We start from the raw sequence: 69,500 nt of genomic DNA, 5'->3' as shown, positions 1-69,500 counted from the left end.
TTTCTGTCATAAAGATTTTTCTCAGCCTAGGTAAACTCCGTTTCAGCAAATAAAAAAAGTGAAACTCAGTTTAGAAAGTCAGTAAACTCAGTTCAGGTGGGTTTAGCTCCGCTACATCCCTGGTTGATATTCCTCCCTTTAACCCCCCCACTCCTCCACTCCCCCCCCCCCCCCCCCCCACACACACACACACACACACTCCCCACACACTCCCCACACACACACACCCATCGGTGGGTCCCGACCCCGAGGTTGGACACCTTTGGCTTAGTGCATTAGTGCTGACAACTCTGGAACGGATCCAGAGGAGCGGAAACCTTTACAGCCATGGAGCCACGGCGTTGTAACAAATGGTCTCGTAATGGCAGTAGTCAGAGCCGTGGCATTCTGCGCTGAAAGCAGTGACATTTCAGAGACCTTCTGGAAGCTGAAGCAACAGATTGAACCTGGTCCTGAAACACACACTTGGTTCTTTAACTACCAGACAGCCTTATATGAAAGAGAGTGGGCAGGCGCTCCGTTATAAAAGAGGGAACAGACAGATATGTTGTGAGTGACACAGTGTTATTTGACATCATGACCAGAGACTGTGAAATAATGAGAGTGAAATCTCTGGAGGGGAGAGATTTTGCAGTGTGTCCCTCTGGGATTGACAAGTATATCTAGCCTTTTCTACTGTTGTGTGCTTTGCTTTTAGACTAAATTGATTAAATTGGCTACAACACAGTGACATGGTTATATTATAGTGTATTGCATGGTATACAATTTTATTTGTTATGCGAAAGAGGTGAACGTCTTCCAATTTTATCTGCAATATTGGAAAGCTGCAGTTGCGTACACATCAGGCTAGATTGCTGGACTAGGGTGTGTGTGTGTGTGTGTGTGTGTGTGTGTGTGTGCGTCTAATCCACAAGATTTTAGTCAACTGGCTCGCCAGCGAACTTTGCAGTCTGCTCACACACACACAGTCCTCTCCTTTGGACAAACACAGCAGTCTCTTCTCTGATGGATGTGGAGTCTAAGTGCCACCACTGTTTTTAGCCTTCTAAATATTTCTCCTCTCGCACCAAAGCCTCCATGTGCTTGACACTGGCATCTCTGTTTGGCCTCTTTGTGTGCAATATTTGCACCTGTTCCAGCCCTCTCTGAGCCTCAGCACGTTCCCTTTCTTCTCCTTTGCCACAGTGTTTTGTTTCTTCTCTCTGCGTGTAGGTGTCTCAGGGAAAATCCACTGGAAACTATTGTAGAAGCTATGCAAATTTCCCTCACATTGGTGTGGGTGAGGAAAACATATTGCTTGTTATGGAGAAAATGTGCGTGTATGACAGTGTGTGTGTGCATGTGTGCATTTGAGCGTGTTTCCTCTTCTCTCTGTATGTAAATGTATTCCGCATGCCTCCTCCAAGATCAGCTGAGTTTGGGTTTATTATGGCTCATACGACGCCGCGTTAGAGGGAGCCCACACTGCCTGTGGTACCAGATGTTCAGCTCTCCGCGGCCCATTTGCCGAGATTTGTTAGAGTGAGGACTGGGATACACTGCAGAGGGCAAGCTGGCCGTCATGCAGGCAGACAGGAAACGAGGGAGGGGGGGCGGTTAAAGGAATACACCAAGTTTATGTCTGCTTACCTGTTAAATCATGAGAACACAGACACCAAAATCATCCACTGGTCCTCGGTAGATCATTTGCTCCAGTGTTTCATGCTAACACTTTAGCATACACTCTGTTGACTGATAGTAGGCACAACGCTAACACTTTAACATACTCTATGTTGAGTGAAAGTAGGCTCCATGCTAACACTTTAGCATACACTATGTTGAGGGATAGTAGGCACAACGCTAACACTTTAACATACTCTATGTTGAGTGAAAGTAGGCTCCATGCTAACACTTTAGCATACACTATGTTGAGGGATAGTAGGCACAACGCTAACACTTTAGCATACACTATGGTGAGGGATAGTAGGCACAACGCTAACACTTTAGCATACACTATGGTGAGGGATAGTAGGCACAACGCTAACACTTTAGCATACACTATGGTGAGGGATAGTAGGCACAACGCTAACGCTTTAGCATACACTATGGTGAGGGATAGTAGGCACAACGCTAACGCTTTAGCATACACTATGTTGAGTGATAGTAGGCACAACACTAACACTTTAGCATTAGCATTATCTCATAGGTAAGACAATGACAACTTGTTGCAGCTCTTGAGCTAAAGTAGCCTAATCTTAAATGATATGTGTCAGTTTTGTGTAGGAGATTGGTCAAATCTACAGTAAAATGTTCCATAGGAAGTGAAGGTAGTGGGCGAAAAAAATGCTTGGTTGCTCACCTGAAATAGTTTCAAAAATGAATTTGGCTATATCAGCTGTATTGAGTTAATGCTATTTTCATTTTAAAAATGTATGAATCTAAGGCCAAAAAAAATATATATATGTATTAAAAAAAAACAAAAAAAAAACACTATCAACTTTTTATAGCCAAAAAGTCAGACTTGTTCCTTTCAATAATGCTGGTCACGTATACTATCACGGAACAAAGTGTATGCTAAAGTGTTAGCATGGAGCACTGGGGGTGAATGTAATACCAGGGATGATGAATGATTTTCGTGCCCAAGTTGACCGACGGAACAATCTCCCCAAAAAACTCGGTCTACTCCTTTAAGAGAGACCTGATTCAAAACAGAAGCTCGGAGACTGAGCGTTAGACTGCAGCAGCCACAAACCGACCATGAAGGGAAGACATCAGTGCTGAGCTGTTTCCCTGCCTCTTTAGGGAGGAGAGAGTAATGCCGGGAGACAGGCCGAGAGTCAGAGATGCACCGAAGGGTGTCAATATGGGATGAAATTGAATTAAAGTGTAATTAGGAAAATCATTACCTGACACTTCTGCAGTGGGGGATTTGGTTAATTTACTGAACAATCCTTCGGCGAACGGACTGTGTCTTAGAAGATTTTGGTGTCAAGGGTGACTGAGTGCCTATGAGTGGTGGAGGATGAATTCATAATGCACTCCTTAATAATAGAACACGGATTCAATCAAATCTGCTTTGGAAGTGTTTATGCGGTGTATAATGTCGGTGCTGACGGAGGCATATCTTATCCTTGGAAGCGTAAGCAATAACTGTGAGGGGCAATGCCCAGCTCTGCTCATATTTGCCCAAGAAAAGTAGCCCAAGCCGACCAATTGATATTTGATCAAATTAAAACTCCTTGAGATCTCCTGATATAATCTTATAGTGTGCTTTTCTTTGTTTGTACTGTACGTTTTAAGAAAGCAGTCGCATTCAGCGGATATTCATCTGACATTGTTGTGCCCTACCAGCCAATCATTTCCAGGCTAAAACATCGTAGTTACATGACCGCAATTAGCCGCGTCCCCCCTGGGAGAGAGATTTATGAGCATGTTTTTTTTTTTCCGCGTATGTTTGCATGTGCATGTGTGTGATCTTGAAAAGTGCCACACCGGGGCAAAGCAGTATGGCGCGATGCCGTTTATTTTCGCCGAGGAGCTTCATTTGTTGCTCCGTCTCAAGTAATTAATTTATTCATGCCAGTTAAAAATAAAACCAGGAGAGAGAGGACCCTTGTGAGAATATTAAGGCAGGGGGAGGACGCTGGAAGGATGTCAAAACATCTGCCTGTCATACCGCATAATTGCATCTGCTAACAATGTTTGCACCAAAAAATACCAAACACAGAAACATGTTACTGTATCGCCTCTTAGCAGAGGTGTTACATTTTGTACTGTTTTATATTGTCTTGTTTTCTCCTTGGGGATAATAAAGGTAAAGTTTGAACCTGAGTCTTGATGCTTGCCTGAATTGCTCCGCTGAATCAGTGCTGTGATCAGAGCCATGACAGCCAAAGTGAAAACTCGTCATACTGAAAGAAAGAGCTGGGCTTTATTCGTCTTCAGGAGTGACGCTTCACCTATGTCTCACCCTGCCTATCTCCTGTCTCCTTGGTAAGTGAAGCTTAATGAAATGAAGGGAAGTACGGTGAAAACAAAAATGTCCAGGATGGTCATTGGTCATCATTAGGGATGGGTTGATATATGGAAAGTTAATATATCGCGATACAAAAATGCGACAATACGCATCGTGGGGCAGAACATTTTTTATATTAGCTCCATTTTATTCTGCTGTAGTAATCACAAATGAGTCGGCTCTCCATCCAAATTACATTATTTGTACTTTATAATGAGGTTTTTAAATTGTTTACATTCTAGCAAGCCAATGCCATGGCTAGAAAGATTTGAGGCTCAGAAATAAACATCTTTTATTTATTACATCATATTGCTTCGTATGCATTAACACCATAAAGACATACTGTATGTCAGCCTAAAAAGGTGCGTTAACTCTATTCCACAAATGAGTTTTGATGGGTTGATCCTCCACTATCTTTCTACCACCTTCTCACCACTTCATATGATTTTTTTTTTTCTGTCTTTTTTACTTCTCCCTGGCCTCACTTGTGACAGCTTAAGTCCCCGGTCTGCCTACGCCAGCCATTTCTCAGCAACACCCTCATATCACATCATTCCATTTATTCGATAAGTGTTTGTGATCACATGTAATTTGGTTTTCTTTCCAATGTCCCAGTGTTGATGGCAGCTGATGAGGTCTTAGAGAGCCAAGCCTTTTATTCTCCTGAGAGCATGTCCCAAAACAGCATCTGGCCCTGCCTCACAGCCAGACACACACACGCACACACACACACACTCAGAGAAACAGTCCCATACACACACACACACACACACACACACACACACACTGGATGCACTAGATTTAACCAGTTCAGCTCATCTCGCCGCTGCATTAGCTCTAACCATTTGTCCATCTGTAGTCATGCCATTACCTCTCAGTACAGTCTGTTGTCTGCTGTTCAAAATATCACTGTTGTGTAATTTCAGTATTTCAGGGACATATGGTCTCCGCTAAAATGATGATGTTGTCATTCCATATAAGAACCAGAAGGAAAATCAACTCATAAAAATATAGGCCTGCAAGGAATTTGCCTTACTGATCTGGAGCGCATAACATGAACACAGAAAAATATACACATCTATACAGGCATAATATACAAGATTAAAATAATATTATTGCAGCAATCACAAATTGAGGATGTAGTACTGTAAGATTAAACTCAATAAGTCCAGTTCTCATTCTGTTATATTTCCAACCACAGCCATCCTATTATCTCAAACATTGCCTGCAGCAAATGACTTAGCAATACCCACAATTCTGTTAAGGTAATAGTCTCAGGAATTTGAAATTATTTTTTCATTTATCTGGGACGACTACAGTACGTCATCCAGGTTTGGACAAACGGGGGCAGAGACGCCCTGATCAGAGGAGAAGTTACTCAGGCCATTTTATACGTCAAGGCCATCAAGGAGAGTTAATTGTCCGCTAAGCCGTTTTGGGCCATTTGCATACTCTGATACAGTTACACTCGCCATGGGTGAGCCACGGCAATCCAATCAGGCTTCTATACAATATGTGCGCCACATGGAGAGGATTGGAGCAGAGCTCTCGGGGTACAGTATTTGAGCTGGACACTGCACAAGGCTTGAGGCGGTTGGCTAAGGTCATTTATCAGCAGCCAGCCACCACCGGCACAGGCTGGGCACTTTCTATCCCTGACCTATGTGCTCTATAAAGCCCAACAATGTCCTACTAACTCTGGACTTTATTCTGGAAAAAAAAAAAAGTCTCTCTATCACTGGTGAATTGTTTGCTTTTTTTTATTCCCTGTGGAAATGAATTGTCCTTGGCCCCTGCAAATGCAGACCAGCATCAAGGGGAATGGCTCTGAAGAGGTAAAAAAGAAGAGGGGGGGGGGGGGAACAACACTAACAAGGTTTATACAAGGGGGACTTCCAGCCAAGCAATCTGCTTGGTCAGATAAGCATTCCTACTGTGCTTTATGAGACCCTTAAACCACATTCAGCCAGGCTGGACAAAAAGCTGAAACTGGTTGCTAAGCTAAAAAAGTGGTTACCAGGGAGCTAGATAACCATCTTCATCCATCTTTTTTGTTTAATGTTTCATTGCATATGGGCACTGAAGAAAACCTTTCAGACAGTAGACATACATGATTGGTAACAATGGTTCGCCAAAAGTGATGATAATCAATAAGGCACTCTTTATGGTGATTATGGGTATCTGACGATGGTGAGATACAGTAAGATGTTCAGGCAACATGTTTCAGCACATTGCCTTCATCAGGGTTTGTGAAACAATTTATTAAAATGCATATATACATAAATACCACAGTGTGACTGAGTGACAGAGCAGCAGAGGATGTGGTGGTCATGTGACAGGCCAAATGCTACGTTCCATTTAAAGACCGAAGAGGCAAAGTCCTTCGGAATTACAACCTCTGTGCACTGCAGTGGTCCAGCTCAGAAAAATCAGGTCAGCCATCGGAATTAAAATGCAAAATGTAATATATAATTTACTTCTGCTACAACAACACAGAGCAAGCCAGTAAGCTGATCTCTGTACAGCCCTCTCCAATGTATAGCTAATTACCAGACATAATTTGTTTGTTTTTGCTTCCTTCACCAGTCCATGCCATGCCATGCATATGGGTTGACAATGAAGAAAGAAGATGGACAGTCACAGTCATAAAAAGAGAAAAGGTGGAGCCGAGAGGGAGAAGATAAAGTGGATAAAAAAGAGAAAGGTCCTTGAAGGCTGCATCAGAGTGTGTCACATGTGTCTGCGCAGGTTAGCTTCTCGCTAGTTTTACAACTGAGCAAAACTGCCCAATGAATTTTCAATTGCCAACCCACATAGTCATGGATAAAGTGTGAGATGCACAAATAAATGCCTGGAAATTACAGTGAAAGTAAAGCGCTATTTTTTTTCTATAAAGTGGAGATGCTGCCAGCAGTTATGTAGTCTATATTTTGAGAGTGCATTTGGCTAGTTTTTGTAGCCAAAGCTCCTCTTGGCCACACAGCAGATAGTTGATAACAATGTTAGATAATGTCAGTCAAATCACACAGGCGTTTTGATACATTTAAGGTCAAATGACGCTGAAAATAACCTAAATGTATTATTAGGATGATAAAACTGTTAAAAGTAATGCTGTGTTTACAGTGTATGTTGTCATGTTGGCGTGACATTAGATAACTGCAATCTCAGAAAACTCAGGGTTGAGAAATCTTGAGTTTCCTACTTGGAATTCTGACATGAAGGGCCACTCCATTGCATTTTTCCTAGTGGGAAGGAGGAATTTCCGACTTTCCAACATCTCTGGAATGTGGCACTGGCCATTTTATGTGTTTCCAGGGCACTCCTCACCATTCAATTGGAGGAGATGTTTAATTTGTGGTTTATATGTCCTCTGCTTCTCTATGGCTCAATGAAGCTGTACGTGTAGATAATCTGTTGGCTGTTGATTCAGTTGTCTCTTATTCTATTGGTTGATTTTACTGTCTTTTTTTTTATTTACATATGCTTTACTGTGAATTGGTTGACGAATCCTGATGAGGTTTTACTAATAAATTATTGTGTCAGCAATAGGAATCTCTTCTTTCTCAGTGTCTTCTGCCCATTCCATCCCCCTTTCTAGTGGGTGAAGTTGTGCCATATTCCCACTTTACTTGGATGATGCTGTCGAGTCGCCTCACTGTCGTACTCAGAATCACTCAGGAAAGCCAGAATCTTGTATTATTGCTATAAGCACAATACATAGATGGCATCTTGAGGTTCTAGACAAGCTGCAGTTTGCCATCTGCTTGTTAGCCCAGTGTTTTCCCAGTCAATAAAAATGAAATAATGTTTACTCTTTACTATGCAACATGCTATATATTTCAATCTCTGAAGTTAATGGTTTTTCAACTGGAGTGGCCACATTTGATAATAACAATTTTGCTACTGCAAATGAACCCAACTCCCTGGTGAAGTGAAACGTCTACTAGCTTTCCTCGCTTAACTGAAGTGAGTGTTTTCACCGCGGTTTGTTATCATATTACACACAAGCACACACACACACACACGCACGCGAACACACACCCAAACACACCGACTGTAACTGCATTCTTGACTGAGTATGTGAGTGTCAGAATCGTTCAATATAAGAGCCGACAATAGGGAGAGGCTTAGTATCTGGGGAGAGTGTAAGGAGAGGTATGAGCTTCTCCCTCTGTAGCCGGACTGACACATTTCATTATTCTCTCGCTCGCACACACAACAACAACACACACACACACACACACACACACACACTACTTCCTCCTAATGGAGCTAATGTTTGATGCAAATTAAAGTGATGCTTCTCCCATACATACCCAACCTTAAAGATGCCTAATCAAGAATCACAGTATTGAACACACACATATTCTCAATAGAATACTGTATAAAATGCTTAAACTAGGGGCCTGAATAAACCCCTCTCCCCATCATCATCACCATCACCATCATCATTAAGACCATCATTATAGTCATCACTATTCAAATAATCCATTTTTTGTTAGGATTAATTTATCTTACACATGGACACTGCAAAAATCATCTAGTATTGGTCTTAAAATTGTATTTTTCTTAAATCAGTGCTAAAAGTGATAAAATGTGATACAATCTACCAATGGGGTGAGATGATTTCACTTGTTTCCAATGCAAATCAACAAGCATTTTAAGTGTAATTTTCCTGATATTAGAGGAGAGCTCTGCTTTATTCTGCCTTGTTTGTATTCTTAAACTGCTCTTGATACCTCGAGTACTACAACGATAAAAAATGACCATGGAATGTGCTGTGAACGGGGGTGACTCGCCAATTTTCCATTCATATTGAAATAAAAAAACAACAACACATGAACGACACATCCATGAATACACGAAGGAGCAAACACACGCGCTGAAACCACGGCCAGCATCCTCGCATGTAGCCTGAGCTCTGAAGCTGCTCGGGCCGCTGCAAAGCGCTATCTCCCATTGACTGTGTCCTCTGGGAAGCGCAGTACAATGCTGTGTCTCACGCGGTCAGAGCACAACACAAGACCTCACAATGAACCAGCCAGTTAATTGGAAACAGGGTTTTTATTGTAGTCGAACAAAAAAAACTCTCCAATGCTCATGGTGTGCCGCTTGTATAGCCAGAGAAAAAAAGGCATGGCGATGATACAGCCAGAGGACTAGAGAGAGGCTAAGCATTCCCTCAAGTTGATTAATGGCGAGTTTGGTGACCCAAATGTGCAATAAGTAATGCAAATTCTGATTAAAGCTTTGTCAGGCTATTGGCTCTTGTAATCACCGCATTATGTATGCCTCTGACCCCACTGAGATATGTATTGTAGACAACATTAAGTGAGACGGATTCTCCTCTTTCATGAATGACTGGTAACAATTTATAACGGCGAGACATCGCAATGGCATTCCGCACCACTTTGCTAATTATCCGAACAAAACAGATGCGGCGGCTTATCCATCACGGCGCGTGGGTCGGCGCGGCGAGATAACTTTGAAGATTTATTTCGCGGATAAACACATCTGTACTGTGGGAAGGGGCGAGGATGCGCATTTCATCTAGCATCTGGAAGTGTCAGGCGAAACGCGCGGTGCTCCCCGTCCCATAGCCGGCAAGGAGGAGAAAAAACAAAAAAAACACACACGCGCGAGTAAAGCCAACACGTGGCAGCGCTCTGACAAAGCACTGACAAAGGCTGTCAGGTTTTCAGGCTAATTAAAACCTCAGCTTCACTCCGTTCCCTGATCACTCCTCACAAAGACCCTTGAGTGGCATCAATGAGCACGCTCAGGCTTAAGTGAATGTTTACCTCCCCTAATGACTATCTGTCTCGCTGCTGAGTAAATGCTGCTGCCTCGGTCCTCTCTGCCACTCGCTCGGGTTACACACACACACACACCGAGGCGAGACCTCAGCCTGAGGTCTGTGTACCAGCTGCTGTTTGCCAACAAAAGACCATTTGCAGGGTTGTTATTATTGTGCTGTGCGTAATGATTTCTGGGCGGCGGGGCGGCTCAGCGGTTAGTGCTGAGTGGATCTAGCGGATGCTGGTTTGACTCTTGAGTCCCAGTCCTGTCTGTGTGGAGTTTGCATGCCCTCCATGTGTTTACCTGGGTTTCCTCCTACAGTCCAAACACATGCAAGTCAGGTGGATTTGTTTGGACTTTCTCTAAATTGCCCAAGTGTGAATATGAGCATCTGTCTATCTGTTTTAGCCCTGCGATGGACTGGCAACCTGTCCAAGATGTGTCCTTGCCTTCCTCCCAATGCATGCTGGGATAAACTCCAGCCCCGCCCATGACCCTGAACAGGAATAAAGAAAATGAAGGAATTGAAAGCGATTTCAGATTTAAATCAAATTCAGTCGTCATCACTGCATAGTGGTTTACATCAGTGATTCTCAACCTTTTTCATATCAAGGACCCTTTATGAGATTTTGTCTCTCAGACCCAAATCTGAGAATATTTTAATTGTTAGATCTGATTCTGTCCAGAATTCCATGACTATCTGTATTGTAGGTAGAGAGATAACAGTGAAACTATGATCAAAACAGTCTTTCTTCTACATTCTCTGATTGTGTTCACTTCTTGTAAATTAAATAATGGTAAAGTTTAACAATTCATCAATTTGCTGGGGACCCCCTGGAACCCCCTCAAGGACCCCTGGTGGTCCCCGGACCCCACGTTGAGAACCACTGGTTTACATAACATAGCCCAAGTAGCATTTTGTCCTGCTTTACCAACCCTTGCAGGTCTTCATGCAAGGAATCTGACTGGAATGCAGTTGCCAAGGTACTGTTATTGCGATCTTTGATCTCTGTAGCCCCAGAGGACGCTAAAGACAACTCCTTGTTATAGGTCACCGCTCAGCCACTGTGACCTACACATCGCCGGTACCTCGCTAGCGCTATAATGAGCCCTTTGCTGTGACATTCTCTTTGATTTTCCCCGGGAGCTCCCGGTTTACATCTGGTCTCCTCTCATGGACATCCTGCATGCAATCAATTGGCAATCAATTGTACCATTTTCTTGCCCCTCTCTCCTCAAAAAAAGCAGCTAAACAACCACAAGCACACTCGCTTGCCTGTGCGCACACATAGACGTATCTAACCACACACACACACACAAAGACAGTGATGAATGATTTATTTGAAACTGTGAATATGAGCTGTGGGGACTCTCCGCCGCTCGGCTCGTATGAGCGTGAGGGTTGGGGCTCCGAAAAAACCTGAAAACACTACGCTCTAAAAAACCGCCTTAAATGCGAAGTGAATCCATGGAAGTAATGAGCCATGACACTCTCTCCACTAAAAATCATCTTTTATTCAAAACTTTCAAAAAAGTTGAACCTGAGCTTGCAGACACACACACCGAAGGGGCAGCTATAATGCAGCATGAAAACAGGCAAAAAAAAACAAAAAAACACCAGCGCCCCTTATCCGAACCACCTCGCCGAATGGAGAGACCAAAGAACGTCTCTTCCTATTAGGTAGTTGTCCTTCATGAGTCATCATGGCCGCGAGGCAGGGTTGGAAGAAAAAGGCGCCCAATCCTAAGACATGATGATGAAACTGTGACAAATCGACTCATTCTTTCACTCTGGATTCGGCGCATCACCGTGCCACAGGATTTTGAGATCCTCTTTTGAGTTGGAGAGCCAGAGAATCTAGCGACTCAATGGTGTTCATTTCTCTAATCCAATCCCTGTATAAAGCCCTCCCTTTGAACGTCTACAGAAAAGCTGAAAAGGCAGCACATCCTTCTTCTTCCCCTCCGCTCGTCTGCTCTCTTGCCTCTCTGATCCGACGCTCGGTGTCCAACGCACCAGCGCCGGGATAGAGGAGGGATAGAGCAGATCTAATTAAGTTTGCCGATGCTGGGAGTGATGATTATTCTACGGGAAGAAAGGAGGAGGAGGAAGAGGGTAAAGACGATAACGAGGATAACTGCAGGGGGCCCGAATAAAGCCCCTTTTCCCCATCATCATCACCATCACCATCATCACCATCATCATCATCATCATTAAGACCATCATTATAGTCATCACTATTCAAATAATCCAAGTTTGGTAGGATTAATTTATCAAAAAAAGTCCATTTTAACAATCTACATCTAGTATTGGGTCTTAAAATTTTATTTTTCTTAAATCAGTGATAAAAGTGATAAAATGTGATACAATCTAATGGGGTGAGATGATTTAACTGGGTGTTTCCAAAGCAAATCAACTTTTTTCCAAGCATTTTCTTCACTCAAGTGTAATTTTCCTGATATTAGAGGAAAGCTCTGCTTTATTCTGCCTTGTTTGTATTGGAAATTTCTGAAACAAGTGACATTTGAGTTGAAATAATGTCACTCTAAAATAAGATTGTTAGACTGAACGTGAGAGCCATGACTTATTAAGACTTATTTGCAGTGGTGATTTTCCCCTCTTTCTCTGCCCATCCAGCTATTAATGTGAATTGCAGTTGACTTCTGTTCGGGCTTCTAAAAACGAGCTGCAAACTGAGTCAAGCACATCCCCAATCCTTTGACCATCGCCTCATCCCAGCCTGCCCCGCGAACACCTCCTCCTCCCACATCCTCCCGTTACGTCCCAGCCAATCGGGAGTGGGCTCGCTGCTGGAATAAATTAAATCGCGGCGGTGCGGCGGGGCAGGCAGGCAGGGAGGGAGGGAGCGCCGCTGAATGCCATTCACACATGCCGTGCGCCGGGAAGCCAGTCACCGTCGCCACCGCCGCTCTCCGTGCGCTCTCCGTGCGCCCCGAGCGCGTCTCTCCAGTCGAGAGCAGAGATGAGTTAGAGGACAGCCGCACGCGCCGCAAATTCACCCTATCCACGACTTAGAAGTGCGTTCAAATAATTACCTTGGAAGATCGGTGACCCGTCGCGTCCGCTGCGTTTCATTCCGCTGGATTGGAGCTATATCTACATGCGCATCATCGGACTTCTCTCCTCTGGAAATATGCGGCGGTGAAGCAGAGAGAGGAGAGCGCTATCCGGCGTGGTGGTGGTGGTGCTTTGGTTGTTTTTTTTTTTGTTGGATGTCAGCTTCGGTTCCGCTCAAGTTGCGCTGCGCGTAATTGTGCGTCTGTTTGCATTTGTGGCGATATCACCCTCCCGAAGAAAAAAAAAAAAAGTCATTTTCTCATGCCGCCCCTTCCGCCGAGCCGATCTCAACTTCACGGTCCTATCTGGGGATTTTGCGGGGAGTAATTCCGACCAGTCACGGACCACACAACTTACAGAAACAGGTAAAAAGCTCCATAATAATTAGACGCATTTTTAAGGTTAGAGATGTGACATTCCAATTCAATTCATCACACATCATCCTTAATTGTTATTTGTATAATTTGGCACAGTGAATCGATTATAGATATTCTATACTCTAATCAATATGAAATTAATAGTGATCCTCTGCCATTTTTTCTAACTCAACACTAATAGACTGATGCAGCTCTCTCAGCTCACCTCTCTGTCTCACACCCACACCACCACCTTGTCCTGTCTGGCCACCCTTGCTTGACTCCTCTCCTCCCTCCTCTCCTCTCCTCCCTCCTCCTCCTCCTCCTCCTCCTCCTCCTCCTCCTCACCAGGACCCGTCCAAAGTGCAGGGAGAATGAGGAGTCACCGGGGCCGGGGGAAGCAGCATGAGCGGCCCGTGCATCTCCGTTAGACTGGTGGCCCTCATGTTTCTATGGAAGTGGTTGACACTAAGCCTGCTCCAGAGCTGGGTGTCAGTGGGGGCCGGGGCGGCCGACCCCGCGGGGGCTGGCTTCAGCGGCGCCACCGGGCCCCTGGCCTGGCTCCTCTCGGACAAGGGTCCTTTTCACCACTCGCAGGAGTTTGCTGATTTCACGGAGCGCTACCAGCAAGGATTCACCACCAAGTACAAGATATACAGGTGAGAGAGCGGGGACGGCATGGGGGGTGGTCAGGGAGGACCGGCCGGTGCGATGGCCGGAAGGCAAGCTGTGGGTCTGAGCAGTTATTTGCAGTCAAACGTAAGAGCTAAGACACTAGACTGGGATTCTTGTGGCTTTGCTCGGAAGAAAACAGCCATTCTCGCAGCGAAGCTTTGGAGAGGTAGGCGAGAGATCACATAAGACTTTTCTTTAGACTACAAAAGATGCAGATTTAGTAGGTGGTAAAGTGTGGGATGAGCGTTGAGAGGAGAGTACTTAGTAGAGAGTTTTGCAAACAAATGAAGGCGCGGTGTGCCGGCTGTATAGATGCAAGCATCTTTTTTTGTGGGCAAAAAACAAAAAAACACATATGGTTGGAGGTTGACGGAACGCCTCGGAATTCGGCGTATCAGCTGAAACTTTAAGTGGAGATACCGCAGGAGGGTTTGGGCGAAGCAGCGGGATGTAACAGATATCTGACTGAGCCGGTTGATGTGTGACAGCGGGGAGACGGGAAGGGTTCAGAAGTGTGCGGTGTGAAGTACTTGTGGGTGTACGCTTGCAAGCAGCAGGGTATTGGCTCGGAAGCGATGACATTTTCCCTCTTGTTTCGAGAGACGAGAGAGAACCAAAATCTATATTTCAAGGTGCGGAATGACACAGGATGTGATGTAATTGTCCCTTTTGTTTCCCAACAGCAGGATGAATGGCATAGAAATGCTTTGACTGTACGCAATCTAATACATTCTACCAAAGTGAACTTGTCACACTATACTGAATGATTCATGTCCGAGAGTAAAATGTAGTGTAACAGCTTTGACTGTATCCAGAATGTCTCCGGCTTTGTTCATTCATATGTTTGTCTGTGTGTGTGTGTGTGTTAGTGTGTCAGGGTGGAGAAGCCTCTGAAACCGCATTTAGACCATCATGGGACACTAAAACTCTCCACTGAAACCCAGACTAATGAAATTCTTTTAGGTGGGTTAGCAGCTCCCCACCACACCTATTCGATGGTATTGGAGGCTCTAGTGTGTGTATGTGTGTGTGTGTGTTTTGTGTGTTAAGAAGCTTCCAGAGGCATATGATGGGTCGGTCTGCTGGTACACACACTACATATGCCTCTGCAAATGTCCCAGTGTGAGTGGGCGTGCGAATGCGTTTGTGCATACAAGCGCGTCTGTATTTGCTCTGGTGTGTGTGTGTGTGTGTGTGTGTGCGCGTGCCTGTGTGTGCCAGGTAAGTGTTTGGATGCTCGGTGATGAGAGCAATGCTGTCGGAGCGGCTGGAGCTGCGGAGTGGAGTGGCTGATGCCAGCTGAACACAGGTTTGACTGACACTGGCATTTAGCAGCTGACGGAGGTGACAGTGCCAGGCACAGATGGGGAGAATGTAGCGCTGCTCCGTCTCTCTCTCTCTCTTTCTCTCCCTCTCTCTCTCTCTCTCTCTTTCTTTCTCCGTTTCTCTGCCTTTCAGGTTGTCGCTCTCTTTATCGCTCTGTCTCCCCGTGTGTTTCTCTCCCTGTTTCTTGCTCTGTGCCCCACCCTAACACACGCATTCACGTATGAACGCACACACAAGCACCACCCCCCCCTTATCCCCCTGAGCTACGGTGGCCTGTAATTGACATAAACAATACAGTCAGAATTTCACAATAGAGAGGAGTAAGCTAGCTTATTAGCGCAGAGATCCAACAGAAACGTCTAGTGAAGAGGTAAATACTGGAATAATGATACTGTTTTCTCTGAAATGTGATGCTGGTCGCTCACTCATGGCACCGTCCTCCATGGTTGAGCAGTTGAAAATGGCAGTAGGTGGGGTGGCGGAGGCATTGGGAGAGTCTTGAAATTCCAGTGGGTGGGGAGTTTTTGTTCAAAAACAGAGTACAGGCCAGAAAGTGAGTTTTGAAAGTCATAAAGTCCAGGCATAGTTATCATTTTGTGGTCATTTAGTCGTCATTTTGTGCAATGGGGTCGCTAAAAATCTTGCGTATTGCCCCTTTAACCCTCACCATTACATACCTAACCTTGACTCTTACATTAGTCTAAACTTAATCCTAATTCTAAAATTAAAACCAAAACCCTAATCCTTAACTAGTGAGGATCGGCCAAAATATTGTCACTTTTTTCTAGCCTTGTGAGGATATCTGGTCCCCGTAAGTATAGAATTACATCAACACACACACACACGCACACATGCTCACACACACACACACACACACACACACACACACGGCAGATGAGGAATAGCCATAAGAAATTACTCTTAATTAACCCACCAGGTTAAAAGGTTAAATAAAAAAACATTAAAACCCAACCTCTGCCTCTGTCTCTATCTCCATCTCTATCTTCACATTCTTTCAGTCTCTCTCTCTCTCTCGCTCTCTCTCTCTCTCTCTCTCTCTCTCACCCTGCCTCCTTACCCTCCCTCCCTCCCTCCCCGTGTCGAATGATTTCAAACCAATTGCTCTCCTCCACTCATAAATATTCTCCAGAGCTTGGTTGGCCTTTCCCGTCAGGGGCAGGGGAGAGAGGGAGTCGGGGGGTGGGGGAGGGGGACGGGACAGGGGAGGGAGGGAGGGAGGGAGGGACGGAGTAGTTTGGAGTAAAGAGGAGGCGACATGAGAGACACTGTCACAACCAGTGCCTTATCCCCCCCTGCTGGCCGCTCACTGCACCGGGACACCTTGGAAACCTTGTATCCCAAATTTTTAATAAATAATAATCATCAAACATTTTGTATAGAGCACTTTTCAATATAGAAGTTACAACAAACAGGCACTAACAATATATTTTAAAAACAATAGTCGGGGGAAAATACAATAAGATGATAAGAATAATAGTAATAATAGTAAATAAAGCCCATTCACCTTTCATCTTTTAGCCTGTGAAACTGGCTGAGAATCTACGGCTGCACTCCGGCTCTTAAGGAGTTAACAGATTGGAAAATTACAGCTCTCTGTAGCAGCGGTGGATATTGTAAACACGAGTTGATGTTTAAAACTGCAAATGCTGCGAGAGTGAGAGGAGAGAGGCAGCTGGTTCTCTCTCTCTCTCTCTCTGGTTAGACGCTTTGCTTTTCTAATGCAGCAGTCTGAACAGTGAATTAGTGGCTGCAGTGGATTTCGAGGAGAGGCGACCGGCTTCCATTGTGGTTATAGTAAAAATGTACTACAGGTTGTGCTTTTGAAACATCCATCCATTCATTCATGTATTTGGTTTTGTAGGGGAAAAATGAGTCTCACCCTTGTGGGTCAAAATGAATGAGCAAAGGTTCAAGAGTCTTCCGTGGATTCTTTATTCAGACATGTCTGGAGAGAAAACCTTAAGCACAAACACTTCAGTAGGCTGCAGCATATTCTCTGACAAAGGGTAGAAATGTCAGTTTCTTTATACACGTCAGTATGTATAGTTGCTTTGTTCATCCTTTTCTAAGATATCAATATATGGCTAATGTTATATGCACGCTTCACACTAGTCAAAGCCAGTTCTACAATACACACTAACATAAAGTCTATTCTTACATGATTGTCTCTAACAATGAACACTAGTCTGAGGGCTAAACTTCTAATATCATGTGGAAGTCATACATGCACTCATGACAGCTGCATGACTTCTTCATGTGATCAGGACATGATCACATGAAGATCCTTTACTGAATACTCCACTATGATATTCAGGGCAAAGGACACAGTTTTCTATTTTATTTCCTACAGTTTCCACCTCCATCTTCTGGTTGATGTGAAAGAGAGACTACACCAATTATCACAGCATCACAGTGACAACATAAGTAGGCTTGGCCATTTTCCGTTTTTTTTTTGGAGGGTCTTTTATTTTATTTCTTCTAAATTCCATCAAATTATATAATAATAATAATTATTATTACATAGACTGGAAATTTGATCTTACTATTCAAGCACTGGAGGAAACGATGGACATTTGGTAGAATTTGCTCATTCCTGCTATTTCCAGGAAAATGGACTGATTGTGGGAAAGGGAAAACGATAAGTTAAAAGTAAAATGACACATTTTTCACTACCACTACTTGTTTTTTTTACTAACCTACCACTAGATTATAGGTTTTTAGTTTAAAAATGTGCACAATGGGTTCTAAGCAACACATGGTGCCGCGGCCAGGTATATCGTTATCGCAATATTTCGTGAATATCACGATATTTGATAATATTGAATGTCTATTTCTGTGCATATGCTACTACACATGCACCAGTGATAGAAATTGATGGAAACTGAACCGAACCAGGTTTGAATTAGAAATGAAGACAGTGACGGTGCACATTTAGACGGAAAAATCCCAAAGTGTTTCTCATGATCCTGATTCCTGGTCTGCAGCTAAAGCCTCTCCGCACACACAGTAGCATATTAGTCAAAACGTCAGCTCCTCCTTCACACATGGGCCATAACTTTTATACCCCCCACCTCATCTCCTGTCTTTTTTTTCCTCTCTTTTCCTCCCGTCAGCCCACCGGAAATTACACCGACTGCATTTGATGTAAGGATTTCTCTCTCGTAATTACGGGGTGATTAGTGTTTCAATTACACGCAGGCATGTTTGCGGAGAGGATGCGGCGCGGAGACGAGCCGCTACAATACCTGCGCCGCACAGTGTAATCACGTCATTTAGACTTGGAAGAAGTAGAGCGTGGCATCCTTTATCTGTCTCGTGTTTGCGGTTGTGCCATTGTGTTCCCGAATGCCATTGATGGAACAGCACATTTAAAAGAGATTACAAAATGGGTCGGTACACAAGTAGGTATACAACTGCGCGGAATACAAAGTAATGGCATGCAATGGAAGAGAACAGAACCCATCATTAAGGAATAGAGTTGAACAGAATACAATACAATGGGATAGAGAAATAAATTAAAGTTATGTATGTGTAGCATTTTGAAACATCAATATATCATTGTCAAATACCTCGGTATAATTACTGTAAACAAATGAAACCATGGTGGAGATGAGTGATACTCTATTTCACACCAGTAGTATTGTTAGCGCTAGTGTTTCTTCACATTAAAACTACATTTCCCATAAACCCTGTTACTCCCTGCCCCCCCTCCCCCTTGCTGAAGAAGATAAACATGTTGGAAGTGATTTTTCCATCTTCCTTTCACTCCACCATCTGCCATTAGCAGAAACTCTGAAAGCTTTAGCTCCGTTTGCTCTGGAAGAACAGCGCCCTCTTCCTGTTTTGTGCCATAAAGCAATCCAGCAGATTTCCCTTCAAATCCGACCCGGCGTCTCACAATGTAAAATGCAGTGTAGAGGCTGGTAGAGGCGGACAGTGTTCAAGTTCAAGTTCAACTTTATTTATATAGCGCTTTAAAAACAAAACAAGTTTGTACCAAAGTGCTTTACAGAGATTGGTTAAAAACAAAGCAATAATAAAAATGCAAGGAATATAAACAAAACAAGAATAAAAGTGCAAGGAGTGAAACGAGACGAGAATAAGAATGCAAGAAGAATAAAGAAAACACATAAGAGCAGAATAATAAAATAAGTAAACATACACACAGCCACACACACACATATGCAGTCTTCTCACCAATGATTTTGTTTGTTTACAGTGTCTCAAAATAAATGCAGTAATGATTTAGTGATAACACATGGCAACCTTTAAGCAGAACAGAACCACATTGGGCAGGATGCAGTTTTCAGTGGACTCCTTCAGGTGAGGGAGTCGCGGTGGAGGGAGAGACAAGCGGATCTCCCATCCTCTCCTTCCAGTCAAAGGTTGAACGAGTCTCCGGGACAGAGGCAGCGCTCCGTCCCCCTTCCTCTTGAGCACCAGCAGCTATGGCAGTGACGAGGACCTCATCCAGCGCGGGGCTTATGGCTTCTGACAAGTGTGTGATGGGGGGAGTTATCAGGGGCAGAGGTCCATGGAGGCAGCTTCTATGCCAGAGAGACTGCTCATGTGCGTTTGTGTGTGTATATCACGCTTGGCCTGAGCTATTCAGAGATGCAGAGGGAATGCGCACCGGGCTGAGGGGTTTGAATACCGATTTGATTTTCAGCAAGCAATTTTTCTTGAACTTGAAACTGCACTAGGCAAGATTTGTGTGTAAAAAATGCAGTTTTATCGGCTTATATCACAAAGTGGGGCTGCGACAGAGGAGCGCGTCCCATCCGCACTAATTGAGAGTAGATTCGTCCTCTTTGCCCATATTTAATACCGGTGTCCGGGACGGTCACCGGTGGGAAATGTTCTCAGTGCGCAGGGAGTGATTACAAAACGCAACCACATTTCACAAGACAAATTAACAAAATTGAAACCAAATGACCCAATCTGCAAGCAAATCACAGTTCACAAAACACATTAGCAAACCTGAAAACAGATTAACAAGTCACCAAATGAATTGAACTGAAGAACAAGTCACAAAACACATTAACAAGTCACAAAACACAAAACGAAACAAATTAACGAAACACAAAACTTTAACATTTCATAAACCAGACAGAGTAGATGTAAGCGTTCTTGTTCTCATTGGACGTGTTTTGATGTCACTCTGGGTAAGTAGGGTCATTGGTTGTTCAGACACGTATGTACTGACCGTAGTATGGCCAATGTTTTGAGTGTATTCTCTGAACTTGATTCATTGATTCTTTGGTTGAAAATATTTGACCCACAAAGATAGCTCGGAGGCTTGCTTTGAATTCTTTTCTTTTTTGTCTCTGTTCCTCCGATACCATCGCACACAGTCTTTGTGTGGCAGTGGTGGTAAAGAATCACTACTCTGCATCCAGACCAAAGTCCCTTTGATGAAGTAGATGATGATGATGATTTTTGATGATGTAGAAGATTGCAAAAGTTTGCATGTTGAGATGCTGCTCCATCTGAAAAATAATTTTTTTTTTTTTAAAAAACTTCAATCCTGCATGGATTTTTTTGAAGTGCTTGAGTTCATTATACAAAAATCTGTGGACTGCACCTGTCATGACACAGTTACTGACATACTGTATATTAGCATGCTGTCTTTGCCCATTACTAGATATTATACAATGTTTTACAAAGGGGTTTACAAAGCCTTGTCAGCAAAGTCTGGGACAAGTATTGTTTTTTTGTGAAGTATACAGACTGATGCTTTGCAATAATGCCATAAGGACAATAAAATGTTGCATACATTAACCTTATATCACTATGATTAAATTGGGTGAATCAAGGGTGCACTAATATGTCATCATTCATTTTTACCCCTTTAAGTTATATAAAACAATCTTCTTAATATGCCTTGTATCCATACTTAAATCAATATCTTGTGTTCTCTGTTATGGCAAATTAGCATAAAATGAAAGTCACAAGTCACAGAACATGTTTAATATTGCTGCAGTTGCTGACAACAAAGATAACTTCAAGTGCCTTGAAGTTATCTTTTATTCTTTTTTTCATTTTATTTAATGCCATTCACCTATAAAGTGCAGTTTTCCTATTATGTCAAAAAATAACGTGTCCTTCGGCCGCCTTACAAATGGCTTAGCAACACCGTGAGCTGTGAGACTGCAGAGAGGAGCGCTGTGCGGTGACTGCAGTCATGTCACTCAGCCATATGTACATTGGGATTTTGCCTGCAATTACTGTGTAAATGTTAAAGACTTGAAATGCTTCATACGGATTTAAGAGGAGATGAAACTCCACTGGTCCCTGTGGAGAAATTGCATCGCAGCAGCAGCAAAAGCAATAGCACAGAAAAATAGAACATAACAAAACAGTAAGCCTAAAAGCAGTAAAAAAACAAAGAGCAATAAAGTGGCTATGAACAATTATTTACACATGCTTCTGACATTTTCCACAATTATTACTGTGTTGATTGCTTACTTTAATATTGATCATTAAACATGAATTATGTGCTCTATATTAATATCTATATGTGTAAACATGACAGAAATAACTATATACTTACTGTGTATACAGTATGTAAAAATGTACAGTAGCAGTGAGAAGGATCTGCCTTTTCTGAAGAAGGGCCAGCATGACTCAATAGATTAATTATATGCTAATGAGCCACATATGACTCTCCATCCATCCTGGCATGGCATGCGTGCCTGTATCCTCCATGGATTCAGTCATAGAAGCAAACACATAACGTCATCCCATTTCCCATCTAGTTCATATTTTTGTTTCAACACTTGCCACATAGTCCAACACCTAAACATACTGTATGTCCTGGACCACATAACTGCTACAATGCCATTTCTCATGTCGCTCACTAGCTTCTACTTAGGCTCAGCCCTGCTTTTTTCAAGCATGTTTTCAGACATTTTGATGTTGCAGAAAGTTAAAAATGTGAAATCAATTTAAAGTTGAAATGAATATTTGATGAGGGGCATCCTATAAATGTCAATGCCCTTATAAAATATGCTTGAATTAATGTCCGTCTTGTCACTCGTTTCCTCGCTCATTTTATTTAAAAGCTAACCATAGGAGTCCTTGGACCTGCCCTCTCCGGTTTATGAAAGGTTGAAGTGTTTTGTGATTTGTTAATTTGTTTTTTGAAACGCGGTTGTGTTTGATTTGTTAATTTGTTGTTGTTTTTTTATTTGGTCATTTGTTTTCTAGTTTGTTGTTTAGTGATTTGTTAATCTGTTTTCTATTTTGTTAATTTGTTTTGGGCAAAGTTGATTTGTTTTTTGATTTGGTCATTTGTTTTACATTTTGCTCATTTGTTCTGTGAAATGTGATGAACTTTAGGGTGAAATACAAACTGTCTCCTGAGCAGCCTCTTCACCCCCTCCACCCCCTCCAGACACTAAGAAGAAGACATTCAGGTCTAGAACTGGGTATCAAGAACCTGTTCCAATGTAGTCCCAGTCCCAAATGACCTAATTCACCGGAATCGATAAACCGCCGCACTCTTAGAATACCTCTTATTGATCATTAATAATAAGCTCCATGGCTGGCAGCCTTCTTCAAAACATTAGTTTGAGAGCGTAACATTAGAGTTCCAGAAGCCAGTTCTGAAGCCAAACGATTGTACTGTGGGTTCAGAAGTCCAATATTCACCTCATTATGTCCTAGATTTGCTGCACAGTAGCAGATCTACCTTCATGTGCTGTTGGAAATATTGTAATTACAGATAGAGTGCACTTGAACAACCTATTAAAGTGGAGGTGGTACAGTGGTAAATTTTATTTTACTTCTGCGATGTTGACCTCCAGTTACTTGATTTTTTTTTCACTTGATCTCATGTTATGTTCTCTCAAGTACGGCATTATGTCAAATGTGCTTTGGCTGCTTTGGAAAGTAATTTGAGACAAAAGTAACTGTACATAGCAATGTCTTTCTTGAGTCATATAACAAAAAGCTGTACATAGTCTTTTACCCCAGACAATTTATACAGTAGGAATCGATTGATTAAAATAATCCAAAATGTACAAGTTCAAGTTCCGCTTTATTGTCATCTCAGTTACATAAATCTACATATATACATCCAAATATACATAGACTGTACACACATGGCAGCGGAATTGGAAAAATCCTAATGGTTTACATGATTTCTGGGTAATGAAGTCAAACATTCAAAAATTCAAACAGTGTAGCTTTAACTATGGCAATAGTATGTCCAATATAAATACTTTTCAGAAGAATATGGGTTTAACTTTATATTTTGAGGGTGATGCAAAGCTAATCTGTGTTAGTAAGTCATTTCATCAAGAAAAAGTGCTTTGCAAGATGTTCAGTTTTTTGGCATCACTGAGGGGAAAAAACTGCACAGTATAGTGTTTGTTCATAAACACTTCAAAGCCTGTAAAGTCATATTAGGCCCAGCCCTTGCGTTTGTGTGCGTGTTTGCGTATATGTGGATTGTGTGTGTGATTGAGTGTGTTCATGTGCGATTGCAATGACACAAAATAAGCCCATGCAGGCGTCTCATTTAGAGAAGGCGTTTGTGTGAAGAAGAGTAGGCTTCGGTGTGGCTGGTGGCTCTTGCTGTCTTGCGGGCCTGAGTGTGTGTGCACAGCGTGTATTAACAGTGTGTGCACGCCTCATTATGTACCCAATGTGATTCCAGGCACTTCTCGTTTTGTGTATCAGGAGTAGTCTCTTGTCAACTGTGTTGTGACAAATTGCAATACAAAAGGGATCAGCAGTCCTCATATTGTGTCAGCACACCCTCTTGCAAATCATGCTACCCCCCCTCTCTCTTTCTCTCTCTCTCTCTCTCTCTTTCTCTCGCTCTCTCTCTCTCTTTCTCTCTCTCTCTCTTTATCAGAGGTGGCGTGATGTTTGTGGGTGCTGTAAATCAATAATGTAATTGCCTTTTTTTTTTTTTTTTTTTTTTAAAAACAAAACTCCCCCTCCGATAATATTTTAGCAATTTTTCCACATAGTGCAATATTTTGACAGTTTGACAAAGTTGGTCAGTGTTTGGATTCCCCCAGATATTTAAAGGAGGATGCTCCACATGGAAGTTGTCTATACATTTTCCCCTAAAAGCTACAGGAGAGTGAAAAATATGACCAACTAACAGAGCGAATGGCATCCTCTATATATCTAACCCTCAATCTAATTCTTGATAAAAAACACATGGAGGCTATGAGCGGTTCATTCTGAACTGCTGCAGATCTGGGAAAAGGAAAAAAAAAGGAAAATTCAATCAGGCAATATTACATGTACATAGACACTTCTATCCTCAAAAACCATAATTATCTTGAAAGGAACGCTTTGAAGATAGTGTATAATTAGCATTAGCTTCATGCCAGTTTCATGTGTCTTTTGAATGATTCTGTGAGAGTTTATCGAGACACGGAACTAAGGAGGGGGAAAAAAAAGAAAAAGTGGAACATAATTAAGCGAGAACACAATGTAGTTACAGTACAGTGTATGGATAGAGCGGCAGTCCACTTATGTAACTGAATGAGATGTCCAGTAAGTTGGAAGCTACACTGACTCTAACCACAACCCCCTCAGGGCAGCTCTGCTTTCCCTCGCGCCATTTTGCATCCCCCAACTGAATTCAACCAAATGCTCTACTGGGTTTTAAAACGGCCATAGCGAAAGGTTACAGTTCTAGGTGGTAATCGACTGTTTTAAACGTCTACTTGAAGACAGTTTGCGGTATCAAAGGCGTGAGAGAGTGAAATGAGCAGGAACCGGTGCGTCGTCTTGTTTATAGGACCTCTCAGCGGGCTTAATAGGATTTCCACTAATTAATAGTCTGATGTTTGTTTGATGTTGCTGGAACACTGTTGGTGGCAATTTCATGATGCGTTCACAACCAGCAGCTATTAGCTACATCATTACGCTCTCCTTCTCCATCTTGATCTTGCCCCTGTCTCTCTATGGATGGCTAAACGACACTGGAAAACCTAAACTCATCGCTCTCTCTCGCTCTCTCGCTTCCACTCGTTTTGCTCCCCGACTCGTTCTCTTTCCCGTTCCAACTGGATCATCAGCGGCTCAATTAACAAAGTTGACATGCGCCCCTGCGAAGGTGCCTTTGACTCCCGAGCTGGCATGGGGAAAGCGCATGCTGACTGGCGTTGTGTATCATTTCTTTGAAGCAGTTCAAATCAAAAGGCCCTTTGTTTGTAATTCTTAATTTCCAAATCATTTCTCTGGTGCTGATGGCGTGTGCATATTGAGAAGGGATCAATGTCGGATCAGATTAAGCCGAGAGGAGGAGGGAAAAAAGGCAAACTGCAGCAAGTAAAAGAATCTGTAACTTTGAAAATAGCAGAGCGGCCGCAATTCGCTCGCAAGGTCTTACAAATAAATGTAATTTCGTTTATCTTACTGAATGAAGCATGAAGGACTTTACTCCCATTTTGCACTATTCTCTTTGGGGAGGTCCTTGAAATAACTTTGAGTCCACATCAAGCAACTGTTTTGCACAGCGGGTTATTTTGGTATCTGGGGTAACCCAGCCCACTACAAAACACAACAATATGTTCTTACTTGGCCTTATTGATGATGAGCAGCATGTTTGTTTATCATGGTAAAATAAATTCCTGGTATACATGTTTTTTTCTAACACTAAGTCTTGGATCCACTAAGAGGAATGCAATCCATTACTAATAAATAGAACGGTCAGGTTTCATTCTGTTTGGCCAGATGCTATTTTTCTGTTGCCCTGTTTTTCATCTAATTAAATACACTAAACTCTAATATACTAAATGTACTAAGCTATAAGAGCATTGGTCTTTTTAAGCATTGGAAAAAAAAATTTTTTTTTAGGTCATTGTCAAAATGGTTGTTACTGCAAAGTGGTCAGCCATAGGCATTCCAGGGCACAATGCAATGCAGTAAACACAATGTTCATTTGGCACAGGAGGAGAAGCAAAGATGTGCTTTGTCTATGGGGCTCAATACTGCATGCAGTCAAAGGTGAAATTAGAGCTTTCTGGCTTAGTCAATCACATAGAGGGAGTCATTTGATTCATCTCCTCCTCACTGACATGGCTCGAAATACACAAAACACAAAAAGTCTGCACTGCAGTTCGGCGTTCTGCGAGTGCATCCAGAGCGCGCACCTGGTTAGTAAATCAGAGTTAGAATCCACAGTTTTGACGTGCAGAAAGCATTAGTGCCGGCGCAATGATCTGGGCCTAACTGCTGTAAAGTCATTACACAGTATCTGAGTAGAACAATGAGGGAATGAGAGATTGAGGATAGAGTTGAAAAATTGTCTGCGGCGGTACTCGGCATGCTGCAACGTGGAAATGCAAATACTCAGAACACCTGGGCGGCAAATAAGACAAATACTTCTTTATGTATGCTTTTTTTTTTGTTCTTGTATGCAATATTCAGGGCTTTGTCTGCAGCTTTGTGATTTCAAAGAATTCCTGTGTGAATGCATTCCAGGAAACACAGAGGTTGGCGGATAATTCATTACAGTAATTAAATGAGGTCCCCACATAATACCAGTCCCATGTGAGTTGCTCATATATGGGTTATAGGGGTCTTTGGGGTCAAATAAATCAGTTCAAGTCAACAACATTGGTTTTGCCCCAAAATTTGAAACGCGTGGCATCAACCTCTATGTTTCCCATTCATTAACAGAACTTTAATCATAGCATCTATACGCCCCATAGCATTGTGGGCTTTTTATTTACTCCAGGGTCAGGGTTTCACCTTGCGGATGGCCTGACTTTAAAGAGAAGCCCCTTTGGCGGTTTCTTTACAAAGCGCAACGACATTGACCCCAACAATGATGTATGGGGGTCAACGGCGAAATACAGTTACACGCTTGATACACAGTTACAGTTTTGGGAACACAAGAGATTTGGGAGCACTACTTGGTAGCAGAAGTGTCGGCGGCGGAAAGCAGTTAACAGCAGGGATGGAGAGTCGACTCCGAAAGAGTCGATTCTCGATTCCATCATGTCGATTCTACTAATAAACAGAATTAGAGCCGACTCCTGTTGCAGTCTCGAAGAAACTGTTTAATTTAAACAAATGTGTAATTAATTAATTCATCAATTGGACAGATGCTACAAAACTCATTGAGCTAACCAGACTTTATGGGACATTTGTACCAAGTTTTGTACCATGTAATAAATTGGGGTTTTTTTTGTACAGCTTAAAATTTTGTGTTTATTTTCATTTGGAATTTGGAATCGATTTTAGAATTGATTCCGTCAATTCCATTATAAGGAGTTAGAGTCGGATTCTAAAAAATGTGGAATCATCCATCCCTAGTTAACAGGTTCTCTCCAGATTGAGCACTAGAAAAATTTATTAAAAAACAAAGAAGGAAGAAACCTAAAAGCCATTATTTCACTCACCAACGAAGGCTTGTGTGAGCTAAAACTCAGCTTTAACATTCCAGATTGCGTGTAAGTGCTGCTCTCACAGCAGAGTGCCACGGAGCCTCTTTGGCTTCTAATACATATATCGTTTTGCATGTCAAGACATCATCACACGTATTTTGCAGACATTTCATTTTCTCGCAGTGTTTCTCGCAGTTTCGTGTCACGCCTCGGCACGCCTCAGGGAACAATACAGGAGCCCACCTAGGCGCTTCGGCGGCGTCCCGACGTGAGCCGCGCGTTCCGTTCGACCGCGTCGGTATGTTATTCACAGGGGTTGATTCCCTGATTTGTTGTGTTGGGCGCCCGGCGGCACCCCGAGGCTGCCTGTACGCCGTGATGGATCCGAGACACCCGGGCGGTGATGGACAGACAGCGGGGTCTCGACTCCCCGCCTCTGATTGTGGCCCCTGCAGCTCCCGCGGTTCCTCTCCTCTGGGTTTGCGGCGCTCCTTTTGCTCTCAGAGGGAGGCTGACAGGCAGCTGCACAGCAAACCCCCTGCTGCAAACAGCTATGGGTGAAATAAACCTGCAGTCTTCCAGAACACACCTCATTCTCTGTGTGTGTGTGTGTGTGTGTGTGTGTGTGTGTGTGTGTTAGGCTATTCCAGTCATTCAGCAACTCACTGAGAAGAGCTAAGGGTGAAATGAACCTCTAGTCTTCCATAGCACACCTGATTCTTTGAGTGTGTGTCTGTGTGCGTTAGCCTATTCCACTCTTTCAGCATCTTACTGAGAAGAGCGAAGGGTGGAATAAACCTGCAGTCTTCCACAACAGACTGTGTGTTTCTATAGGTATGTGTGTGTCTCTGTGTGTGTGTGTGTGTGTGTGTGTGTGTGTGTACCCTGCTCCAGCTTAGCCGCGGCGCCATCCATAACTGTCCATCAGCGAGCAGCATGGCGAGGCAGCGTGTCGATCACAGCTAAGCTCTCCCTCGCTCTCTCTCTCTCCGCCGCTCCCTCCTCCAGCCGGCCCCAGCGGACGGAGAGAAACACTAATGGCCGCTCGTTATAGAGAAACGCCGACATGAAACAGGCCCTAATGAGCTGTTTTCTGTTTTGTATTTTTCTCGAGGGGGTCATTGTTATTGGTGGGAAATTGATTGGCAGCAGGCCTGGACCCATGGGGGCTCTCCGCGTTATTCCGGGCTGCAGCGAAGTTAGTGTTGCAGCGAGGGCAGCTTTGTTTAGTTGTTTGCGGCAGTGTGTGTGTGAGTGGGAGCATGGGGGAGTTAGTGGGGGTTGTATGTGCCATAGAGAGAGAAAGACTCATTGCACAACCCAAACTTCCAGTGTGTTCCCATGCAAAGTGTTACATAGTGTTAAATCCTGCTTTTAGTCTTTGATTTGGTTAAAGCTGCACTAGGCGAGTTCACACTTTGGCTGCAGGTGGTGAAGAGGTTCAGCCATCGTTCTCACACACTACTGTTTAGGAGACACTTTGGATTTCACTTTAAAGGTCACATATTTTACTTTTTTTTTTTTTCAGCAATTTAACACAGTTCCCTGTGGTGTTTAAAAAACGTTTGGGAACCCTCCTAAATCCAGCTTTTTATAGCGTGGGTTCCAGCCTGTGAGTGTCTCCATTGTTTTCTGTGGGTGGATTTTATGCTAATGAACCACTGCTCTGATTGGCCGCCTCATCGGGGGGGCTGGGCTTTCGGCTCTGACGAGAAAAGCTAGAAAATGACTCATTGAATGGGAGCGGTTATTCACCTTGGTGTGATCAAATGTTGTAGAATCACATAATTTTTAAATAAGGAAACTATAGCAAAACAGGAGAAGTTTTGTATTTCACATTTTCTATTAGATACAATGACAAAATGCTTACATATGGAAGGGCAAGGAAAAAATATGGGGCCTTTGAGTTTCGATTTGCGACAGAATTTAATTTCGGACACATAGAATGAATCTACAGCATGTGGATTAGTGTGGATGGAGCATTCCTGCCTGCTGCAGCCCCACTTTGTGATAAAGGCTGGTAACATGGGTGCATTTGTACATGAAAAGCTTGCCTAGTGCAGCTTTTTAAAAAAAAAAATACATCCAAACACATGTCCAATAGAGTCCACCACCTACCCAGCGACGGTTGAAAGGTCTTCAATCTCCTCCCTGCATAACTCTGTTTATTACCAGCTGTATTTGAATAAGGCTAATCTATGCATCAAGCAGCAGCACTCACTCTGCGCCGGGCAGATAAAGGCGTCTGGCACGCTCCGAGGCCAGGCTGCATATGAAACAACTCCAGATGAAGGTCTCTCCCTTCCAAAAAGAGGGGACTGCTTCCGTGATTACAGCCCTTCCAACCGCGGCGTCTCAAAAAGTGTCTCGAGATGAGAAGAGATTGCGCTATTATTTAAAATCGGCGGGGAAAGATGATGTTTTTCGCCGCGGCGCAAAAAATGCAATTCTCGGAGCCGGAGGTTGAAACAGCATGAGACCATTCATCTTTGAGAGAGTGGCCGACGGGATTCGCGCAGAGGTCGTGCAGACATCATATTTTACGCCTGGCGTGGAACAAATCTGAATATGAGCCTCGCGCGGGGGCAAACTGTGTCTCGTCCACTTCTAAATCGCAACAATAGGCCCTATTTTCCCCCCGCTTTCAACAGGCAGAAAACAACAGCTCAGAGCGACTCGGTGGATTTATATTTAGTCTTTTCATTGTGTCTCTATTGGAAATGTCTCTGACAGCTCCCAGCTCCCTGTCACGTTTGACGATGATGGAGAGGGCCCTCTAATGGACTGTGCCTTATTGTGTTTGTGTGTGTGTGTGCACTTGTATACCGTATACGTGTGCAGGTGTGCGTGCATGCATGTACGAATGTGTCTATTTGTTTCAATTCATGCCCAAGCTGACTTACAGTATGTGTGCCTGTGTGCTTTCCCTTACCTGCTTTATATACAGTCTATATATGTGTGTGCATGTGTGTCCTTTGCTTACATTGCGTGTGTGTGTGTGTGTGTGTGTGTGTGTGTGTTTGTGTGACCTTGCAGGGAGTTCGGCCGCTGGAAGGTGAACAGCCTGGCCCTGGAGAGACAAGAGAACAATGGCTTTGCCCTGCCGCTGGACCCCGAGTTCCTCCAGACCATCAGGCAGCTGGGCAGGAGGCCCAGCCTCAGCGCCATCACCGACAGCATCATCAGGAAATACGGAACCCACTTCCTGCTCTCCGCTACGCTGGGAGGTAAATAAAAGTAGATGGGGCCACTTTGCTCTTTCCTACTACTTTGACTTTTCCCAGCAGGAGGGACAAATGAGGAGTGTGTAGCATTTCTAAACGTCAATATAGAATTGTCAAATTAATTGTGATTCCTTGATCTGATTACCGTAAACAAATGAGACGACGGTGGAGACGATTGGTTGCCTCTATCTCACACCAGTGGTATTGTTAGCGCTAGTGTTTCTCCAAATTAAGACTACATTTTCCATAAACCCCAATGCTTCCATCGACCTTTCACTTGTTCCACTATGTACCATTACGAGAAGCTCCATTCGCTCTGGAAGAACAGCGCCCTCTACCTGTTTTGTGCCGTAAAGCAATCCAGCAGATTTCCCACCAAATCCAGTAGTTTGGAGGCTGCCAATCTTGTCGGCGATAGTCTTGTTTGTTTACAGTAATTGCACGAATTTCTCAAAATGTATGTGGTAATGATTTATTGATGTTCATATGCTACACGTAGCCCCCTTTAATTTGACACTTGAATCATTAAAGAATTCACATTAGTTTGCAGTTTAACCTGGTGGGGGTCGCGCCGCCATGGAACAAATCCATTTTGAACACTCAGGGTGGGAAACTCTACCTGGAAGAGCAGGTCCAGCTGCTCTACACTTTCTACACACAAATTCACACTGAAAAACATATGAGAAACAAATGTATCTCAAGAATCAGAGGGATATCAGTTCACATTTTAATATATTTGGCCCATTATCTCTACCTATCAGAGTCTAGTCTAGGCAGCTAGCTAGTAGCTAACTAACTAGTAAGCTAACTAGCTAAATTCCTGCTAAATTCAGGCAGTTGTTGTCAATGTTGCTAGTTAATCTGGTAACTGTTCGTCTATCTGGAGTCCTCACTTATGTGTTGAAGTAATGCTAGATTTATGCTGATCTTCCAGGTAGAGTTTCCCACCCTGAGTGTTCAAAATGGCCGCCGTGTGAATAAGGTCAATGACATTGTAGATGCTATCTTTTGGTGCTCAGTGCCTCTCTTTTGTGTGTGTGGGTCCATGCAAGGATGTAGTGGCAGGTAAACCCACCTAAACTCAGCTTACCCCTCTTTTGATTCGTGGAATAGAGTTTACCCGCCTTGTTAAACATCTTTATGGGGTAAATTCATAGTGTGCATCATGGTAAGTGGTATCAAACTGGCGCAAGTTATATGAAGAGAAAGTAGTAACAAAATGAATAATGCTTTTCTGAAAATAGGACCGTTTATTATTTATATCAGTGGTCGTTTGCATTTTGATGATCACGACCAGAGTTCGTCGTTTATTCACCTTTTTATTTACGACATCACTGGGTATGTTTGTGTGTGTGTGTGTGTGTGTGTGTTTGTATTCAAAGGGGAAGAGTCATTAATGATCTTTGTGGACAAGCGGAAGTTGAGTAGGACGGCTGAAGCGAGCGAATCCAATGGAACAGCTGTGACTCTGGAAGCTCTGCACCAGCTGGCTGCCTCCTACTTCATTGACCGGGAGAGCACCCTGCGCAAGCTGCACCACATCCAGATCGCCTCCACTGCCATCAAGGTAAAAACCTGCTGCCCTCTGTCCTTGTGTGGAACACAAAAGGAATGGAAAATTCAGCTGCTCTTGCGGAACAATTTAAGGGCCTTTGAAGGTCCTCCATTACAGGAATTGAAGTATACCTATTATTAATATACACGGATGATTAAAGCTGATATTGTTAAAATTCAATTTTGCTTGACTGGTTAAATTTAAAGTTATTACATTTTCAAAAGTCTACAAGTGTTTACAGGTGGTTTTGGACTAACTCCAGTCACACACATCACAACTGGTCTTGATTGGCTCCCCTTGCTGAACAATCCTTCCAATCAAGCCAGATTGCAGCATTTAAACTGGAGAGCCTCCAATCAGCAGGTTTGCCTCATTTGAATTAGGGGAGCTGCTGTTGTCGGCCAATCAGGGTCCAGTATTGTGGCTGTTCTGCTTGTGAGGAATTAGTCTTCAAATTCATTCAATAAATACCTTTTTAATTATATTTATTTGCAAGCATCACGATGACCATTATTCTTATCCTGAGCTGTGGGATATTTGACAATAAAGTCATGATAACTGAATAATATGGGACCTTTAATATTAAAAACCAACACATCCGGTAACCCTTTTGAAGGCTATTGCAGCCTGAAATGTTTTGGTTTTTAATACTGAAGCTTTGTCAAATTGTTCCCTAAGAATAACTGTATTTTTTTCATTCCTTTAGTTCTTTTTGACTCATGCACCTTGGAGGAAATGCAAGGTTATGTCAGATTTGTAGTTCTTTGAGTGTAAAACAGTCAATGGCGAAAGCTTCTGGATAATAAATGCAAAATTGATTCCTTCTGTTGTCCATTCATAACATTTGACTTTCTGATTAAAAGATTAACATGAGGTATTGACTGATTAAAACAGCTTATGCACTTGCGCTCCCCCCTCTGGGCATAAGTACTGGAACAAATTATTGAAGTAAATCAAAGTCCACTATGGTCACTACTTGCCAAGTGCTTACCACTTACTACCAATTACTGTATGAAGTTTATGACCCATCAACAGGCTCTTGATGGGATACTCTGGCCTATCCCAAATGCAGCATATCATTATGCGGCATATTATTAAAACATCATATTTTAAAGGACAGAAGGCAACTTAAGTCCTTGGTTGACAAAATTATAACACTTTTACAGACTGGATGCTCTATATATTAAAGTTTTGGAATGGTAAATTTCAGCTATTTTTCTTTCCCCATATATTATTAATGAACTCTTCACAGCGATGGCACTTTCAGACCTGACCTAATGTGCCAGCCAAAACTGAAACCCTGTAGCAACCATTGCATAGGTTACACAGGGTCGCTTCAGCAGTGGAGTTCCTCCAAATAAATATTCCTGCTGTGCTACATGGGAAAATTATCCAGGGAGAACACCCTTGGTGAGGCGACCCGTATAACTTGAGACGTGGCGGCGGGAAGGCAATCAATCATCCGTATACTGCACATTATACCAAAGAACTGTAGGGCAAAAGCCGTCCTGTAGCTGAAATCCCATTAAGATGCACTGTTATAAAACTGAGAGCATTTTCCATTTCAAAAGATGTTGAGGACCTGGTGTTTTATTTTGTTTTCTTGAAGTTATTCATCAAAATACTCACAGTATGCTCACCCGAGATCAGTGGGAGTGACCACAGCAATGGCCTTTTCTCATATACTGTATGTTCATATATGAGAAAATGAATTGGAAGATGTAGCTGACAGTCTATTTTAACAGGTTGATTAAAAACATGAATTAATTTTCTTCATGATACGCACTGTGTTGCACTGCGATATGACATGCGAGCAGCGCAAAGCCGAAGAGAGCAGCATTGTTTACCTCCTCCCCCGCCCTTTCATGAGTAGTGTATTCACAGGCTTGGAGATGGCACAGTATTCCATGCATATCAAGATATGCTTATGATGTAAATATCGCCCTGCATCTTTTACTTCTTTATACCTTGAGGGTATGTTCATTCATCACTCTGTCAGTTGTTATCAAGGAGAATGAATTGAATCGGCTGAGGTTTGCCCTTCGCACTAGAGAGGGAGCGGTTCTCTCTGTGCGTTCGGAGGAATTTGCTTTCTCATGCGGCTGTTATTTGGTTTACACTCACCTGTGGTAAAAACGATGGGATGTAGGTCGTATCAGCAACCTGCAGAGACACTGGCCAAAGGCCGCGTCAGGTTCTTCGAGGTGTTTGCTTTGTGTCATAGATAGGCGAGATGAGACGAGATGAGATGAGATGAGGTGAGACAAGATGAGACGAGATGAGATGAGACAAGATGAGGTGAAACAAGATGAGACGAGATGAGATGAGGTGAGACAAGATGAGACGAGATGAGACAAGATGAGGTGAGACAAGATGAGACGAGATGAGATGAGACAAGATGAGGTGAGACAAGATGAGACGAGATGAGACGAGATGAGACGAGATGAGATGAGACAAGATGAGACGAGATGAGATGAGACGAGATGAGGTGAGACAAGATGAGATGAGACAAGATGAGACGAGATGAGACGAGATGAGATGAGACAAGATGAGGTGAGACAAGATGAGATGAGACAAGATGAGACGAGATGAGACGAGATGAGATGAGACGAGATGAGATGAGACGAGATGAGACGAGATGAGACAAGATGAAATGAGACAAGATGAGACGAGATGAGATGAGATGAGACAAGATGAGATGAGATGAGACGAGATGAGGTGAGACAAGATGAGACGAGATGAGACGAGATGAGATGAGACAAGATGAGGCGAGACAAGATGAGACGAGATGAGACAAGATGAGGTGAGACAAGATGAGACAAGATGAGATGAGGTGAGACAAGATGAGATGAGATGAGACGAGATGAGACGAGATGAGGTGAGACAAGATGAGGTGACATGAGGTGAGACAAGATGAGACAAGATGAGACGAGATGAGGTGAGACAAGATGAGGTGACATGAGATGAGACAAGATGAGACAAGATGAGACGAGATGAGACAAGATGAGATGAGACAAGATGAGGTGAGACAAGATGAGATGAGACAAGATGAGACAAGATGAGACAAGATGAGATGAGATAAGACCAGACCAGACGTGACGATTCAAGATGAAACGAGACGAGATCCCCAGAAAAGCATTTGGCTTCGGAAGCTGTTTTGAATTGATATCAGAAAGATATTTAGGCCCCAATGTCACAAAACGATGCAGGCAGCAGCTACGAACGATTACATTGTCATCTCAACTTCCATTTAGCTGCTATATTTACACAGGTTTTCAATGATTTCAGAGAAAATAAGAAAACCATCAGAAAATAAGGCTGCATAACTGTTTAAGTGCAGTAAAATGCCTCTCCACTGCGCCTGTAAAGAGAACAACAGTTTGAATTTCCCAATTCCCTCAAGGGCTACACTGTAACACGGTAGCCGCATTTCACTGTTCAGTACATACAGTAATGAGTTCTGTGATGACTGCATCTGTACTTTATACACAATATCCAGTTTATTTTGCAGAGCCACTTCATACATACTGACTGCCGGATAACTATGTTGTGAAGGGGATGTGAATCTTAGTAATTATCTGCATCTGTAGATCATGACGAGGTCACTGTAGGAAATTAACATTCAGCAGTCGGCAGTAGGCAGCATGCAGCAGCATACCAACTGAGGAGCAGAAATTCTGAGGAAGAGCAGAAGCATCGGTATCTATTTCAGTCATTCTGAAGGCGTCGCTTCAGCTAAAAACTCGCTTCGCCTTTTCCGAGCCGCGGCCCATTTCTCACCGACTTGTCCTTAGTGATGCCCCGCTATACGGCCCATCAGAGATAAAACTGTACATTCTCTAAAGTGAATTGGCAAGAGGACGGGCGAGCTGGTTTGGCAGCCGCCGCCGAGCCAAAGTGCTGCTAAAAACCCCTCTGATTGAGATGAATAGAGAAAAAGCCCTCTGAGGTCCATTTGTTTGTGAGGCATTTTCAGGTGACTGATGTGAAATATTCACGGCGTCAGCAGCCTTTAATTCAGAACATGGGTTTTTGTAGCTCGCCCCAATGAAGACGGATGCCAAAACAAAGCTGCCTTTAAGAAGAGCGCCGGTCCCCTGGTTTTAAGAGATAACAATTTTAAATGGGAGAAATGCCTGGCCTGGAGGCCTATAGGACTAAGCACAGCAGCCCTGGAAAATAATCAGAATGGGGAGGGGGGGCGGGATGAGATAGATAGGAGTAAAAAAAAAAAAAATGGCTGAAGGGGGATGTGTGCCTCTACTGTTACACGGCGTGATGAATAAGCCGTTCCATTTCAATAATTTCCTTCGAGAGCCCCCTTCATTTGTCAACCATTTTGCGGTATGAGTTAAGGTGTCACGCGCTAATGAATGGAAGACATGAGAGGAGGACAGGCAGGCCTTATTTAACAGGCCTTTAGCCCCGGACCGAGGTGCGGGAGGCAGACGGGAAGCGCCGCATCAATCAGCGTGCTTACCTTTGATTTACAGCCCGGGTCCGTCCCGGATTGAAGCTTCATTAAAGTAAGTTGGGAGGAGAATATCATTGACGGGGAGGAGAAGCGATAAGGATTGTTTGACCCAATTTGCGGCGGCCCCGTCTCGAGCGTTCAGTCAGTCACGCCGCGTTACGCTTCATTTGTCGGAGTGTAAGAGGAATATATATAAGGCCGAGCTTTAGAAATCAGATAATGGCTGGTGAGGAATGGCGGCGGCGGAGGCAGCTCTCCGAGTTCGGAGCCGTTTTGATGGCAGGATAAACAAAAAAAAAAAAAAGCTAAAAACAAAACAAAACAAAGCACTCTGTCCTCTTTTATCGCTCATGTGCGGATGAATTATTCATTACGGACAGATTTTTTAGCATCTTCATTATTCAGAGAGGAAGATAAACGCTCGCCGCTGCCTCCTCTTTGACTTTTCACCACGTCTTCAACCCCGTGCCCGCCACAGGATCTATATAGCTTTCTCTCTCAGGCTCAAGAGGTTGTAGGTAGAGAAGCTTCGCATAATTGTATGGAATTGATAGGAAGATAGCTGTTGGCCACAGTTTGATGTCTGCTTGAGTTCTGAAGTCGAGCTTTGGAATTTAACCTCTCCCAGCTTGGATTTCTCCTTGATCTGAAAAAAAAAGGGTAAAGCCTGGAGAGCAAGAGTAACTGCACAGAATCAAATTTGCTCTTTCGCCCCCCCTTCAAGTGACTGCTACTCCCTGCTAAATAGCATAGCTTAGTTTCCCTTAAAAGTGACTCAATGAACAGAGCACCACATACAGTATTAAATCCCACTTTCTTCTCCTAAAGGTTCCCCTGCTCCCCCGTTGCTCTCAGTGGCTCCTTATTTTTCTTTTGAGGGCAAGAGATAATCTCATTCCGATGCTATTTTCTTCCTCTTCCTCTTCTTCTCCCTTAGTTGATAAGCTTATCCCGGGCTGGTTGACATTAGAGTGTAAGCCAGTGCAACAAAGTGGTCTTAAAACATGCGGCGCAATCCTCAAAGAACGAATAAACAAGCAGAAATATATCTTGGATGCAAATGTGGATTTGCACATCTACTATGCCTTGGTGATTAAGAAAACAGGGCAATTCTTGAAGGTGCGGCGAATGAGGCAATTTTGAAATGAGCAATGATCCTCATGAAACATTAATGCTATCTTATACCTTTTTTTTTTCCTGAGCAAGCAGGGAGTGTAGGCATTTTAAAGTCCATTATTGCTCAGACATCTGACAACACTAGCTCAGTAAGTGACATTTTATGCTGTTTTTGTGGAATTATTCATAGGTGGAATTCGCAAAATGATGAATCTTCATCAGTTTAATGCTTGTGCCTCATTGGTATTATGATAATATTAAAGCCTCCCATTTTGAAATAATGAATGCGCTTCAAAGCCATCTGTATCAGTGGACCATGTTAAGGGACTTTCCGAGCACTTTGCAAATTATTACTTTCCGTGATTCGCCGTCTAAAAAAGACAGTGGGACAGACCGAGAATCCGGGTCTCCAGAGGTTATCAGAGGAGTATTTTCAGGATTGTTAATTGTTTGTGCAAATCTCGAACGCAGAGGAACACTTAAACAGCGGCGAGACATCAAAAGACGCGCATGGAAAATCATACGGCGATAATGCACACAAGTCACGTCCGCAGCGTGCGAAGGCGACACAAACTGCTTATTCTAGGAAAGCCTGTAAGTGCAATTACTGGATCCATTAAATGCAGCTGTTGGGTATTCTCACACAGTCAGCACAATTATCTCACACTCAATTATAGCATATTAATAATTCCCCCCACACCACCCCCAACGCATGTCATTTACATATCACATTTTAGAATATCTTGTATGTTTTTTCCTCCTCCTTTTTAGCAAAATGCCCCATGAGGTCTTGGGGAAAAAAAACTTAAAATATACAAAAAGGATTTTTTTGGGGGGTTGATTTCTAATAGAGAAGGCCGACTGTGCGCACATGCTCTGCTCCACTGGGTTCTCGTTGCAGATGGTCTCATTGCTATGCATAGAAAAGCCATCTTTAGATTCACATTCGGTCAATTTTCCCTTTAAGTTGGACATCTGTCTGTGTTAGAAATTAATCTGCGGATCCCTGTGGAGGCGGCTCGGAATTTAATTAATTGCGTTGACACATCAATAAAAAAAAAGAAAAAAAAAAAAGGAGGAGAATGGAACTCAAAGTTTCTCTCTCTCTCTCTCTCTCTCTCTCTCTCTCCTCCTCCTCCTCCTCCCTCACGCCCGTTTTGTACTCTCTATTCATCTGGGGTTACTGATTTTCCGTGCCGCTGAAAATCATCACACCATCATATTCAAAAAGAATATATATTTCAATGATTGCAAATTGAATACAGTGGCTTTTAGCTGTTTAAATAAACCAAGGTTTTCCTCAGCCAGGTGTTGCACAGTAGGAATCCGATGACTGGCTTTTCTGCATACAATACAGTGCATACAGTACACAAATCTCAGCTTTTCTTCTTCCCCATATCACACTGTACTCAGTATCCTCATTGACCTTAAAGTAGATGTACAACTTTTCTGCCCACCGAGGGAAAAGTGTCCCTTTTTTCTGCTGGCTGGATACCATAGTTGCTGTCATTAATCTAGCGAGGCGATGTGGTTACTTTTATTGGGCCTTTGGGAAAATATTAAAAGAAGCCGTCATGGTGTTTCGCAATAATTCGCCGGTGACAGCGAAGGAGATGGATTTCCCTTCAGGCTGGCAGTTTGTCTTTGCTGCCCGAGGAGCCTAGATACACGCGTGCTCTAAATCAGGCTTTTGTCAGGGATGATTGAGCTGCGATTGTGAACGATCTAACCACGAGCTCAAAGGAGAGGAGAGATTCTACAGTGGGTTGTGTTTTTTTTTTTTTGCGTTTTGTCAGCACAAAAGTGTTCTGTCTTTGAGGCTCGGGTGTAGTCGGAGGTTTCAAGATGCGACGCAAACTTGTAGGATCTTTCTGTGCCTATCTCCAAAGGTATTCTGTTTCCACTGAACTCCGTTGCTCACTTCCTATTTTTTGCCCAGCTTCTTTGGTTGACTCCACATCCTCTCCACCCACTTCATTTTGAAAGGATTTCTTTTTTCATTGCGTGTCCTCATCATTCTGTGTAAAAAATGAAAGTCGCTTCGACCCCTAAGCTTCTTACGACAGTCTATTTTCTGCTTAATGTAGCTCACTTAGTATGCCTCTTATATCTTGGCCTTGCATTAAAGGACTACACTGACTTTTTGGGAGTTTGGCCCGTTGGTCACCTTACCCAATATGTGATGAGAGGATTGGCACCAAAATCATCTCTGTGTCTCTGGTAGATAGCTCCGTCCGGTGCACACGCTAACACTTTAGCATACAGTACGCAATTAGCATTCCAAAGTATGAAGATAAACGTTTTAGTAACCCAAAGTTGGTGTTGTTTTTTTATTTTATGGCTTCTCAACTTCTGGAAACAAAATCTCAATCTTCAAAACAACCTCAATATTCATGGTGAAGTCTGGCTAACTTCCTAGGTAAACAAAGCAAGTTTCAAAGTAGTTTCAAAGAATTCATCTTTTGGCAAATTTATAAGTCTATTGTACCAGTCCTCTAAACAAGCCTGGCAGGTTTGAACGCATCATTAAAATGAACTAACCATCCAGCCTTAGAGCTGCTACAAGTTCTCATTTTCTCACTTACTAATTACTTAAAGGGTAACTTCGGTATTTTTCAACCTGGACCCTATTTTCCCATCTTTTTGTGTCTAAGTGACTAAAGGGGACAACAATTTTTGAAATTGGTCCAGTATTGAGTGAGATCGCTTCAGCCGGCAGCCGCGAAACGAGCTGCAATGTAATCCGATGGGGCAAATCGCACCGTCAACGTACGTCCACTAAAAGTTCTTGTTTTTGCCACTGACAGGCTCAGATTGTTATTATAAGTGTCTGACAACATTATGGAAAGGACCCTACAGAGAAATGAAACGTTTTTCTTTACCTTTCGCTTGATCCGGTCTGTGTGTAACCAAGTCTCGCGAGAGTTGAGTTGTTGCAGGAAGTTACACACAGACCGTTAGCATGCTAAAGCATTAGCATGTGCGCCAGAGGGAGGGAATTTACTGGACTCAGATGATTTTGGTGCCAATCCTCTCATATTGGGTAAGGTGACCAATGGGCCAAACTCACAAAATGTCAGTGTAGTGTAATGTAAGAATGAATAATTATTAACTTTATGCATTAGTGGCGAAACAGCATGTTTTCACAATAGCATCTACGCCACATCTGACACACTTTATACTCAATATAATGTACCAAGTTTGCACCAAGCAATTACATGAATACTCAAGTGTGGATATAATTGAATGGGACATCCTTAAAGTGGCATCACAATGGATTTTAGCATGTTATGGGTATCAATGGGTATTGTAATGGGTAAACACATTGTAGAGATGGATTTGCTCTATCATTTGACAGATCACACCACAACACACCCATTAAGTTTTACTCCGGGGCTCTTTATCACAACTCAATTTCCGCCCCCTCTAGTTCCCAAAGTCATTATCCTAAATATGATTTGCAGAGTGGAGAAGTCTAACTAATGTGTAATATATTTTGTTTCTCAGAAGAGGAGAAAGTGATGGGGAAAGGGTATTGTTAATCTTGTTCTACATGACATTCAGCCTCCTGCTTTCTCGCACTTTTTCTTCCTCTCTTTCTTTCACGCGTCTCTCTGTATATTTAATGACGTTAGTGGGTTCCTCTCACAGTATGGATTATTGTCATGTGCCTCTGTTTTCCTCCCTTTAGGTGACCGAAACAAGGACGGGCCCTCTTGGATGCAGTAACTATGACAACCTCGACTCTGTCAGCTCCGTTCTGGTTCAGAGCCCTGAAAACAAGATTCATTTGCAAGGTTGGCCATCCATAATTGACCCCCCACCCCCTTCCCAATTTCTGATGGAATTGTCACAGTGTCTGTTCTCTGGCAGGCCTATAAGTGCAACACGAGAATGTCAGAACGAATTTAGCTTCAATCAGTCTTTCTTTTCTTGCCATGCATGCTGCAGAGTTCTGAAGTGACTCCCAGACAACTATGAATCAGAACAAAAGTAGCAGAACCGCATAGTAAAAATACAGTTTTAAGTGAATGTCTGTGTATTGCATGTGACGCCGAGCGTATGCCAAGCATGGCAAAAAAAACAAGAGAAAATCGGTGCCGCTCTTTACAGATCGAGCGTACAACACATTTTTATGCAACACCTAAAGTATTTACAATTCCCACTTCAGGTGTCCGTGTGACATTTCCATGCTTCTGTCCCTTATCTGTCCTTGCCCCAGGCCTCCAGGCCATACTGCCAGAGTACCTGAGGGCTCGGTTTGTGCAGGCGGCTCTCAGCTATATCGGATGTAATGAGGAGGGCCAGTTCGTGTGCCGGGACAGCGACTGCTGGTGCCAGTGCAGCGCGGACTACCCCCAGTGTAATTGCCCTGAGGTGGATCTGAGGGCTATGGAGACCAGCCTGCTGCACATCAGAGATTCCTGGAACATGGCCAACCAAGACTTTATGGAGTCAGGTCAGTGTTTCAGTGTCCGTGTCCCTCCCACTGTCGGAAAAATGACCCCCTTATTGCTCGCAGATTTGAAAGGCAAAGAAAACAAAGACAGAAAGGAAATGAAAGCAAGCAAAGGACAATTACAGCAAATATACTCTGTGTATCTGGATGTAATAAGACCCATTTTAAAGCTGTGTTGTGCAAGGTTATTATGTACAAATCAGGCAATATCATGGAGTGGGGCTGCAAGAGAAGAGCATCCCATTTACCCTGATTGAGATTCTGTTGATTCACCACATTTGTCCAAATTATATTTTGGTGTTGGGTATGGTAACTGGTGGGAAATGAATCAAAACTTTATGAATTAAAACTTAAGAACGAAATACAAAGCTGTCTCCTAAACAGCAGCGAGCGAACACTCTGTCCAGAGAAAATGTTTTCCCACTTTTTTTTTTACAGAAAACGATAGATCTTTCTCCTCCCTCGTTCCTTTGGCATCCCTTGGTATAACGAGATCGCAAACCAGCCGGCTTGGTAAACACGAGCACGATGTGCGCCGTTTACTGACATCACGCTACATGATATCTGAGTGTTGAAGTCGTCAAAATTCAAACGGTCACCTCTCACTGCCATTTGGGGCCCCCAGTGTGTGAAAATTGCATAGTGCAGCTTTTGATCTCCATGTCTTGAAAAGAAAAGTCTTCTGAGGTTAGCTTTTGATGTGGCTGGTTCACACATGTATTTGGTCAAAACAGGGCAGTGGCCTGTACTACAAACCCCAGAAACCTGCTCTTGTCGTTGCTTACAGCAAAGCTTTTACAGAAACTCTTTTACAGAAACTTGATTTCTGCATATTCTGCTTATTTAATGTTGGCTGGATAGAATCCCAGAACGCAGGCATATCACCCAACAGGTTTGTTCTGAATGTTACTCCTTAACACTAGATCACCTTTTATAGCTAGCGCTCGGTTCCTAAGGCATCTTGTTATTTTTAAGCCATTAGTGCAAGCTGCACTCATAGGTTTTCAGTGCACTTTGCTGGTTTGAGTCTATTATTGTTGGCTACATCCATCTGTTTTAAGGGCAACTTGATTAGGGCAGAGCCGGCAATAACTTAAAGAGGAATGCTGCCAATTTCCAATAGTAAAATATGTCTTTCTGTACCCCTCGGGGAGTACTGCGATCAAAAATAGAGAATATCAGTGGATCTTCGTGAGATATTGCTTTTTCTTTTGCAAAACAAATAACACATCTGAATTATTTGGCTCACTCGCATGGGGACACTCAAATATTTCCTGTCAAATCGCCAGGTTCAGGTCTTAGATCCCAACTCTCATTGACACAGCATTGGACTGGAAAGCAGGCGTGCCAAAATAGCATCCGAGGTGCGCGAGCCACCCATGTGACCTGACCCAGCTGGGCCTGGCAGCTCCAGCTCTAGACCCAATTCGCACTTTTTTGCCTATGATCACCGTGCTCCCCGAGGGGCAGAGAGAGAGATATTTCACTGAAAATGTGTGGCGTTCCCCATTAAGCAGCGAGGTGCCCTGAGAACTGTAGCAAGCTAAGTTACAATACTGTATTTATTAAAAACAAACTGCCTTGAGACCCTGTGGGCCCACTAATATGTTTGCACTAATAGAGAAACAATTAATGACACCAATAGAGGAATCAATATTCATTATTTTGACAGTTAAATCGGGTTTCCCTGGTCAAAGAGTAGCAATATATTTGCTAACAATCCCCCCCTCCCAGCTTTCACTTATGTTTGAATCAGCACAGCTGTTAATTACTTGATTAATATGAATATTAATATCATTAATATTAATCAGGTAAGTGACACCCCTGCTTGATACAGCAGCTTCTTAGCTCGAACATTTGAGGATGGCTGAACTTCACTGCCATTGTTTTGAATTTACTTTGAATTTAAGAAGCAGAATTGTGTGCAGTTTTTTTTTATTTGAGCATGATATTCATAACACTATACTGAAATAGTCAGAGAGAGACTAAGGGTCAAGCTCTACTGACTAGTAAATAGCCTACAGTATGTATTCTAATCCAAGGCTAAAATGTTTGTTTTTCCATGTGTTGTAAACATTTAATGAAGGAGTTTAAAAAAAATCACCCGGCTAATAGAATTCACTTCTAAAATGAATTGTAAGCTCATAATTTGGCTAATTTCAGAATACCGGCTGAGCCTCTTGATACCAGCCAACACCCCCATCCTCATTGAGCCTCTTCTCTGAGGTTGTGACATTTTTAATAATGCCCACACACACACTGCCTGCCTGCGCCTCCTGCAGAACCGCGCACCTCCGAAATCTGACAGCGTCTTCTATGGGTTTTTTTTTTGTAAGTCATACAAAAGGGAAGCGTTGTTACCTCGACGGGTTCAGCGGCTGACAAGATAATAACGGGAGGGGAAGAGACGGGGCTGGCGGGGATGAGGTGTCATCGTCTCGGTGGCGAAATGACTTTCGAGTGTTGGCAGCGGACTGGTAGTTTCCCCCCCTTTTCCCCTTGAAACTTGGCAGTATCGTCCGGTTTACTTACAGCGATGGACATGTAAATACATAAATAGATAAATAAATATGCTAATAATCTTTACCTAAGACATCAAGGAAACAGAGATGGGGAAACTATACATCATTTGCAGTCGAGCATCTCCCTCTCTCCCTCTCTTCTCTTTATAAATGTAGGCCTTGGAAAGCGACCGCTAAAACCCTTTAATATATTTCATTACAAGCCGTTTAATCACCTTATTAATTTCACAGCAACATGTAATACACCTTGAGTAATCACCGGGGAAGCCATTGACTCTAAATAGGTTTTCTAATCAGATGCTGTATTATCAAGATGACTTTAACTAATTACAAACAGCGCGGTCATTTTCTCATCAGCGATGCGCCCGTATTGATTTTCCCAGATAACGGATCGCGGTGGTGATGATGATGATATTGTTATTGAATGCCTTGGAAGTGTAATCTGTTTATTCGGCGGTGTGTGTGCCCGGCAGACAGCAGGTCTGAGAGCCCGCTGAAAGCCCCGAAAGATATTATCCTTTGTCCGTCGGTTTTGGCCGCTGCTCCCGAAACCTGCATACTAAGCCCTGGAAAAGCTGTTGGCTGTTCATTAAGAAAGAAAAAAAAATAATGAAACGTACCCCAACCCCAAATTTAGTTCTGCCTCTTCCCATTAGCATATGCGTCAAACAATATCACTTCCAGTTTGCCCCGCGGCTCCCGAGCCCATGTGGTCCCCGCAAAACGATTCTCTCATTTGCTCTGACGGTAGCGGCCGAATATATTTGGGTAAGAATGAAAAAAAAAAAGGAAAGGGAGTGAGTCAGTTTGGAGTTAGAGGAGGGGGGTGCTCAACTCTCCGCGCCTCTCTTTGCCTTTCAGATGAGTTCCAGAACTTCGTTCGGAGGCTCCCCACGTTCTACGCCCTCAACGCGTCTGCCATCCAGTACTTCTGGAAGACGGAGCCGGCCGTCCACCAGCGCTACCGGCAGCTGGAGCTCAGCAGCCAGCAGCTCCTGAGCAAAGCCCGGCGCATCGTGCACAAGCTCTTCACGCTCAGCAAGAGGTGTCGAACGCAGCCCAAAATTATTATGCTGAGGGAGAGGTGAGAAGCTGATAAGTATTCCTGCTGACCTTTCTGTTGACATGGGTGTGGAGGTGGAAGTGGCAGTGAGTGTGTGTATATGTGTGTGTGTGTGTGTGTGTGTGTGTGTGTGTGTGGTTGTGTATGTGTGTGTGTGAAAATGAGCAAAAAATACCAAAGCCTGCAGCCTCATCACAAGTAGTTTAAACCAAGGTGTGAACGTCAGCGCTCATTTATTCACTTCAGCCCACTCGGTAGTACGTATCTCTTTGTTATCCCCTGAACTAGGCATTATGCTAATAATAAACACAATCCATTAGCGCTTTGCTATCCAACTGAGGCCTTAGTGAAGCGAGCTGTACTGTCACATTTGATGACTTGGCCAGACTCCCAGCCTAAGTCTCTTCTACATCCAGGGAATCTAAGCTGTGCATCTGTGCAGTGAAAGTTGGTAGTTGGTAGAGTTTTCAGGAGATTGTCCCATTGGTCAGCTTACCTGTTAAGTGATGAGAACAGACACCAAAATCATCCATGTGTATTGTTGGCTCAGGTGCTCCATGCTAACACTTTAGCATACACTATGCTGAGTGATAGCAGGCTCCATGCTAACACTTTAGCATACACTATGCTGAGTGATAGTAGGCTCCATGCTAACACTTTAGCATGCTGAGTGATAGTAGGCTACTAACGTTATTCCAAAGTAAGAAGGCTGACCTTTTAGTAAGAAGTTGTTAGCAGGTGTTATTATATGACATGTAGATTAATACATTTTAAGTTAGATATCATTACCTCAATATAGCTGAGGCTAGCTAGCCAGGTTTATTTTTGGAACTATTTCAGATAAGCAAATACATTGGCTGCACAGTGATTTTTAGCTGTACACAGTCTCCCATCACCCACCACCTTCACTTCCTATAGAAACAGGGAAAGTAGTCCCTGCTAGTTCAAAACAGTATGTTAATTTTAGATCATATTTCATGTAAACTTTGCCAATCTCCTATGCAAAACTGCCAGACTTGGCAGCTAATGTAAAATTACTTCGCATTTAGTTTTAGTGCTGCTCCAAGTTCTTATTTTCTCATTTTAGAGATAATGCTAGTGGCCTTCTATCACTCAACATAGTGTATACTAAAGTTTTAGTCGATCTAGCGGGGACACATGCATGATTTTGGTGTCTATGTTCTCATCAATTAACAGGTAAGTTGACAGAACAGAACAATCTCCCAATAACTCAGTGTATCCCTTTAATTTGAATGTTCAGGTTAGATGAAGATGTTATTGATGAATTATAGGGTCTGTAGATATAAAAATTCTATTTGTCCATAAACTGATGGTGTGCAAAATCCACACATGCAAAGCTGTGTGGATTTTGTCTGATTCTAATTTTTAATTGTATTGATGAAGACATTAATGGTAGATGAGACAAATTTAGACAGATTTGCAATGCAGTGACAAGAGAAACACTGGTAGTGATGAGAGTTAATAGTTTGATATATCTCTGTTACTAAGGAACCTGTTACTTTATCTTAAAGGAGTTAAAAGCCAACCAGTCAGAACACAAGATATAAGCCTAGATGACCGCCCCGAATGAAACTGTGACACTTTTCTCTACATCAAAATCGTTTCATTATGGAATGTATCTTAGACATATTGCATTTGACAAAATCAGCCCATAGTCACTGTCAGGGGGATATAAGCTCAATTTAGACAAGATGAATCCTGTTTTTTTTTTTTTAAAAAGCTCAAAATACAGTCATTTCCTCTATTCCATGGCATATTTCCCATATTGCCTTGTGTGTAATGACCTAGTTCATGGTGGATTTGTTTTTCCTTTTTTGTAAAGAGAATATTCATGCATCTTGTCAGCCATTATTCATGTATTGAAGCATTATGGTCTTCGTCAGATGATAAAAAAGTCAACAGGAAAAAAAAAAAACATTCTTTGTAGCTTATGCTGCAAATCCATTGTGGAGTTTATTTTCCTGTTGTAACTTTCTATTCTTTTTTTTTCTTTTTTTTGAGATAAGAAGAGCAATACTTTTTTGAGCTATACTGTCTGGGGCAATACAAGAGGTGTCAGAATGGCAGTGATGCAGCCGCACAAAACAACTGATATGTTGCTTTTGTGGTTCACCAAGTAAATAAATGTTGCTTTTAATGGAGAAATTGTAGTGCCTGTCTTCTGCTGCAGAAAAAGTTGTTTTACCCGCTACTGAAAATTGTATCCGTGGCTCTAGAAGGAGGCTGGTCTGTGTGAAATGGGCTGACAGAAAATGAACAGGTTGTTTGGTGAACACCCACCTGCTCTTTGGCCCCTACTGGTCGCTGCATTTCCATGACAGTTTACGTATCCTGCTGCCAGAGCGCGAGTCAGGATGACGGGACTACTTCCGCTCCCGCTGTGCACAGCTTCCATTGTGGAGGCGAGATATGCACAGAGTCCATGGCTCACAATTCCAGCTAAAGATAGCAGAGTTTGTTGTTGTTTTTGGTTTTTTTTTAATTTTTATTTAATGGATTAAGTTATGAAAGGCTTATCTGTAGTGAGTAGGGGTGTAATGATTATTTGATTCAGATTGGAGAAACCGAGCCAGGTCTACTGATTCAAACATACGGGACTGAGAGAAAGTTGTGGGCCATCCTTAACAAATCGGCCGGGGAAACTCCTTTCAACAATCAAAGTCATGATTATTGATTTGTCTATCGGAGTATCTTTCTTTTGCATCTTTCTTTCTCCCTCTATGTCACACTCTGCAACAACTACCTCCCTCCCTTGGTGAATATGGCTGTGGTTTATGCTGCATTCACATGATGTGGGAATATTGTGGTGGAATGACTTGATGGCTTATGCATTCAAACTTGTTTGAAGGTCATGATTGAAGTTTTCTGCATGATAATTATTCTCAGCTTTTTCACACTTAACACACATGCCCTTAGTGATACATTTGAGTTTATGTTTTACAGCAAACCTATTGCAACGGCAGTCTCAATGTCCTGCCATTGCATTTTATCATTGCAATTGGTCACAATCTGTTAAATTTACAAAAGCACTGTCAGTTCGACAGTGGTTCTATTTGGGTGCTTTATATTATAAGGAGTAATTAGCCCTGTCTTTATTGTTGGTTTTTTTTGGTCGGGTGGAATGGAAGATTTTCATATTTCTTGCAGTGGGTCAAATGTTCCCATTGCTTTACGAATGTAAAATGCAGGAGAAATTCATAAATTCATTATGATAAATAACTTCATTTATGTGGTTAAGCTCCACTGAAATATCACAGTAAATATAACACAGGCACATAATGTGTTACAATAAAATGTGCAACTGGCCAAAAATTCCTGTTGTTTTATACAGGTGTGTTTTGCCTATATGTAATTCTAATGCCATTATCATGCTAACGTTGACATATGTGTTTCATTGCTGGATAATGTTGATAACCAGGAGTCCCAACCACAGTCAAATAAGGACAAATATAAGTAAAATCTGTGTCGCTCTTCATGGCGTTGAATCAAATCAAATTGTATCAAATTATGTTGTATTAGATCAAAGGAGAGGAGAAAGGAAGGAGAAAGGTTTTTATTTGAAGTTACTACTACTCACTGTTATCAATTCTCCATGTACTGTGCTATGTATATTCACATGCATGCAACATTTATCGTTTGTGTCTCATCAGAGGTTCGGTGGGGGGGAAAAACACGGCACTTTCTGTCTCTGTGTAGAAATAAGAAATAGTCTTCCAGAAAATCTAATACTGGAATACGCCTCATATTTGTTCCAAACCTGGTTTGTGAATTTGTAGAGATAGATTGTGTTTGACTTTTTTGTTTTTATTATTGTCTTTCAGCTCATATTTATCATGAAAGCTTAAAATTGCTTGGTGAAATGCCCAGTGCCCCATGCACTTTGCAACCATACCATTGTTCAGTCAAACAACTGTTTGGACAATTGTTAGGCTTTCCGTCTAAATATGTTTTCTGAATGTAGATTGCTTATATACAACAGTGTTTCCCCTAAATTCATTCGGCAGCGGTCCACCACCGCAACAAGAGAATTGCCAACACTGCTAGAGAACAAAACTGGATCCAAAACAGGCACAGATGTGTAACAAAAACAAAAATTACATCCAATCCCCACTGCTGCACAAAAAAAAACTTTGTGAAATATTGATTTAGAGTATTATGTCCTTTTCATGTGCACCATCTGGTCCTTTCTTACAAACAATCTTGGAGGAATTCTGACTTACCATTGGAACTTTCCTTTTAGAATAAATAAAATATTTTACAATTGTTTGTTATGCTCCTGGTCACTCACTCTAGATCTGATGTATATAAATCAGAAATAAAACTTTGTCAAAAGACCCAAAATGGCCTTTCAATCAGTCCCCACATGACAAGAGCACCAATATGTTTTAATTTTCAGTTTTTGAGCAAGTCTAAAAAAAATTAAACCCCTTGCACCCTGAGTTTCCCCTTAAATTTCTTAAGTAGCTTCAAAGTTAGAAAAAACATTTTTTTCCAAACTGTACAACAATATACTGTACATAGTCTGTATCTGCTTGTTTCACTGCTTCATTAAAGCTACAACTGCTTATATTAAGTGAAATATTCAAACCAACAAATGGTGCACCATTTTATACACATGGCCCTGTAATTAAGCATTTAGTGTCTTTGGAAACCTTAGGATCTTGACTAGAATTTCAAATAAAGTTCTGTGGGTTTGAACAAAGCTTGGCCGTGAAACGTGTTTCTAATGATGGTCCTGCATGAGGAACCTTAGGGTTTTAAGAACTGTTTACATATTGTTTTTACATGTTTTACATGAGACTTAGTATTCTATACTTGAGTGTTTTTTACCTCAAAATCTTACATGCTGCTCCGTCTTTGTTGCAGGCCGTTCAGCTACTGGCTGAACTACATCCTCTCCATCATGTACTGCAGCGAGAACAACCACATCGGCTCCTACCTGGAGGAGACCAGGAGTTGCTCCTGCCCCTATGAACACCCCCCCTGCCAGGGCGTGATCCCCTGCATGGTGGGCGAGGGCACCTCCTGCGCCTCCTGCTCCTACGAGAACCGCTCGCGCTGCGCGACCTGCAACCAGGGCTACATGCTGAGCCAGGGTCAGTGCCGCAATGAAGTGCCCGACTCCACGGACCACTACATAGGCTTCGAGACGGACCTGCAGGACCTGGAGCTACGCTACCTGCTGCAGAAGCGCGACAACCGCATCAGCATTCACGGGATCTTCGTCAGCAACGACGTCCGGCTGAATAACTGGTTCGACCCGTCTTGGAGGAAGAGAATGCTGCTGACGCTGAAGAGCAACAAGTACAAGTCGAACCACGTCCACATGCTCCTGGGGATGTCTCTACAGATCTGCCTTACCAAGAACAGCACTCTGGAGCCCTTGCTGTCTGTCTATATCAACCCGTTTGGCGGCAGTCACTCGGAGAGTTGGATCATGCCCATCGACCAGAACAGCTACCCAGACTGGGAGAGGACTAAATTAGACCTTCCCTTGGACTGTTACAACTGGACGTTAACTTTGGGCAACAAGTGGAAAACCTTTTTCGAGACGGTCCACTTTTACCTACGGAGTCGCATCAAGGGGCCGTCGGTTAACGGGAATGGGACGGTCTATTACGAACCCTTGGAGTTCCTGGAACCGGGACGGAACCTGGGCTACATGAAGATCAACAGCATCCAGGTGTACGGTTACAGTATGCACTTTGACCCGGAAGCGATCCAGGACCTGATTTTACAGCTGGACTACCCATATACTCAGGGATCGCAGGACTCTGCCCTGCTGCAGCTGCTGGAGATCCGGGACCGGGTCAACAGGCTGTCCCCGCCCGGACCCCAGCCTCTGGACCTGTTCTCCTGTCTGCTGCGGCACCGTCTCAAACTGTCCACCACGGATGTTGTCCGGATCCAGGCAGCGCTGCAGACTTTCAGCGCCAAACAGCCCAACTCAATGGAATACGAAACAACCAAATTATGTAGTTAATAAGTGGGCAAGCGTCCAGCTGCACAGATGGCGGTGCGGTTATCACACAGGCCTGGTAACGGTTAAGAGCAATTCCGGAGCGGCGCGAGGGACGTTTGGGGGACATTTCCATTGTCGTTACGGATCTCAAGAGCGCGTTTGGGATTCTCATGTCAGCTTTCGTATGAATTTGTACAACATCGTAGAATTAAGGAGGATTTCACCACATCCGCCTCACAGTTTGTTCGTTTTTTTTTCTGATGACGATGAAATAACAGTTACAAGTATCAAATTAAAACTCTATCATCACTGACATGTTGCCTATGTGCTGACGTTTGTAGATTGCACAGATTTTAACCACTTACATACGTAAACAAAAGCTTTTGCTGATGAAGTATTATCCAAGCAATGTAATCATTTCACAATATAAACATTTCAACACCAGCATGTTTTTTTTTTTTGTTTGTTTATTTTGCTCATCACATTTATTTTATGAGTGCAAAATAAGCATAAGCAATTTTTTATTGCCATGGCCCTCCCTTTTAAACTAGGACATAATGGGTAAATCATTGCTTTCAATTTTCCATACAACAGCAAAATCAGTCTTTTTTTTCTATCATACTTTTTTGTAAAAAAAAAAAAAAAAAAAAAAGATGCTGTATTACTCCAGATTTGCTGAGACAAAAAAAAAACACCATGATCACAATATATGTTACATGTGCTTTTATTTTTATAATACTGTTGTTTGTGAAACAAAAGTTACAAAAAACACTGTCTATAAAATGTATAAAACAATTTGTTAATACACTAAATAAAAGACATTTTTATGTGTGGTCTATAGATAGTGTACATTTTACTTTTAATGACTAGATATTGTATTGTATGTAGGTTTAATTTTGTTTTAATTTACATTTCAGACATACAGTATAGCTGATTTAGGGTTGGGATTGACAGTGAATGACCAGGTAGGCATTCAGTGTCTTTCTCAAAGTGCATTACCACAATGTAGTCATACAGTCATATAGTCATATCATACTATAAAGCAAGGAATCTCTGTCTGTATGTGTGTCCTTCGCATATCTCGAGAACCGTTCGTCCGATCTACTTCACACTTGGCGGGTGTATTGCTGGGGACCCAAGGACATGCAGTGTCGAGTGTGAAGTTGTTTGGATGAGCGGTTCTCGAGAAAGATGCAAGCAGCAATACCGGAGGCCAAGCAATCAGCCCGTTTCGAACAGGCATGTTTTGAACGGGCACTGCACTAGTATCTAGAAATATAGCTTTAAAGTATATAAACGCAGTAAAAATGAACAGACGAAAGGAAAGATATCAGTTGGTGCCAATTCGCAGAGAGACTGAATGCAAATGGGACAATTGAGACAGCTACATTCAAATCCATTTCATCTGGGGAAGGAAATTTAATTCAGTGGTTGGTGAATATCATTAGGAGGCATCACATTCAGTCCCAAAGCGCATTTCTGAATGATACCTTTTAACATGGATTTGAAAGCGCGTTATCCAGACAGAAATATTTCCTGAGTGAACCTTTGCATTCATCTGCTTGGCCGGCTTAGATGAGAGGTGATGTAGCCCAACCACAGAATAATAGATTAAAGCAAAAGAACAGCAAAGAGTACAGCTCGTAGCTACTGCTTGGCATAAAATAGCGGGCTCAGCTTGCTCTTTGGCTTATCCCTGTGGACATCAATCCGAGCTTTTCTGTGACAAAAAAAAACATTTTCTCAGATGATTTTGAAATAGGGCATGTAATGGCGGCAAAGGGAAGGTGATGTTTCAAGGAAATCGTCCAACTTGAAAAGAGAATATCACCTGTTCATAACGAGATTCTGATTTGAACAAAATTACAATATGAAAGTGCTTCATAGGTTGACAATTTTTTTTTAATTACAGTGTGGAAGCAATTTACAGTTCGTGTGTGCGTGTGTGAAGTGGTAATTGATCAGATTTAGCTGTTTTATATGTTTTATAAGATACAAAGCAATGGGTATGGACTTGACAGTATTTTTTCTGGAGTGTGATGGCCACAATTTTACCTATTTCTGAATAGGGGAGTGTGTAGGCAGAAAATTACCTCCCATCAGCCAGATCCACACCAAACGACTGAGCAGTAACCGGGGGAGAATTACCAGCCTCTAGATCTTAGTCCTTTTGATTTACATTGATGGATGGCTGCTGGAGACAGCGAGAAAGACAGCGCATCAAAGCCTGTTTTCTCAGGTGGTTCTCCCACTGGTTTGTAGTCGGTTGTAATTTGCAGGGGTTTATGTCTCACTCCGAGCCTTGAAATAAAAGTATTACATTTCTAGTCCCCAAGAGCTTTGGGCCCACACAGAGCATGCTGCCCTGACTGAAGCAAGCACAGCCATTCTGTTACACCTCTTTGATGTCCAACCCTCTCATATGATGAAAACAGCCAACGTGGCAATGCAGTTCAAAGACTCAAACCCTACAAGAATGAAATATCATGTTTAGGTAGTTAGGAATAATGCTGTGTGCCAGAGGTTAGGGTTAGATACTTTCTTCCTACCACGAAAAAATGCGATGGAGTCGAAACTTCCAGTAGGAAGCAAGATTTCTAAACCCTGCGTCGAATTTTTGGCATCAACATGGCGCCATGACTGGTAAATGCTACACAGCATTACTTTTAACATGTTTATAATCTTTAAAATACATAAAAATTTGACTTTCAGCTTCACATGAACTTAAATCTATCAAAATACCTGTGTGGTAAATGGCTAAATGTATTAGTTTGAAAGGTAAAGTTGCGCATGCAGTAGCTAACTAGCTAGTTAATCTCACAAGCGTCCACGTTTCTCCCCTGGTGTTTCTGAGCTGGACCACTGCAACATACTAAGATTGTAATTACAGCCTACCAGCTGGGAATTTGCGACTTCCAACTTTTAATGGAACGCGGCATACACGCCATCATGCATCAGAGTGTCTGGTGTTTTACTTTTGTCATTATTTTCCTTGCCTTGCAATTTGGTTTTGAATTACGTGCGCATTACAATAATCAAAACCGACGTCTTCTTGGAATGTTTTGCTCTCTGTCTCCACACAACATTTTATTTGGATTAGCTCAGATGCAAAATGTGTGACTTTTAAACCACGGATCAGATCCTTCCATGGCTCGCTGAACTGAGAGAAACTGCAGGGAATCTGAGTTCTTCATGCTTAGACAGCCATAATGATGAATCTTTATTTATCCCCTTGGGTCAATTAATTCCGGGACCAGTCAGTGAAGCACGCAAAACACACATACAGCACATGATCAAAACAAGGCACAAAAACCGAAGAGGTCAAAGTGCCAGAGTAATGAATGTGGAAAAATAACAACATAAAAAAAAAATGGTGCATAATTCAGTCACCTTAGCACAATGTCAACTAGTCCATGGTCACTTTTGCACAATTGGATATGCAGATGAATTGGCTCGGGGCAAAAAGGTGGTTCTGCACCTGTTCATGGAGCATTTAGGACAGCACAAGGAGAAGAATTTCCTTGAGAATGTGTGTAGAGTCATCTATGATTAAAAAAAAATTAAAAAAAATCAAGAATAAAAAAAAGCATTTCCTTTGCTGTGTAAATGCCGCTTTAGTCATGGAGACAGTCTCTGACCTCCGATCCCAATCATCAGAGGCGTAGACGAGGGCTTATTGGTGGCGGCCCGGCGATAATTTAGGTCATGACTAAGTGATGTGGGGGTTTCTGTCGGTGCGGAGGGGAATAGGGATCTTGGCCTTGAGATGAAAACAGAAATCAGAACCACTCAGCTTCACACTCTGACACACAATCCCCTCTTTCGTGTAATTACATATTTATGTTTAGTCAAAGCAAATGTTGAATAAGGGCTTGCTTTAGTATGTGCCATGCGTTTCGATTTCATTTTTTCACACTATCAAAACAAATGGAAACATGATAATGGTGAAATTAAAATGCTGTCAAAATGAGACATCCACCCTTTCAAAAATGTGACATGTAATCTGACAACAAGATTGTTGGTATGAAAGTGAAATTCAATATTGACTACAATTGACATTATTAGCTGTCTTTAGTCCTTTAATTTAAAAACAGTAACATTTTAGCAGACCTAATCATCTGTTATTTAATATTGAGCAATGTACCAGCAATTTTGAAATGAAATCTTTCATTTATAGCCACTTCTGTAACATAATAAAACGTTCATGTCTACACCTCAATACAATGGGCTTACAACTCTCAAGTAGCAGTACTTCCGATGATATCACTTTTCTCAAGAGACGCATGTTCAGTAATGTGAGTCAAAATATTTCTCCAATCAGCGCGCTCCGCTTTGCTTTTATTGTCCGCCGTTGTTTTGTTTCCCCTCAGCTTAGTCCTAGTTGCAGCTCCCCACAGAGCAATCTGTGTATCTCTTTGAAAATGTACTTCATAGTTCACCACACAAGCTACAATCAGACACCAATTCCCAATGTGACCCCGTCAGTAGCGCACCCCCCCCCCCACCCCCCTCCACCAGAAAGAAAACACTCATGCGAACTCATAATGCCTTAATAGTAGCACTAAAACATAATGTTAAAGGATGAAAGTGAAGCGGCGCTGTCTGCACAGAATGTGGTGGGTGAAGGTGACAATATTATCGTCATTTTCAATGCCAGATCCTCAGAGGAAACATTCCCTCAGAAACTTAAAGTAGGCGGTGAGACAAGGCGTCCCGGGCAGGCAGAGGCAAGCCTGTGACTTTTAGAAGAACTCCTCTGTGAAAAGACTCCGCTTAACGCCGCTCATATCACACAGACACACCGAATGTCTGGAAGTGAAGGAGTTTTGAAGGTAATTGACATTCATGTGGCCTACCTGCAGTGTACTTGAGCAGAATATTTTGAGTACAAATGTTTAGGGGTATAAGTTATTTTTATGCACATTAGGCTTCCTTGCCAGAGGGGGTAAGTGAATCTAATTTAGCGGCAATAAAACTAAATTAATGGACTACAAGCATCGGAGCACATAAAGAACTAATTCCATCTGAAAGTAGCATTAACATGGAGGGTATGTAATTGCGAGAGGGGGGTCTATAAAAATAGTGATTTGGTCGGCCAAATGCAAATGCGTCTCTCACTCAACTCCGCCAAGTTCCAATCAGGCGTGACGCTCCGACTGGATTGGAGAGGCAAGCTTTTTTTCCCCCAGATCATCAGATTTCACGATAGCCCTGAAGTGTATGAAATATTTGGAATAATGAAGTAGAAAGAGATTAGACCCGATCAATCTATCTCTGACTTTGGAAATGACATATGGGCCAAAGTGCCTGTAGGTCCTACTGTAGTGTCCGTCCCGTCCAGCGGGTCGGGACATGTTAAGCTGCCTCATGCTACAGAGGCACGACGTATGCCCCTGTGTTACGAGCTGCTTTGTATTAAAGAAGGCTGATAGCTGCACTTGTCTAGAGTAACGTTTATCAAACTTTCAAAAGAGCTGTAAGAGCTCTGTTCTGAAAACTGTGCTATTTCTGCTCCGGACTTTCAAAGGACTGTCAGTTCTAGCCCTTGCAGTACTTATTAGGACTCGGAGCCCATTCCTCTGATCTCTCTTCATTCAAAAAAAAAACAAAAAAACAGAAAATGGAAAATGCAAGGCTTTAGGGGGAAAGCTAACCAGAAACTAACCAAAATACGCTAACCTCGTTTCTTCAGAAAATAAAAAACATGTCTCTTTTTGTTCCCGCACTCTTATCCCGCCGCTCTTTGAACATCACAGCTTGCCCTCTTGCCCAACCTACTTACGCATGCCAGAACAAAAAAAAAAAAAAAAAAGTATTTTTGTGTCCATTTCTATTCCAATTGCTTATGATAGCAGGAGAGCCGTGGTTTCCTCTGGGGCCCGAGAAATGCTCATTTGAAAAATCGCCCAGACGTGCATGGGGGTTGCCAACCTCAATTTTTGATGCAGTAGCTCATTTTGAGTGTCTTCCTCTGGAGTCGCAGCCCGGCCCCACCGGAGGCCCCGGACCACGCCAGCCAGCCAATTACCGAGGCCGCTCTCCCGCACCTGCCCGCCGCCGCCCAGTCTGTGGGTCTGCAGCTCCACTCCGGGGCAAGGAGCAATCAAAGCTGACATCCCGCTACAGCTCAACTTTGAGAGGCTAACGGCGTGCAGTGGTGGCATTTAATGAAGAGTTCAAGTGTTTTAGGCTGTGCTGAATGCATGCATTAGGCGGCGGGGTTTTGTTATTCACAATTCATCAGTTCCCATCAACTTACTGTATTTTAAGTGGGATTAGACTGATATAGCAGCTTGCTGATACTGGTCTTTAAATAAGAAATAGGACATTCGCCAGTCAGTGTGGTACACATCTGAAATTATGGATATGATGCAGATTGATTACATATTTATTGTAGATTTCATCAATATTACACTAGTTGTTTATGGAAAGCCCTTAACCTGAATTTTTTCTAATGTGATATTTTGATTGGATTCCACACATTATTATTACTATTACTATTACTGGTATTATTATTAGCATTATGATCCTGGGTTTCAATGAGTTTTGATGTACTACAGTCTAAATGTTTCAGAGGCTTTTCCAGTCTGCCAAGAATAAAATTCTGGGGGAAACACTGAATACTTGTTATTTTTTTGTCACTGTCAAATTTAAAGAAATTGAATATCGGCACAAAATATCAGCTATCAGCAGCTTCAACCCAAAAATAGCAGAATTGTGACTTTAAGACTTTTTAATGCCAGACAGCATTTCTAACTGCAATGCAAGCAATGCAGCAACATGCCTATGTACCAATGTAGTAACAGTCCTATCAAAGTAGTACCAAACAACATGTTTCTTCAATTGAACTTGCTCTCAGGAGAGACGCAGTAGAAACACTCTGGCCATGTAAACTCCAAGGTTGTCTTGAGCTGAAATACAGGCACTTGTACCAACAGAAAAAGAGAACATTGTTGCGGCAATAAAAGTATGTAGTACAGGAATTCAGCCACTACAGAGCCATTAGATTTTAGAGTGGAGGAAGGATGTAGCTTAAGAACACTAAAAGCTACTTAATTAATATCCTCAAAGAAAATACCTCCATTCCCTACCATCTTGTAGGCTATAGCAGATTGCACTTTGAGGTAAGTGCAAGGTTTTTTTGAAGTAGTTTTTGGGGAACAATGTTCATAAAATATATCACAGGTCATTGCTCAAACAAGTAATTTTTTTCCTCATTTCCTGCACACTGTTGGGTGAAAATTAATGGTAAATTAAATGGGTAATTAAAAACCTGCTCAAAATGTTTGTAGTTTTGCAGGCATTTGGCAAGAAGTCTGTCAAGTGTTTTCTCCAAAACCAGATTCTATTCATATGGATTTTCATGCCATTTGGCTCTGTTTACATGCACTGAGAATTCCCTTCTTAGCCCAGATACTCAAGTAACCTGGTTTGGATTTGACACATGTAAATGTCATAACTGGTAATCATACTCTGATTATAAGAAACCTGGTTAAGATGACTGGATTACTTCCATACTCCTTTCATTTTTGTTTTTTGCCATCTGCACAGACTCGCACAGCATTATGGGTACGTTTTGATGTAAAAAAAACAACAAACAAAAAAAAAAAAACATGGCGGCAAGCAGCACTTACTATTACTATTGGGATCATCATTTCTTTCCCCTGCATTGGTAGTAACCTCAGTCAAAGAGGGAGAAGGTAGCTGGCAGAAGAACTTCTTCATACTTTTTTGCTGACAGGCAAAAGTTGCAGGGTATCAAAAGCTCATGTAAAAATCTTAACCTGAATAAGACCCTCACAGGAGTATGACCAATACTCTGTTACTCCGTGCATGTAAACACAGCAGGTGAAGTCTATCGAGTCAGGTCACCTCACTAGTGCTTCTATTGATCCTACTGTACATCAGGAATCCTGTTCTTGAAGTCTTTCAAGGCCAGAACTCTCTCTGCACTTCATTTTATTTTGTATAAGCCAAAACAGCATCTTCGACCATCACAATAATCCAGGTTGGTGCTCAAAACGAGGTGGTTGATGGGCGTAGATTTGGATGTAAATTAGTAGAAGTGTTTTAGGGCCAAAGAGATAAGAGGAGGACGTCGTCAGAGTGACAAGGGGCTGGGAGATAAACCAATTGAAGTTGGAGACTAAGAAATGGTCCACATGAAAAGTTCCTGTTATTCACAATCGATTTGCATTAACAGAGGCCCAAAGACACTGTATACTCTGCAGTCTTCTTGCCTCATTCTTTGTATGTAGTGTGATGTTTCTAGCCAAGTCCCCTGAATAGAGGGCTATATCTAGGGATCTAACACATCCTTTGGCGGCCGTGCTGGCCACCAAACTCAAACCAACTCTTGTGAATTGATTTCAATTCTGTGGAGACAGGCAAGTTGTAGGCTTAGAAATGCATTGTTAAAGTCTATGTTGTTTTTGACTGGGAATTTTTTTGACATGAAACTAATGGATTTTGTTTAGATATCTTGTTAGCTAGCTACCCACAGTATCTGGTCAGCTAACCATCACTGTCTTGTTGTAAACACATATCTGATTTGCACACCAGCAACATATCTAGTAGAAGCTAGCATTAGTATTAGCTAGTAGCTGCATGTTAACATTGCTTTGTTAAATTAGCCTGCTGGCTAGTCAGCTATAGCTAACAAAGCCAAAACTGTATGTTCAGGTTAACTGAGCTGAATCTTCTTAAACTGACAGTGCCAGTGCATGATCACAACTTTGGTTAAGATTAGGGTTAAGGTTATGGTTAAGTTTAGGCAACTAAAACAACTTGGGCAAGGTTAGGGAAAGGGTTTGGTCATGGTTAAATAAAAAAAATGTTCGCTAAAAATGAAAATGACTCACGGTAGAAATTTCCTTAGAAAACGCTGAACCCGGTCGCCGGCATCGAAGGCAAATGCATCCGCCCATCCGCCACCCCGACCACAACACCCTTACTTTCCACTGCGCTACTTCAATGTGAGACTACTTCCTGTTTATAGTCGTGTCTCCTTCACGTAACTGTTTTGTGCTGGAAATATGTAATTGTAACACTTTACGTGCCACCAACACACAATTTGCTGTTAACAAGTCATGTTCATGTCATGTTTTTCTGTCAGATAAGGTTGGCCAGTGAGTAGAGACTTGGACCAACAGGCACAGTAACCTCCATATGGAATCAAATCTACCTTTTCACGTCAGACTATACACTTTTATTTATACCATTACTGAATAAATACCTCTCTTTTCTAGCCTGGCTGTTAGCCATCAGGCTATTTGCGGACAGTTCTCCAGTGGACCTCCATGATAGTGCCAGCTGTTGTGTGAGAGTTTGTGACGTAACACGGCCTCCATAGTTTGACAAACTTGGATGACACTGTGTTAGGTGTGACATCCTATAGGGAAACACTGTAGCTTGAGCTGTAACACTACGGAAATTTCCACCACCATGTTCAGACAATAATGACATTTTGTGGTTTGAGGGAATAAGCTATCCACTATCCCCCACTAATCCCCCACTATTTTGAATAGGCCTAATGAAGTATTCCATTTCACTTTGTTAGACTCCATTAAATACAATATTAATTAGCACATCTTGGAAAAGGCTAGGCCTTTCTCTTTGGCTAGTGCACACTGGGGCAGTGTTTTTTTGACCTGGATTGTGTTTGGAACGCAGCCAATAGCCTTGCATGTAAATATGTATGTAATTTTGTTGCTCTGCCAATCAAGAGTAATGCTAAATAAGCTTTGAGGCGAGTGGCAATAAAATGCATTTCTCTGATGATATATATATATATATATTTCTCTGGAAGTTACAGTTTGGACTTGGCCACCGAATGTCTTTACATTTTCCAGTATGCTTGGTAGTATTGATGTGATTGCAGCAGTACTGATGTGATGAAATTTGATACCAGCCCTAACCCCAATACTGTGCCAGGACGTGTCAAAAAATGATTCTCTGAGTATGGCGAATGAAAAATATATTTGATTTTTATTTTGTAAAAAGCACTTTTGTAAAACAACATAATGCACAAACAGCAGGAGCGTCTACAGCAGACTATTATGAGCATCCTTCACAAACACTTTCTTATTATGAATTTCTCTCCGCCGTTAACAGACTTTATTGTGCATTTTGCCGCGCTGCGCATGACTTGTACATTCTCATGATTAGGTTTTTGGCACTGGAAGAGCCTGTCACTATCTCCAAACAATATGAATGTGCTCTGTTTGTCACCGTGCACCGCATCTGAGCCCTGGCCATTTCTCGGGGGTGTTTTCCCATTTATGACAGGGTTTACGCTCTCCCTCTCTGTCTCTCGCCCTCCTCCCCTCTCTCCCTGCTCTTTCTATTTCTTTAATATATGTCCTGACTTGCGGGCACTTCCTCATTATTCCTATCTTGATATCTGCCACTGTTAATGAGCGGAGGGACTAGAGTTGTGGAGTTTGAGCATTTGGATTAATGTGTGCGCTGCAGCGGGGAAGTTTGGGAATAGTGTGTGCTCTCACAGTTCATTACTGTGGATATATGACATTTTAAGGCTGTGAGACGCCAGGCTAATGATGCTCCATGGTAAACACTGGAGACTGCCAGCCACTGCACCTGAGAATGTTCCTCTAATAGCAGGGATGTCAACATGGTGACAGGTCCACTTCCTCTGCACCCGCTGTAGTGCTGCATTTTTTTTGTACAGCAAACCTTCCTCATCCTCTTATTAATTGATAAAGGACAGATCTGAAGTGCGCTACGCAGCTACATACAGGAAGACTGGCATAAAACATGAGAGTTGATAAAGCTGTCATATGGGCCATGTCTTGAGGGAAAAAAAGCATTTGCATTCATCTCTGTTTCATTTGCGTTTTAGGTATGAATGCGTTTTTATGCGCAGTATCGATTTGTCCATGCAAACATAAAATGGGCTGCGAGGGGCGAGTTGAAAGGCATTGATCAACTCAGAGGTCTGACAGCGACCTTTTTTTTATTTGAAGTAATGTCATTGTGCAAATGGAGGTCATATTTCAACTTTATCGAGTCCTGCCCCATCGGCGCGGCGGGCAACAAGGCGTCAGCGAAAAACACCTTCAGGCAGCAAACCGAACCTCTCTTTTGGGGATAAAATATGCCATCCGAACACGGGAAGTATTTATCAGGCCTCAAATTGATAGTGTCAACAGCCCAGCTCCGGCCTCGCCCAGCAGCGCAACACACACCCGCTTCGCATGTGCAGCTAACCCAATATAACTCGGGCCTGTCTCGCAAAAAGCCTATACTTGAGCGGGAGACAAATTATGCTTTGATTTGAAATGGACCATTTCCTTAAATACCTGTATTCCTAATGAGTCCAGCCCCCGCCCCCCCTCTCCTCTCCTGCTCTCTGCTTGTCTTGCTATTAGTGTCCAGGGAGCTAGCGGCGAGCTGCCCGACTGCCTGGCTTGCTGAGTGATTAACTAAGGCTCGGGGCTGACAGGCCAGCTACCCCCTGATGGAGGCAGGAGGGGGATAATGCGGGGCTCTGTTTAACAAGGCTGGGGGAGAGAGAGAGAGAGAGAGAGAGAGAGAGAGAGTAGGGGACTGGTTGAAGGGGAGGAGAAAATGGGGGGAGAGGGAAAGCAGAGATGATAGAGAGGAGAACAAATGGACAGAGCGAATGGGAGGGGGGGTGAGAGAGAGGGATGGCGAGAGAGAAGGAAGGGAGTGGAGGTGGTGGAGAATGGGGTAGAGGAGGGACGGGCAAGGACAAGACAAGGCCGCGAGCGCGAGGCAACGGAGACGGAATCGCTGCCAAGTGAGTGTGGAAGGTGGAGAAGATCGGGAGGAGATGAAGAGGAGGATGGAAGGTGTGTGTGGGGGAGGGGGATGGATGGATAAGGCAATGAAGGAAAGGATGATGGAGCATCAGTAGAAGTTGATAGGGGGAGGAAAATTGTGAAAAGTGGAGGAGGCAGCGGTGGGGAGGGAGAAGCGACGCACAGGACCGCGGCAGCGAGTCCCATATGAGATAACAGTTAAGTCTATGTAGTGATAGGGCATCAAGTAAAACTAATGATCTCGGCCAATTGAGAATAGGCCATCTGAGACTAGCTTATATCTAATGGATGGCGCGGTAGGCAGTGCAGGTGTTTCAGATGGGCTTTTGAGAAGTTCTCCCTTAAGCCCGCCTATGTATAGAGCCGGTATAGAGTTCGTCTGAATCGCACATCTATAGGTAGCTCGGCTTTTTTGTTTTCCTTGCCAAGCCGGTGACTGTTGTGAATCAAACTGACAGTAAATGGGTTGAAGTCCGTGAAGCGCTGATGGGAGGGGACAGTTTTCAAAATGATTCTGCTGCGAATGTGGAATTGAGAGTGAAAACAGCTTCATTAGCACAATGGAGGAGCGGTTCATTACAACAGACAAAAAAAAAAGAGGATCTGTGACTTCTATCCGTTGGCATAAACACGTCATTTTTCTCCCGATGAACACATTTCAAAAAAGCGGATCCCCTCGAGGCTTTTTAATTGACGTCAAATAAACTATCAAGATGCCGCAATTAAAATATTCCATTTATAACTTCTCGAGGCACCCTTTTATAGTTGGAAGTCTTTAGCTTTAGCATTGGCTGGTGCGAATGCAACTTTTCATTTACAGTGTCTGTTTTAGGAATATTTGTTTACAGATAGCTATTTAGGAGCAATCTCATTACGAATACTCTAGTTTGTCCGTCCATGACTGAGCATCCTAATGTTCCATCACTTCACTGGATGAGCATTACTGTGCATGCAATTTTTGTCAATCATTACATATTTACTGCAAATAAAGACACCCTGCAAATCACACTGATTTTTTTTTTTTTTTTTTTTCTGAAAAGCCTGGAGAAATCCAACAATTTTGGTGGCAATAACTTGTGAAAATTCTGAGGGGACAGATAAGATTCAGGATTGGAGTAGCGGCACATTAATTTTCTTTTCCGTATGAAATCACGATGGCAGCATTTTCCCCCTAGAAAATGCTTGGCTCTGCATTTTGTCACCTTATTAGTGTCTTCCTGTCCTGCTAGTGCTGTGGGTACTTTCCATATATGACAATATGACAAGCTGTGAAAAGCCACTGGGCACTTTTAGGTGAAAAAATGTCAATGAAGAGCGATGGCAACTATATTGAAAAAACTGTAAATCGTACACTTACTAAAGCCTATTGGGGCCGTATCTTCTGCCATACCTCAATACCCCTGGTTATTGTAAGTTCTGTTATTAATGTGTAGATGGATAGTAAAGACTGTATTCACTGACAGTATCCAGGAGGAGAAAGCTCTGTTAAATTCATATTTCAAGTAGCTGGAGTAAGATGAAGAAAAAAAGTCAGTTAAATTTTTGAACATTGTGTGTTTTACAATGCATTTGTCTTTTGTCTTTCTGTTTGAGCAAAAAGGGAGCCAGAGGCACGTACAGTATGCACACACCCACACACACACACACACAGTCTCGCTCTCATTTCTTGTTCCGTTTTTATTAAAAAATGTAATCAGCCATTCTCCTTCTTTTCTCCCCTAAAGTGAGAACCACACCAGCGCGGAGGCATGAGCAACTTCAGAGGAAGTCTAGTGAGGGAAAACTCCGGGAAGGGTAATTCACCAATTGGGATCAAAATACTGCAACCTGTCATTTTCCATCTCGGCTCGTCTTCTCGCGCTGTCCTTTGAAGTCCTCTCAGAGGCATTAAATCACGGTTAATTAACATAACAGAAATGTTAATGGCGCCGGCGCAAATCACAACATCAACCGAGCATCGCAAATCACAACACGCAAACAAGGACAAGCATCGATGAGAAAAAAAAGTTCTTCCGATGGAGAAAGAGTGAGAAAGTGAAACGGCGCAACCCCCCCACCCCCCTGTTCTTTGGTGGTGAATATTCATTAAGGAATATTTATTGCAAATACACCTACATCTAAACAGAGGCAGCGTTGGAAGACGTGCGTTTATTCATGGGCTTTATCACATCCATGGCTGCACCCAGTGAGACTGACATGTATGCCTTTGCACAGTGCAGCCAATTATTTCCCTCTCCGAGCGAGTACTGCTGTGCTGACTCTCAAATACTGACACATTCGGCAACAGCGTTTGAAGAATATTTTTCCCCCCTTCAGCTTCACATACTCTAAAGTTACTCACGGCAAAAAAAAAAAAAAATTGCTACTTTAAGCGTGCGCCTTTGGAATCCACTTATTTCAATCAGACATGCATTGAGCTCTCTAGAGCCTTTATTACAAATAGGTTAAAAAGAACAATCGTCTTATTTATCCTTTTTCCCCTTGTCGTCGCTGTTGCTGCAAATGCCCCGAGGAGAAACACGAGGTAGAGGGATGCGCAAAAGCGTAGTTCAGAGATCAGAGATGCAGATGACAGAGCGGCTCCAAATCACGCTCAGGGGACCTAACTCACTCCCTTCTGTAGTCCTCCATCGTATATGCAGAAATAACATGTTCGCACAAATCTCCAAGAACCCACATAAACATCTTCAAATCAAGCTTTCACACGTTTTAAACAGTTTAAAACGCAGTCGATGCGGCCTGATGGGAAAAGGCGTTTGCCACTGTACTCCCGTCGCTCCCGAATCCATCCGACTAATCATCTGATAGATAGCGGATTCTTGAAAAGCGGTGATCAGGTGATAGGTAGTTTTGTGTTCACCGAGTTTTTATCTGTTTTGCCTGAGGGGGTCCTAGGAAGATCTGAGAACTCCCAACTCTATACACCTCTCCACCTTTATTGTCTTTCAGCTTATTGTTAATAGCAATAAACCCTAAACACACCCACGCGCGTAAGCACACAAACGCATACAAGTATGTGCGAGACGCCTGCAGAATCACACATATATGCTGTACAAAGCGAATGCATCAGAGCCTTTTTTTTTACCAAGTTGAGAACAGAATAGGTGCTTTTAACACTGTTACTTCCAAATCACTTTGCTCCTTTCTTGCTCACAATAAAAGACTTTCAACAGCTTTTCACCAACGTCATTTGATTTGTCTTCGAGATACATAAATGGCATTGCTTCCTCTCCTTGTGCGGCGAAGGCAAGGCCAAGCAGCAGCAGCCTGTTCTGCATATCAGCCAGCACACTACAATTAGGAGGGAAAAAACAGTGACAAGCTGTCGCTGTGTTTCCTTCACCCCCCCCTACCACAACACACAGCGTGAGCCACTGGCTGACTGCTTTAGTCTGACTAAATGCTGAATTTATGAGTCTTTAAATGAATACTTCAGGGAGGGTGGATTTACGTCCTGCTGTGGTGATTTAAAGCGTTTTTGTGTAACATTTGTTCGGAGAAGATCACACTGAATATTTATGATTTGTCTTAATTTGGAGAGAGCCACACAAAACTTTATGGAACACTTTAAAGAGACTACAAGACAAGACTGTAGAATTGTTGAACACTCTTGTTTGTCCTTGCCAATACTGTCATAAATACCTTGTCCATAGACTAAAATGGGGTGGTGTGTCGCACTGTGACTGTATTGGTGAGAATGACTGACCTTTTTTTTGGAGAAAGAAAGATCCACTCTCCTTAGGAGAAAGAGAGCTGAGTTGATAGTGACTGTGTAGCATGAGATAGAAACCCATACATAAGGAGCCACAATACAGGAAAGGTTTCACAGATAGGTACAAAAAGCCACACAAGCTGAGGCACCCCGGGATTTATATTTTAGTGCAACCTCCCAATCATTTGACCTCAAGGTCCTTTAGCACGCAGGAATACAAATGACGGGGAGAGTGCAATCAAAAGTACAGCCTTTATTTACTTCTCTTTCGGGGTCGCAGTCAGCTCACACTTAGCACTCGGATTTCTCGCGAACTACTCTGGCTCATCAGCAACAGATACAGACTAAGGAAAACATACAGGGGAGGGTTAATGGGGTTCAGGTCCCGCTCATTTGGTGTTTATCAACTGCAAGAACTCCAAGTCGATACCGCTGTCCTTGCGGAGAATGAACATCCCAAGTTGTCTTGGAGAGAACAAACTTCTCAAGAATGCTAGAACAGAGCGTCCTTACAGTTTGAGATGGGCTGTTGGCTTGATGTCGCGGCATCAGTTAAGACACACAGGTGTTCATTTTCCGAACTGTTTAAACTACTATACTACAGATTGCACTAAAGACTATAGTAGTAGTAATAGTACTGTTTGGACGGAATGTGTTGTTCTCACAATGAATCTTGGGGCTCCCCATTCGTTCTCATCGGCCAAGTCATCATCCAACGCATTCTCAGTTCAGAAGCATTTACCAATCACAGGATTTGATGTTTCAATCCTTTGTGCCATAATCCAAGGTGAGCATTCACACAGAATGCCCAATTCAAATGTCAAAAGAATGATGTACTAACCCACAAATGGCGACTATAGAGGACATAAGGCTACGCCGTCATAAATCTACAGGACCATCAGACAGGCAGCACCATTCACCGGCCACCTAATCTAACTGTTACAGGGTTGAGTGTGTGAGTGCGGGTATGTCGCTGGAGTTATGAAGTGGGCACCTCCCATGACAAATGTTTGGTAGAATTGGGACACAACACCTCCAGAAAGCTCAACAGTGATTTGTGGCATCCCAGAACCCCACCCCCCACCCCAACACTCCCTCTCGACACCAAATACATCTAAAGTCGCCTACACTACCCTATGCTCAGGCTTATTCCTAGTTTCCAGCATTACACAGTCGTTTATAGCTTGCTATGGATGCTTTTGAGTGGACTAATTGGATGCAGCTGGATGGTGATTGAGAACCAGTGTGCCTGGTGAGTCTCCCTGCTACAACTTACATTATAGGCTAAAGGGATGGCTGACCTAAGATTACTGTGTCACTACGGCTACCATCTTTAACCACCCTCCATCCCTGCGTTCTTTTGTTTTGGAACTGTACTTTGGCCAGTAGGTATTACTTCAAATGCATCATGGAGGACACAAGAACGCATATTGAGGAAGACCCCTAACCTCAACATACCAGCCCCAGACCCCAACATAATAATAAAGACACTCAATGTAAACAGCAGCTAATAAACAGTAGCTAAACATACCAGTCCAAAATTAAAAAGAGCCACAATTGCAATGCCAAAGTTCGCTCTAGTTTTAGCTTAGAGATGGTCGCTTTCCTTTTTAGCACGCCTGCCTTCCTCTGAAAGATTCTTTTTCCTTGGAATTTCTGTTAATGCAGTTTGAGTTTCTCTTTTCTTTGTCTGTTCAGTCATGGTGGCTATCACTGCTCATGCTAACTACCCAGTAATTCTTCTATTTGTTCCAAACAAACAGCTGTTGCTGCTTCTGGAAACATAAAATGCATCACTTGCTGTACGGCAGAGGATTTTTCCCAGGAAAGACCTACCCAACATTGGGTGTTTGAAAGAGCAAATGTAACAGCTTTCATGAACTGGGTATAGCAGAGGTATTCAGCTGTGTGCTATGGAGGGCCGAGTGTAGGCAGGCTTTCATTTCACCCAAAGACTACATCCTCCTGAATACCCC

At 42.7% G+C, this 69,500-nt stretch overlaps 1 protein-coding gene across 1 annotated transcript; it reads left to right on the top strand.

Moving 5' to 3' along the window:
* Positions 1-13,633: 13,633 nt before the first annotated feature.
* Positions 13,634-52,564, top strand: brinp3a.1 (bone morphogenetic protein/retinoic acid inducible neural-specific 3a, tandem duplicate 1). The gene is made up of 7 exons (XM_071900763.1): positions 13,634-13,887; positions 30,649-30,839; positions 32,219-32,403; positions 41,673-41,778; positions 42,204-42,440; positions 45,824-46,046; positions 50,913-52,564. Exons 1-7 carry the CDS (start codon positions 13,634-13,636, stop codon positions 52,027-52,029), a joined length of 2,313 nt encoding a protein of 770 aa, XP_071756864.1. The 3' UTR covers positions 52,030-52,564.
* Positions 52,565-69,500: the final 16,936 nt, after the last annotated feature.

This window comes from Centroberyx gerrardi, chromosome 9 (assembly GCF_048128805.1).
Source record: "Centroberyx gerrardi isolate f3 chromosome 9, fCenGer3.hap1.cur.20231027, whole genome shotgun sequence".
Classification (NCBI taxonomy): Eukaryota; Metazoa; Chordata; class Actinopteri; order Beryciformes; family Berycidae; genus Centroberyx; species Centroberyx gerrardi.
Note: the sequence above shows the minus strand (reverse complement) of the source record. Positions and strands in the feature narration are given on the sequence as shown.

Coding starts and splice junctions, on each gene's coding strand:
- brinp3a.1 (XM_071900763.1), top strand. CDS start 13,634: ATGAGCGGCCCGTGCATCTCCGTTAGACTGGTGGCCCTCATGTTTCTA. Junction 30,840..32,218: donor GCTCTCCGCTACGCTGGGAG/GTAAATAAAAGT, acceptor TTGTATTCAAAG/GGGAAGAGTCATTAATGATC. Junction 32,404..41,672: donor TCGCCTCCACTGCCATCAAG/GTAAAAACCTGC, acceptor TCCTCCCTTTAG/GTGACCGAAACAAGGACGGG.